Source organism: Pagrus major, chromosome 22 (genome assembly GCF_040436345.1).
Source record: "Pagrus major chromosome 22, Pma_NU_1.0".
Taxonomy (NCBI): Eukaryota; Metazoa; Chordata; class Actinopteri; order Spariformes; family Sparidae; genus Pagrus; species Pagrus major.
Window position 1 is genome coordinate 24,661,322 of NC_133236.1, and position 72,089 is coordinate 24,733,410.

The window sequence follows — 72,089 nt, forward strand, 5'->3', positions numbered from 1 at the left end:
CCGCGCATTAACCCCGTGAAGGCTGTCCTGAACTTTAAATAATGACCTTCATTAACAGTCGGAACACGAACCGCACCTTTTAAATAGTTACAGCCTACATATGAGAATATATTTGTAATTTTACACACATATTAACATGTTAAGACATATATTTTCATCTACTTTAAATCATAACACTGCTTTATATAATCACATCACACTTGCAGCGAAATTGCACCAGTAAATAACGTCGTTCAGTCGGGAACACTTCAGTTTTCATTTCCACGCGGCGTTAATAGAATTCCCTATCAGTCTAAATCCTTTCGGAGATATCGGCGGGATTTTATTTTCTTCAGTCGCACTCTTCTGCAGTGCTGTCTCGCCTTATTTGAACTCCTGGAAAACCTGGTTAAAAACATCTCATGTGGACAAAACAAGCTAAATATGTGCACACAGAACTTGTCAGACCAAGAAACAGTTCTTCCGACTTCCGGGTTTATAGATCTTAATCACACAGCAGCCATTTCACACAGACATCACGCTCAGGGTGGCTTAGGGAGAATTAAATGTTGCACTGCTCAGTTCCACGTTGAGAGTCCTATAAACATCTGGAATCTGACAAATTGTCATCATTACAGCGCCTACTAATTGATCAGCAACTGATACGATGATGAAAAAGGAAACTTCCGAGGGATATCGGGCCGTATTTCAAGGTAAAAACAACATATTTGATAAACCGTTTCTTAAATAAATTAAAATACGACATTCGGAGTAACATATATTCAGAATTCAATCAAAACTCAGCTAATCTGCCTGATTGTGTTGGTGCATTTTGACCCGAGTTGGCCTGGCAACAACAAACAGCACAATATTCTGATTAAAATGCTGCTTAAATCTGATTGGTGCAGCGACGTATGTGACATCACCTTTATCCAACAGAGCCCCGCCCACTTCAAACCACTAAGAACAGCCAGTAGAAAAACAGAAAAACAAATCAGTTGTGTAAAAAACAAACAAAGCTGCTGAGACTCCTGCTGAATGTTTGGTGACCATCGCTCAGAGCGAGGAGCTGATGGAGAAACCAGCTTTTCGGGACCTTTAAAGTCCAAACATTCATTAGTTCGGACTCTCCGGGTCTATTTTAAAAACGGAGGAAAAGTTAAAGCGGCTAATTTGAGTGCCGCAAAAAAAATGTCAGCCGGTGCTTTCTCTGACATTATTGTCGTCCACTTGAACTAATCAAATTAGTGGGCTCACAACAGACATTCGAGGCCCTCTCACAGTAATTGTAGTGGCTGTTTAAGGAAAGCTACTTTTGTTGCTGCTGAAAGAAAAGAAAAAAAAAAAAACTCCTGAGAGATGACAGCCCGCCCCACCCCTTCTCATAATCAAAATCCTTTCTGACTATGAGCTATGCCTGTTACTCTTCTTATATAACATTGACAGCTTATACAGACTGTAAGATTTAAAAATCAAAATAAGGAGGTGTCTTATATTGTGTGGATGCTGCTGCCTGGTGGTGATTTGCATGGAAATAAAAAAAAAAACAACAGACAAACATCAGCTCTAAGAGAAGATTAACCTCGTTCACAAGTAGACAGTGGAAGTGGGCGCATGCAGGGAGGGTGGACGCTGTTTTTTCTGCCTTTTACGCGCAGCGCGAGGCGCATCGGACTGCTCCCCTCCTCTCTCCATCCGGGGCCGTCTGATCCTCACCTCTCTCTCTCCCTCTCTCCTCCTCTCGCTCTCTCTCTCTCTCCGTATTGAAGGTGTTTCAACTTTCCGAAGGCGACAACATTTCAGTCGACTCTCAAGGTAAACGCTTTGCTGGGTTGAGGGAGAGCTTCGCGTTCACAGAGGAGAGAGAGATTACAGGGGAGTGTGACGGCGGCGCGTTTCGCCGAGCAGGAGACCTGTTCGCCCGGAATGATTGGCTATTTCTTCAAATGAGAAAGTCTTGAGAAATGTCTCTTCTTTTTTTCTTCTTCTTCTTCTTCTTCCCCGGGCGACAGCTTCAAGCATAGCCAGCCATAATGTACAGGCGGAAACAAGCGAGTGTTCGCAGCTTCCAAACAATATTTTCTGGATTGTCAAGAACTCAGAGGTAAGAGATAATTCACCCATTGGAGCTCAAACAACTGTTTTCCTGATTGCTTTTTGTTTCTGTCCACGTTTTTGCTCCTGTTTTAAAACATGTGATCACAATCGTCTAACTGTCCTCACGCGGATATCTATTTTCACATTTACGCACGGTCATAGCTCAGTGTCGGCGGAGCGTCGCAGCGCATTGTGTCTGTTGTGACGGAGGATGTTGTTGATGAAGAACTCCGCACACAGTTTCCCACCTGCGACGGCTGGAGGAGCATAAATCCCAATCCACTTTGTCTTTGTGTGTGTTGTGACTGAGATACGCTTCAGGCGTGAAGTCATCAAGTCACTCACTGTGTGCTCTGATAGCGCTTTTTTTTTTTTTCTTCTCTGGGTACAGACTGGTCCAGAGCACTTGGCCAGAGAGTGCATTCAACAATATGTTTCACTCTGTAAACAAAGAAGCCAAGAAGAGAAATAAATAGGAGTGGTCTGTGGTTATTTCTGTGTAATTTTTCATCTGTATGCATGCAGTCTGTCATTGTTTGAGACAAACCAGGGAGATTGTTTCAGTCAAGGTTTAGCAGCTTAAAGAGGCATGCAGCAGGGAGCTTATGGCATCTCTCTCTAAAACACATATACACACACATATGCACACACACAAACACACACACACAGCTATCAATCCCCACCTTGCCTGCAACAATTGGGACGGCACAAGTGGTGTCAGGTCTGATCGCTGCCTGAACAGCAGTCTGATAGATTCTTAAACTGTCGCTAGAAAGCAGCTGGTGTCAGACTCACAGCCTCAGCAGCATTTTAGGAAAATCAGTTTTTTTCTCAGATTTATTTCAGACTTGATCCAGTCCACACTTCCCAATGTTAAAAATAAATGCACCAAAAGCCTTTGGATGCCCCTGTGGTAGATGAAACATGATAAGTGCCCTCCAGGGTGCCCTTTCTGCCTGTTGGTGCCCTACTGCATACAGCTGGTGACCCCATTTTTTACCACCCCTCTCCCTCAAACATCCTGAGTCTGCCATTGTATCTATGTATCTATCCACTGGTGGTCCTCGGGGTGGGCAGAGGGGCCATCGCCCAACCTGGTGCCCCAAAAATGCTGCGAAAGTGCCCTCTTGGATGCCCCTATGGGAGCTAAAACATGCCCTCTAGGATGCCCTGGTGCCCCAAAACAAAAAGCTGGTGCCCGTCATTTTTTTTTTCTTGCCCCTCTAGCCCTCTACCTATAGGGGGCAACCGACCCCCTGGTGCCCCCATGTTAGAAAATGCTGCGAAAGTGCCCTTTTGGATGCCCCTAATGTAGATAAAACATGGTAAAGTGCCCTCTTGGGTTGCCCTTCCAGTGCCCCACCTCATACGGCTGGGGCCCTTTGTATTCACCAGTCCACCACTGTATCTGTCTGCCTATCTACCTTGCGTACCTCACACTGACAACAAACCACTGTAGCAACAGCGTACCTGGCTGCTATTGACAGCAGTGTCCTCACTGACTTATTCCAACACGTGTGGCTGAGATTTTTAACAGAGGATTGAATCGAGGAACACTTAAGAATCATCTGACGAAGGTGTTTAAGGCGCTAAGCCATGTGATAAGAGTGCGACTGCGAGTCCTCTGCGGAAGGCTCCTCGCTGAGAGTCGAACGTTTTATCAGCTGCACAGATAGACGTGGAGACGACGGAGGGGACAGACTATCAGCAGCGGCTGCTGACACAGGAGTAGGATTCAGATTAATTTCAAGTGGATTATGACATTCTACACAGTCTCCTTTGATGATAATGGTTCATAAAGGGATCAGTCAACACAGTTTTAAGCCCATTACTCACTTCATCCTTTTTTCTGTGGCTTAATCTGTCCGTGGACTTTCATGTGCTGGGGCCAGGGGGGGTAAGGTCCACTGACAGAAGTAGTTTGGGGGCTGGTTGGCATTCTCTACAATGAGCTCTCATGCGTTATCCCGTCCCGCGATCATCAATAACTACCTGACGTTACCTTATTATGTATATTATACGCCAGCCTCTGCTTGGTAAATGAGATTACAGAGAGATGAAGTTGTTGTTGTCGAGCGCGGTGAGCAGATCCCCACATGTGGTATCCAGGAAAAGCTGCGAGAGAGACAGAGAGAGAGAGAGAGAGAGAGAGAGATGGATGAAATGGGTGGGTAAACATGGCCGACAGATAAGACACATTGGTATTCAGCTGCATCTCGCCACGCTGGCCTCCAGGCCTGGCTGATAATACCCGCTCTCGGCTTCAGGGTCAGAGGTCTGGGGTTGATTGGCACCGGGCTGACACAGGGAAATAGAGTGTGCTGACTGGAGTCTAATGGGGTTGAGGAGCACAGACGTATCAGCGTGGCTGGCATGTTAGCAATGCCACGCTCTCGCTCTTACCCAGCACGCACCTGGATGCCTACAGGTTGTTCACTAATCTATTAGCCCCTTGTCAGACACCTCTGGGCTCTCCTACACTGCAGCACGCCGCCGGGCCCTGCGCTCCAGCCGCCGCTGTCATGCTGAAATGTTTTCCTCGCAACGGCATTTTGCTCTGCCTCATTCGCTTTCAGCCGTACCTCCCAGCTCTTCATACCTCCCTGTCTAACATGCCCGAACGCACTCAACCAGAGAATCACGTATAAGTATGATCTCCCTCTCTCTTCTCTCTCTCTCTATCTCTTTGTTGCTCTCTCTTTGTCTCCCAAACACGTCCACCCACTTACCACACACGTATATTTACTCACAGCCGTTACATGCACCGAACACAAACGCCCACAAACACATGCGCACAGAGATAAACACACAGGGACGGTGGTTATTTCCACAACGTTCTTCCTCTCCGAGTCTGGAGGTGTCCTACATTGCTCAGCCTGCACCGAAAAGGGCTTATTCACACTTAAATTCCCATCAAGCAAAAGAAAATACAGCCCCCTCTCTCTGCGCCAACAACACAGCAGCAAAGTATTTGGAAGCATGACAACACCAAAAAGATTTCTCCGAGCATCCCTAAGTAATGACACGAAAAGTAATCCGCTGTCAGCTTGTAGCATTTGTGCAGAGTCGGGAGTGTTACAGCGGCAGAAACAGGGAAGTACTTAGAAGAATACTTATTATGGCTATATGCATGACAGCCCCTGTATCTGCAGCCTTCAACGGTTTCAGCCAGAGTGAGTTCATTGGCATTGATCTGTTTGGACAGGAGAGAAAAACAAAAATGGGCTTTTTTTTTGTTGGAGGCTCCACCATCTGCCGCCGTTAGAAACTCTCAAGTCTTTGTTTGGAAGAGCAACATGCTGTTAAGTGTTGCTGAAGCTAGACAGTGCACAATTATTCAGAAAACTATTATATTGCAGCGCGGCCGAGGGCAATATCGAAATCACAGAAGCTGCAATATTTAGATCAAAGGGGAATTCCTGTATTTTCATACCTGGGCCCTTAATTTCACATTTTGGTGTGTAAATGATTCATAGATAACACTTTATGATAAACGCTATTAAGAAATTGGTCAATTTATAGTTAATTTAACATTAGTTGATGGTTATTTCACTGTTAAACAATAAAATGCTTCATAAACCATGCATTAAGCATTTGTAAAGGTATGTAAACACCAGTTGATACTTTATTATGGCCAAATACTGTTTATAGATGAGCTAAACTGAATGTATTAATCATTTATAAAGTATTAAACATCAGTTGCAACTTTTCATAGACAGTCATTGTTTATTAACATTAACTAAAAGTATCAACAGAATTTTAATCGATGTATTGTATTGCAGTGATGTCTACTGAAGTTAGCATGCTAACCCAGCTATCCCTGGCCTGTCCAGTCCAGCTCCAAGTTCCCGTGGTACAGTGTTTACACCAACACTGCTAGATGCTCGGCTAACTGAGCTAACTAGCTAACAGTAGCTAAAGTTATTGGACAGCTGGCCAATTCTCACATATTGCACCTTTAACTATGAAGCATTTAATGATGGTTATTATAAATTGCCACTGATTCAAAATTATGAAATGTTTTGGGATCGGTCCAGTAGATCGCCTCGAAAGTTACGTCCACTAAAAGGTTTTTTTTTGTGTAACTGACAGGCTGAAGTTTGAAGAGTCTGACAATATGTCTTGCTCAAGAAGAAGTCTCACTGTGAAATCCTCAGAGTTGGAGAGGAGTTTGGAGTTTACCAAGGGAAACGGACAGCAAGTTTGTTTTTTTTTCCCCAAGGTCATGGCTGAACATTTACCTGACTTTGTCTAGATGAGGCAACAAGTGCAACAACTCACCTTGTGAAATTTCAGAGCATTGTGTTTCTGGTTACAAAAGGAAGTTACTCTTCAACAAAAGGAATGGTTTCTATAAAGTCAAACACGTAGATAACAACCTCAGTCTGTCAGCGGCAAAAACAACTTCTTTTAGCGGTTCTAACTTTGACGGTCGGAGTTGCCTTTAAGGATTACGTTGCGTGACACTGAGACGATCTACTGGACTGATTCCACAACTTCTGGCATTTAAACACAACAACATGTAAATATAGCGCCCGGGTTCAAAGGATCGGCAAACCTCTTGAACTCCAAACAAACAGGGGGCAGCATATCACCAGAGTAAATGCTAACTGCTGCTAATTCATGCTGTTGGCTTGCTAGCGGTCCAGATTAGTTAGCTGGGTTGGTGTTTTGAAAAAGGACGGGCTCGGGCTAGCTGGGGGAAGTACATTCTTCAATGTTTTAAACTTAAATTCTTACATATTGCAACATCAAAAAAAGCAGCCTCTGTGATTTTGATATTGCACAGCACAAAACAGGATGCTGCTCTTCCAAACAAAGCTAAAGACGTCCGTTTTTAACAGCGGCAGATGGTGGAGCCTCAGGCAAAAATGCCCATTTTGTTTTCTCTTCCGTCCAAACAGATCAATGCCAATGAACTCACTGGTTGACACAGATTAAGGAAGCAGATACAACGGCTGCCGACAATGTTTTTCCCCAGAAGTGAGTTTTTTCATTGAAAATGAAATGAATCATATTTCATCTCTCAGAGCTGCAGGATTTCCACCATCAAATCTACAACTGTAGTACAGAAACCAGCAGAAGTAGCTTGTCCTCTTGCAAACTGTCTCACGTGATTATGCTAATCACAGCGGCGCTTCACTATTAATGTAGGAGTGATTTATTGATGTTAAAATCCTATCTGGAGCCCCTTTAACTTCATCTGTCCTTTGATTTGAAAAAAATGCTTTCTGACATTTTAAAAACTCACAAGGGTGTGTTATGTAAAAGTTGTCTTTGACGCCCAGTTGGAGTCAATAAATAGATTCAGTTCATGTCCACAAAATCCCTTTTGATTATTTATCACCCTCCCACCCAGGAGGTCCCAACTAATTCTCATCAACAAATCATCACCTCTGGAGCTAGCAGGAGGAGGGTGGTATTTGCCGGAGACCATCCTGCCCCCAAAAAAAGCAGCAGTGTATGCAGCAACAGCATCCTCCGCAGACAGCAACCTCAGCACCTGCTCATCTTTAGTATTTCATGAGAATTTGTAAGCACTCACGGACTGAAGAGCTGCGTGAGTGCACGATCCCCCTCGAGCCAGTACTGCGACCCAAAGGGTGCACTGGCATGGAACAACAATGTCAGCGCATTGAGACGCAGGAGGTCCAACGGGGGGGGGAACCACAAAAAACTTTTGTTGGTTTGTCCGGTGCTTACTGAGCTCCAGGATGCCTGGGAGCGTCGGGGCTTGTATTTTATTCATGGGGCAGAAAACAAGAGAAGTATAGCAAACAAAAAAGACCCACGTTGGGGAGGAACTAGGAACAGAAAGAGAGATTTAGACAGAATGAAAGAACTGCAACATAAAAAGAGAGTAAGGGTGTATAAGATGCATGTGCCCTGAAAATGAAGGACCGGGGATGAAGAGTACAGTCCCATAACATCCAATAACTTAAGAAATTGTAATACGGGAAATAAGGAGGAGAGATATTGATTTTTTCATTACTTCCCCTGAACCTCTTGTGTATGGCCATGTACACTGGCTGTCTGTTCTTTTCATATCAATGTAAGGCACACAATCTAGAGCTATAGCAGAAATGAATCAGCGAAGGTTTACTGATCATGATTAACCAGAGGATCAAGAAAACACACAAATCATCCCCGAGTTATTAACCTGTGCACCAACAGACTATCATCCATATCCCATCATCACAATGATATTTTTACATTATGCGTAATCTTGTTGTCGTCAATTGGAAATACCTTTAAGCATTTGGAAATAGTGCAGTAAGCCAGCGATGCACGATTGGGTTCGGGACCCCGAGAAATAATCTGCTGTTGGCATTTCTATTTAAAACGCAGATTAATCAGACAAAGGTTACAGTGACAAATGAGGGGCAGAGAGGGCAGAGGGTTATTTCTTACAGCGTGCAAATAGCTGGGAGGGAAAAGTTTCATTTTGGTACTTTTGATCGTTAAATGTAAAGTAGATGCATCATTTTACAGCCGATTTCGGCCTTGCCACAGGCTGTTCTCCGTGTAAATAAATATTAGCCTCACTGTACGGTTGCCATCGGTATTTTAAAGTTAGATCGATGCTAGTTCTAAAGGCCGTAGCCGTCTATTTGTATGACTGTGCATCTCTGGTTTACATTAAAGGTGAGAGGTCAGAACAGTTTCAAGGCCCGAACCTCCGCAGCGTTTCTTTCAAACAGCCTCAGAAGTTTTGCGCTGATTTTATTTTGGAAGGGGGGAATGTATGGAAGCAAAAGGATGGCCACAAAGATCCACGTTATTTAAGCAAGCGAATACATAATCATTAAAATGGATCAGGACTCAATACTTCAGAATTTAAACACCACTGATTTTGTCGTACTTCCTTATTTTATTTTGAAAGCCATTTACCTGAACTCGTGGTCTGACTTTCGAATACAAGCAAGCAAGAGCAGGATCCAACTGAATAATCCCAGCCCGTCCCTTCAGAGCCACCTGACTACACCAACTGCCCTGCAGCTCTCGCTGCCTAGTAGATAGTTTGCTGCGTTCAGTGAGCTCACTTAGCTTTATTAATCAAATGAATACAGAAACAAACAACTCATATATCATATAAACACAAGAAAAATATCTGTTATGAAAGGTACCTCAGTCCGAATACATGTAGGCTACCGGGTGCGACAGTCCTCCTTGCTGCTGTACTGTAGGTGTATGTTTTGTGCTAACATTAGCCGCTAAAGGAGTGTGCAGCGGCGCCCGTGTTTATCAGGCTCGTTCACTGCCATTCTTGTGCCGCTAGCTCGCTGATAGCTTTAGGAATACATCTGCTCAGCCATTTGGAAGTTACCAGATAGTTTTCTCTTCTTTGACAGAGCATCTGATTCATCGATTGCTGTCGGGATGTTAAGAGATTTTCCACAAATATAACAGAAATGCTCTTACCCCAGCTTTAAATACAAGACACAAGACACATCTTAACATCTGGGATACAAGCAATCAAGACTGAATGAAACTGAGCCAGTTGTGATTAAATTTCAAAATTATGTATTAAGTTGTTTAGTAGATACAGATCTCTCTGGCCAGTGGCGATCCACAGAAAGGTGGCAGATGTGGCCATCTTAAATAACTCGTTATCATTAATGATGATAAACGAAGCCGACTGTGTCTTTGATGCTCATCTTCTACCTGTCTTCTAACTCGTATCATATATCCACATAGTAAAGACATTTAACTATGGAAGACTACAGCCCTCTCAGCTCGACTGGTGAACGAGGGCTCAACTAATCCATATCAGGAAGTGAGGCTGATGACACCTAATAAGACCCAAACAACAGAGCAGTAACAATGAAATTATATTATCCTAGATAGCAAAGCGTTGATATATTGCAGTGGTGTGTGCAGTGTGTGTGTGGTGTGTGTGTCTTTCACTTTATGTGCCAAGACTAAGGAAGCAAATGAAAGTTAATTGAATCGTCTGCGGGCTGCAGCTCCTGACAAGCTGGATGCTGTAAAAGTTGTTGCTGCTGAGCGAACGATGGCTAAACTTTGATCTGATGCGAGCAGCAAGCGTTTGGTAAACTGTTACCTGCCGCTTCACGTCGAATATGATTCTCCTTCCAGATTTTTACACTCAATCTAAAAACTCTCCATTTCTCTGTTCCTGTTTCTTTTTCCTCTTCAGATCTCAGAAGGCTGAACGCTGAGTGCCGTTAACACCTTCGCTGACAACGACGCGCGATATTGAGGAGCACGTCCTGTTTTTAATTTCACCCGTCACATTCCCGTCTCCTCGCACTGATAGACTCCGCCTGCTCACCTTGTGACCCCCTGTTGCTATGGAGAATCTCAGTGAGCTGCAGAACCCATTGTTGGACAAAAACAGTAAGCACATGGTCAACGGTTACGGGGGCGACTTCCCCAATAACCAGTACCAGGAAAACATCATTAACTACTTTGCTGGAGGTGGAGGTGGAGGTGGAGGTGAGGGCGGAGGAGTAGGAGGAGGAGGAGGAGGAGGAAAGGTGAACAACGGCAACGTAGTGAGCGGAGGTAGTTACAATACCAACGGGAAAGTGAAATCACAGCAGCTTCTGGACGCCACCTCGCTGCATCTGGCGGTGGAGGCCTTCTACAGACCCAACTTCATCCTGTACAAGGAGGACAGCGGCAGCATCAAGGCTAAGGAATACAAAAGCGAGTGCTGTGAGACCACCTTCACGGAGAAGAAGGCGAAGGAGGTGTCCAACACAGCAGGGGCGGACACGCCCGGCACAGAGGACCCCCAGGCGAAGCTGCTGGAAGAAGGCGAACACGTCAAGATCCAGACTGTGTCCTACGAGGTCGAGGAGGAGGAGTACGTGGAGTATGAGGTAAGAGAGAAAATACGAGAAACATCAAGCTTGACCAGAATGGATTTTTCTTCTTCTTCTTTTAGGATCAGCTGTGAATTACCAGTTTCTAGAAAGTACAGTGTGTAGCTCCGGACTTCTACCACTTTTTTTTACCAAAATTAGCATTAGTATATGCAGGTTTTTTACACACGGATGACCTTTTTACATTGCCAGGAGATGAGTTTGCCTTTCTGTTGTTTTAAAAATGCCTCCTTGCGGGTCACGTTCGTCATCATGAAAGAACTGGAAAGACGTTAAAGCATGTTTTAAAAAGTCTTAATCAATAAAGTTCTGAATTAGATGCATCATATTTCCCGGAGCTGAGGGCAGCTGAAAACCTATCAAGCTAAGAGGGTTGTATCAACAGTTATGCTTTTAATATATCTTACTTCAGTCTCTAGTTCAAACTCAGCGACAACTGAACAATGCTCAAGCACTGCTTGACAGAGGGATTCAAAGATATTAACAAGCCAACAGCCTTACCTTCAACACAAGTCACAGCATCGCACCGGACACAAGGCTGAAAGTAATGTGTCCGCTCGGGTGCCGATTGGAGCTGGAGCTGATCAATAGCCCAGCCATTGCAGAGCCAACTGATGTGGGCGTAAATGCTAATGACGCACATTAACATTGGAGACAAAAGTCTGATGTTAGCATGTCTAAGTGGATTTTTTATCCAGTGTGAGTCTTAATGGTCAGGCATACATAAATCTGATATATGACAAAATATGTATAATGATTATGCAGATAAGTCCCCGTATAATCATATCATATAGCTCATTTTAAAGCATCCAGAAGACGTTAAAACTTGTAGTCATCACATTCTGATGTGATGTGATCAAACACGTCGGTTTTCCGGAGCTGATGATGTAACAAGTGAGCCGTCTCGCTTCCTTCTCATCTCTGAGAGGTGCACACGTGCAGTACTTACCGAGCTGGATGTACAGATTGTGTATCCTTCACAAGTCAGGGTTTTCACGTGTGACAGAATAGAAATAGACAAGAGCTTTCTTGAAAATGTGTCTCTTAAGGATTAAATCGTTGGTTTAACCCTGACTGGACCGGCATCTCCAAACGGCAAAACCATTTTATACTATGATAATATTAATATTGAGAAACAATAAGCTTTCCAGACAAAAGTGCACAGTTTGATTTCATTTGTGTGTGTTTATAAATGTTCATTACCAACAGCTGAAAAAGAAAAAAAATGATTCAGGGCTGCAACAAACGATTATTTTGATTATCAATTAATTTGCCAATTATTTTCACAATGAATCAACGAATCGTTTAGTCTATAAAACGTCAAATAACTTTGAAAAATGCTCATCACAATCTTCCTGATTCTAAAGTGACGTCTTCAAAATGCTTCTTTTGTCCAAAAAAAATGGTCCAAAACTCAAAGACTGTTCATTCACAACCATAAATGACAAAGAAAAGCAGCAAATCCTCACATTTAAGACCCAGGAACCAGCACGTGTTTGACGTTTTTGCTTGAAAAATGACTAAACCAATAATCAAAACATCCGGCAATCTTTTTTTCTCAATTGACATATTGAATAACTGTTGCAGCTCCACAAAATGTTTAAAATATAACCCACTGAATACATCTGGTCCATTTACACTTCGCTTCATTTCTGGTTTTACAATTTGGTGATATTCGTAATTGAATGGCGCCGGTATAAAACATCAAGGACGCTCGACTCTGCAAAGAGACAGATACAGATGAGCGTTTTTTAGTTTATGAATAGATTTTAAGGCAGCCGAGGTACAGTTCTTCGGGGGGTCAGGGAGAAACATGCGCGATCTAAATGTTTCCAATAAGAGCCCGTATCAGGGTGATGAGCTCGGACACCTGTAGTGTGTTTGTGTTTATAAAGAGGGAGGGCGAGCTCGCCTGTATCCCCGGGGTGTTTGTACACTTGTATCATCACATGCTGGGCTCGACGCCTGGATCAGACTGACATTTTACTAACCGCAAATCCCATTTGATCCACTGACCTTGGCCTCAATTCCCGACTCTAAAATTCATCGTTAGATAATAATAAATCACCAGGGATATTAGGTGCTACAGCGCTACAGCATTAGCCACAGTGTTTTTCGCTCTCAACCGGCATGGCCAATAGCACAAGGTACTCCAGAGGATTTAGGGGGATTGGACAGGCGGAGTAGGGTGTTGAGTTCGACCAGTGTCCTGCAAGACCTAATGGACTGACAGCCACACGCCCCCGAGTCCACTAGAATTAACCTGGATTGCTGTGATAAACATGTAGCTGCCGAAATGCAACGTGACATGGGTACATATAGCTTAGGGGGGATCACTCTGCAGAGAAAAAGAGTGCAGTTCACGTCATGAATAAAGAAACAGGAAGAGAAAAAGCTCACGGTCGTTCGCTGACTTCAATCAGAGACAGAAATAAGAAAAACATTGATGTGCAGAAGTCAAAGAGCACATTGTCTTTCCCTTTGCTGCATTTTTCTCTCTTGTAAACTGCATGCTCACAAACAGAGAGCGGATGAGTTAGATACAATGTTATGCACCAACTGGAAGCTCCTCTTAACTGTACGAAGGTTAAGTGAACACATTACCATATTGTGTTTGTGTTTTTTCCTCACATTTCCTGAGCACATGAAAAAAAAAAGCATCCTCGAGCCCCACAGCCAGATGTACAGAGGAAAATACACAGTGGGACTTATTATGAAGCCTCCCAGCAGTAGACCATTGACACCACAAAGTGCAGGGTGTCTCCATTATCTGCCCTAGGTCTGACACGCTGCAAAGACCTCAGACAAGAAAGCTCCTCCTCTGATGAACTAGTTGGCGTTCCAACTGTTCGGCTTTTAACAAGGCGCCTGTGTGAACGCGATGCACTTATTATGTAACCGGAGTCTGAATTGCATGTTAGTGAACACAGGACGGTTCATCTCCCAACCGTTCTTATTAGTCATTATTTATTTACTCTTGCTTTTCTCAAGTTTCTCTCTCTTAGGTTGTACCTAACAAGTTGAGGGCAAAATACAGTTCTGTGGGTTTGTCTGGAAATAATGTTAATTAGCTTAAAGGTACCCTGTGGACTTTTCTTGCAAACAAGCAAAAATTATTCGAATTGTGTGTCCTTGAGCTCTAACAATCCCGTTGGATGCTTTTCCTTCCTAATTAGACAATTAGAAAGCTGATTTTCTGAATATTTGCATTCATGCAATATATAAAAGCAGGACACATTGTGCAAATTTTCAGATTCATAATTGTATTTTGGGTTACTGCTCGAAGAGATTTACAAGCTGTAATGCTTAAAAAAACACAGTTTTTCTCATTCTGTCCAGTGCAGGATGTCCTCTTTAAGAATACCCGGTCTGCTGTGATTGGTCAGCTCACACATGCCCGAGCCTGCACCGCTCACCTTGTCTCCAGCTGGCTCTGTCATGTTTTCAGCTTCCACTGAGCTTCACATCTGCCGTGCACGTAGGCATGAATTATGCAAATGTGTGACAAAGAAGATTGTGCTTTTCAGGCACTTCAGGAGCAGTGTTTTCTGTGGGAGAAAGGAGCTCCGGTTGGTGTGGACCTTTAACAAAACAAAACATATGGTCATATAGGTCTCCTTTAGGCTAATTTACTACCAAATATGTTCATCTCAAACAATGTACCCGCAACTGATGTGGAGCAAAACATTTACCAGAGAGTAGCTCGGAGTCAAGAGCTACTGACCACAACAAACATGGCGACGGTGGAGGAGTTTGTGAGAATGTTGAGAAAGAAGCAAAAGCAGAGGCAGCATGCCAAAATAGCAGACAGAAGATGAGTTCTAAGAAAGATTAAAACTGATGGTCGTAAATGATCGTCACATCATTCAGGATAGTCTCAAGTTTCTATGCTAGTAACTCTGAGGTTATCGTTTAAAGAAAAAAAAAAGGAAATGGGAATACAACATGGGAGCGACTGTAAAAGCTGTATGGAGTCCCGTATAAAGTTCAGTTAAAACTTCTTCCAAGTTCACGTGTACTTTCTCGGCACCTTATAAATACTTGTTGTTGCTCAAGTTTAGTCTAATTTAATTTAATTTAGTTTAATTTAATCTACATAAAGTGGTTCATATAAACGCCAAGTGCGACGTGGGAGTTAATTTGCGCGTGTGTGTTTATCTGTTTGTGTTTAATTATGCTGGTGTTGTTCCCGCTGTTAACACGTACCCTGCTGTCACCATATCAGTTCACGTGCAGTGTTTTAGGTTATTGAGTGCAGGATACTGCATTAAAAAAAACAAACCTTTACTTAAAAACTCGATTCAGTCCTGCTTCAATATCCTCCCTGCTTTATGAAGGAGGCACAAAGAAGAAGAAGAAGAAAGGTTTGGGTAGCAGAGGCTTCGTCTGAGGAGGTTGGGAGTGGAAGTGTGACAAAAAGGATGGAGCGTGATAGCTTTATATCCAGGCAATTTTCTGGTACAGCCTAAACTGTTCAGTTCTTCATGGCTACACAGCAGCTGTGTGTGTGTGTGTGTGTGTGTGTGTGTGTGTGTGTGTGTGTGTGTGTGTGTGTGTCTGTGTGTGTGTGTGTGTGTGTGTGTGTGTGTGTGCAGTTTGCAATTTTAGGAGGGTCTCTATTTGATGATTATTTAATGATGGTGATGTCGCGTGGTGTAACATTATAAGGAGCTGTCATCTCGACAGCACATGAGAGAGGCGACATTTGTAGGTGCGATGGTGATGCATCACATAATCAACAGCAATAGAACGTCTTTGATCATTTTGTCATTTGACAGTATGCATACTTGAAAGCCTCGCATGTGCTCTGCTTGAGTAAATATAAAAATGATTTCTGTCTGGTCACACCAACATTTATCAATCATCAGTCAGCAGATTCACTCGTGTGGGCAAAATAGATCTACGTGTTTTGCGTGACGTAAAATAAAGATAAAAACATACTACTATTCGTGGACTGAGTGTTTGGGTCCTCAAATCTGTCCAGAGTAAACCCACTTCCCAAACAAATCAATAAAGGATCTCTGAAAAAGGAAACCCTACATCTCTGAAGCTGTTGGTTTTCTTTAGTCTGTGGCCCAACAGCTGAACAAGGTCTCAAACTTCACAATTGTATTGTTAATTGATTAAAACATCAAACAAAGATAAATATAACATTGTGGTTGGTTCTGTAGTGAGTCGTCTTGAAGGTGCTGAGCTTTTGAGGACACAGAAGGGTCCAAAGTGGAGGAAGCTAGCGTAGCTTGTTAGCTGCGATACTCCTCAGCTGACGTTAAAACCGCTCCACCAAAATGAGAAGGTTCACAGACAGTAATGAGACTGGATTCAATGTGCACCACCTCCTAAATACACCGTGTGAACTTGTTGGCCCAGTAGCGGCCTAGCTAACTGCTAGCCGATTGTCTCTCCACATTTTGATGTGACCAGGCCCATAGGGACGTCTTTCAGGGATTGATCTGCGGCTGCTTTTCACACTCCACATCTCAACTGTGAGTTTACATTTTTGAAATCCCTCTCTGTCTCGTCTGTTTCTCTTTATATGCAGCTCCTTCTTCGTGAGCTGTATTGATTTAATAAAGGGATCAGTTAGGTGTAATGGCTTTTGCCTGATTCAGCACGGAAAAGTCTTCAGCAAGAAAAGAGTCTGTGTCGCTAAAAATTATGTTTTTCACCGATCATGTGGCTTAACGGAATCTTGTACAACGTCTAATCCATAATGATCATAATCCTGAGATGTGGAATGACACCGCCATTACAAATGCATAATATTACATACGCTATCTGAAAAGTTTTCATCAGCACTTTTTTAACTTGACGAGACAAAAATAGTGACAACGGCAGAACTGCAGCTTTCTATGAGATCGGCAAACTTTTTGCTATTACGAGCCACGACACGTCCCTCGGAGGTCGATACAGCAGCAAATAGTTTGTCAATATGTAATCAAGAACGGTTACGGTGATCAGAGTTATTGCTATCAACTTCACGAGGACTCAGAGGACGAAGAGACAGAAGGACTTTTAGAGGTGTACTCCTGGAAACGCTGTACAATAATAAGCCTTAAATCTTCACCGATTCATTAAAAGGCATTAACTGCAGGCGGTACTGGATGTGCTTGTTTTGCTTTCACTTTAACTAGCAGATATTAAAACCCTGTTGTTTTGAGAATTCATTGCAAAAACATTAAAAAGTGGGAAACTACTGCAGTGGATTAAAGAGTTCTGAGTTTTATTTGTAAAAGGATTTATTAAGTACTGAACTAATTCTCCAATTATCAAAGTGCTTAAGATGGCCTTTGAGGAGGATCAGTAAAGTAGGAGAGGCATTACTTCAAGGAACTTTAAATTACATTTCTTTTACTTTTGTTGTCGTCCCCACCTGTCAAACTTGAAATGGCGCATAAAAAAACAAGTCGCTTTTACTTGAGAAATGTGCGATTCTCACACAGTTTGACCCTCTCATTCTCACTTCAGAGTTCAATAATAGCTGCAGACGACAAATCTTTTATTCAAGCATCAAAAACATCCAATTATCAACTCTGAAAGCGTTTCTTCAAAATGTATTCTCTTTGTCTAGAGCCTTTTCATGCCTTACATCTCCACATAGCAACTCTCTCTATTATTTGTTCGCTGTATTACTCTTAAATTATACAACATTCATCTGTTTGTATATCAAGTAACACCAATTTCAGTCTTTGTCTTCCCCCTTTGTTTAACTTTTCTATTCTTTTTTGAGAAGTTATTGAAGAACAAAAGTGCAATTTGTAGGCAGAACTTCATTGTGGTAAACCGTAGCCCTGCTGAAGTGCCCTTAAGCACGGCGCTGAATCCCTCTCAGCTACAAGGTGGGAATTGTGCACTCTGCCCCTGAAGCGGCGGATTAAAGCAAATAGAATTTTCACTTCAGAGGCCGACAAGCCAACACGGAGCTAAAGTCCTGCCACGTTCAAGGCCTCTGTGCCGGACAACCAAGAAAATCTTATCTGTCTCACCTGATCAGCCTTAACAAGTATACAGTGAGAACTGGAGGTCTGCCAAGTGGACCCCCACTGTCTCTGCCTCCCTCCTCGTCTGACTGCTCCCTGGGAGGTGAGAACATGTCCACACAAGCAAGAAAACATTTGAAAAAGTCTCCCTCTACCCCAAAAACTATGGGCCATGGATCCCATAGAGGCATACAGCTCACATCCCTGCTGTAATCACAGGAGGGGTTTGCAGCAGGGATGCTGGATTTTGAGATTTTCAGATCACACAAGAGCAGCAAACCTGTGTTTATATTTATGCTATCTGAAGATTGTCTCATGCATGAATCAGTGATTTGATCGATGTCGTCAATGCTACAGTGCCCAAATTACTGATGGTTAACAGGTAGCATTTATGAGCCATGGGAAAATTACTGCTTCGCTTTACACGCATTGAGCTGTCTGACAACAAAATCAGAAAAAATATCAATGACGGCAACTAAAGTGTGTGCCGAACAATGAAAGTGATCATGGAGAGTAGGAGGTGATACAACTGAGGATTTGTTTGTCATTTGCCATTTGTTCTGTTTAGTTGATTTTAGTAAATGATCCGAAGATGCTGTTGTGACAGAGTTTTTAGATTTATCTGCCGTAGATGGTGTTCGTCACGGTAGAGACATGGGTCTGTGACTGGAGCTCTTCTCTATTCTATATTTGGACACACCTCTCAATGTTAGTCTAATAACAGATTTCTAGGATGTATAAGGTGGGTGAACGAGACAGGCCGAGGTCTAGGCTTCCCTTTAAACCAGTCATCCCTGTGAATAGTGGTAGCAGCCTCAGATTGAGTGGTTACATGAAGTTAATGAACAAGCAGGAATTGATTTATCTTGATTTTCACCAGATCCCGTTGCTGCACATCTTCCTCACTAATGCCTGGGTTTGAAGACCAATAACAAGCACATAAATAGTACAAGTCCCATTCCTTTAGTTCAATTAGAGAAGACATGTGTATCGATCACTTGGAAACAGTATGCGATGCCAGGTGTGAGGATGCCCAGCTCCTCACCTCAGCCTGCCACCCGGCACAAATTGCACCCAGTCCCGTTGCCCTTCGCCCACAGAGTCGTTACTCCATGTTGTTTTGCCAGGCTGTGTGCAGCCAAGTCCCATGGAACAAGGCCCGGCCACCAGATCTTTGCTTGTGACCTCTCCACCCAAGTCTGGTTCCAGAGGTGGGGCCCAGTTTCACTAAGGTGCTCCATCCCTTTTTCAGCCGATCGGATGATCCCGAAATGGGTGAGGAACATCCAGACGGAGCTCGGAATAGAGCTGCTGCTCCTTCATGTGGGATGGAGCCAAATTAGGGGGTTCGGGCATCCGATAGGATGCCTCCTGGGTGCCATCCAGGCACAACCAACTGGCAGGAGACCCCAGGGCAGACCCAGAACTGGCTGGAGGGATTACATATCTCATCTGGCCTAGGAACGCCTCGGGATCCCCCGGGAAGAGCTGGAAAATGTGCTCGAGAGAGGGGCTTCTAAATTACCCTGCCTGGCCTGTGCCACTGTGACCGGACCCTGATTAGCAGAGAAAGAATGGATGGACGAATGGCTTCCTCTGAGTTGGGAATGAGTTGCTTGATTGGAGGAGCTCAAGTGTCTGATGGCCTTGCTCATGAATGAGGATAAAAATGGAGCTTGAGATGGACAGGTCATTTGGGGCAGCCTCAGGAGTAATGCTGGCATTCTACCAGACCTTTGTGATGAAGAGGGAGCTCAGCTGGCAGGCAAAGCTTTGGATTTACCAGTCGATCGTTCCAACCCTCACCTGTGGCTGCACGCTTTGGGTAGTGATTGAAAGAATGAGATTGCAGAAAGCAGCTGAAATGAGTTTTCCTTTAGTCTCAGCCAAAAGGTAGCTTGAAGTAAAACCGTTGTTTCTTTGCATCGAAAGGAGCCAGTTTAGGTGGTTCATGCATATGAAACTGGTAGGAGACCCTTGGGTAGACCCAGAACACGCTGAAGAGAGATTATAGTATCTTATCCTGCTTGGGAAGGCCTCCGGATCCCCCAGGGGGAGTTGGAAAAAGTTGCTGGGGACAAGGGCGTCAGGACTACCTTGCTTAGCCTGCTGCCACCTTGAGCTGGTCCCAGATAAGTGGCATCATATGGATGGATGGATCGACATGTTGCTATACTTGTACCAACCTAAATATGCTTTCTCTTCAAAATGACGTGATGCTGTTTGGATTGCTTGCTACTATGAAGAGAAGTAACTGATGAAAAACATTGAATAGCTACGGCAGAATCACAAATTGGATCAAAAAATAGCTTTGATGAAATGAAATTGTAAGATTATAACTTAAAGGACATGCCCCCCAGCTGACATGACCCTGGATATCTTTGATCTTGCAGTCAGTGCATTCAGTCCATTAAAATTTTCATGTATTTTAACCTGCATAAAAAAATAGCACTTGAACTCGGGATAAGAGCCACCATTTCTATTTGTCTGCCATCTGTTACACCATCTCCACTGCATGCAATTTGCATTTATTAGTACATTTCATATTCACAGAATAATATGAGCATGTGGTAGTCTTGCCAGTGTGCAGCATTTCAATAAAAATGGCCTCTTCTCAGCATTTCTGATTGAACCTTTTTTTTTCTCTTTTCTAGCACAGGTATTGCAGTGCTAAAATCATGGCTGTGGGTGTGAAATCAATCGAGAGCTAAGTTTTAAAACCAGTATATTTCTAACTGTCCTCTGCAGCATTTTATATCAGACCAGGTTTGATAGGAGGGGTTATCTATTCTCAGTAAATCTGGAGGGACATGAGCGCTCATGTCTTCATTAAATCTGAAATGTAGTCATGCTGCAGTCCAGTGCACACATATAGTTCCTTTCCTGAAGGGTTCAGCACCCGATCTGAGCCTGTGTCATATATTCTAGTGAAATCTTTCAGAGATATCCCATTTCTCATTTAGCAGTAAATGACAAACCGATCTCTTGGATCATTTCAATTCAGCAGTAAGCGGGTATGTCCAATGGATTTTAAAGCTTGCTCCTCCCTACTAACTGGGGATATTTATTCCATGGTTTGGTGCATCTTTCTGAGCTTCAGAATTCTTAAGCTTTACACTGTGGCTCAGGAAAAGTATTGGAAATGGTGTCGAAGAAGAGAAAATGTCAGAGAATATAACTTTATTCCTGAAGAACTGTACCAAGAAAAAATAAGTCCCTTATCCTCGTTCCCATGAGTCACAGGCTGCACATTAAACTCAAACATTTCATTAAAAAGTACAAGAATGTACCCTTCATTAAAAAAAACTTAAAAACTAAAAAATTATAATTAGTCGAATCCCAGTGTTTAATTTTTGGGTGTTTTGTCCCGTTCTGTATTGCATATACTGGTTGCAATGTAGTTGAAGCAGGTCTTTCTCTTTTCCCTTGCAGATGTAGGTTAGCTATTGTAGATAGTACAGTAATGTTGTACAAATGTGACATTAACATTAATACGTGCTTGACAAAGTATGTACAAAATGAGATAATCAGTCATGCCAGATGACATCCTAGAGATAATAACAAAAGAACACAAAAACCAGAGTGGTACAACATGGACACACCGCAGCAGTCGTTGATCTACTGTCACCGTATCTGTGTTTGCATAAACACAACTCAACCTTAACTTTACGCAAATTAGTAGGCCCAGCCCAATGCACCAGGCTCACAAAAATGAAACTGTTTTTGTCACTGCATTGCCTATTTCAAACCTCAGATGTTTTCAGAAACATATTTTTGTGTACTGTGTAGCTGTTACATGAGAATGCTTTTAACTGGGGATTTATAAGACAGGGTAAGGGGGCCATCACGCTGAGTGTGTTGTCCAAAGTGGTGGTAGTCCCTGTCTACCACACTTTTAGCACTTCCATGCTTATGCTCTGTGGCCTGACAACTGTGGAGCTGGGAGGGGCAGTCTTCCTGGGCTTGTTGCTCAGAGTCTGAGCGTTCAGTTACTGTTGAGTGGCAGCCTCAGCCGTCAACAGAGTGGCCCCAGGCACACCTCATCTGTATGTCCGGCACAGACTATAGCAGCCAGGTATCAGGCTGAACACCGCACAACAGTCCTGACACGGGAGCAGGTTTTTATGCCAGTGTTTACATGTACATGACATAGTGGTTTCCATTGTGTGACTGTTGACTTTGAAGCTGGCCTCCTCTGTAGATGTTACTTGGCTCTCTGTGAATATCAGTGACACCTGGTGGCTTGTCACCATGTGCTCTGCCAAAACTATCAGTTTGTCTCGGTGGAACGGTGGCAGAATTTTGGCTGTACACCCGGCAGCCACTTGAACATTTGCTGTTTAATTCAATGTATCTCTGTCCACAAAAAAAGACTGAATTACTTCCTACCACATTATACAGATGGGTGGGGACAATTGAAATGAAAAAAACATCACAAACCTCCCGGTCTCTGGACCCCGCTCCATTCTCGCATAGGTGTTCAATTAATTCACATCATTTACATTCTCATTATCATCTGTGTTTCTCTACGTTTTCATTTAGGTCTTTCCATTAAGGTGTCACCAGTCTGTATATGGTTAGGTCCAAATGTATTTGGAAAATGATTGATGATGGTTAGTTAGTTTGTGTCTGTCCTCCAGTAAATTAGATTTGAAATTAAATGAGTGAGCTTGAAGTAGCAGCAGTCCCACTATCTTTTTTTTTTGGACTGTATTTCAAAATCCCTCTGGATTGATTGCAGTGGATTCAGATCACCTGTGCGCAGGGTGGGGAGACTGACTCCTAATTAATGAGTGGAAGCAGCTTGGGGCATTCCCCTCCCAGTCAATCAGGGTGTGACAAAGCCCTTTTGCAAAGGCTTAGGAGAGGTGGGGAATGGCACTCAGGTTGGACTCACTCTAATTCTGAATCTGTCCCAGACACACTGCAGACCTCGTCCTGATAGATTGCCAGCCAGAAACTTTAGTCCGTTTAGGCCCCTATTGAGATTTATCTGCTAAGTTGAGTGACCACAAAAGTCACCAGTCAGCTGCATCAGGGTCGTCCTTATTTGTGCAAGTGTATTTGGCTTTCCCTGTAGCTATACATATTTTTTGTTCATATTTTTATGTAGGTTGGGCATGGTTTGTAAGCATTTTACTGCCAGCACCGCCACAGTATGATTGTATTTATATGCATGAGTACCACAGAAATAAACAGTGTGTCAGAGTCCAAATATGTATATGTAGCAACATGACAGTGTAATCATTACATCAGTACATTTATTTAATTGGACAACAAGGGGATCAGGGAGATGCAAGCAACATGCGCATGATGTAAGATGCAGTAACAGAAGCCAACACTACATTTATGTTTTACATTTATTTTGGTTAGTTGATGCTGTTTGTGGTTGTACCTTTTTGATAAGATTGTGGCAGGAAATCCTGCAAAACAGTGATGGTGTCACTGACACTGCTCTTCTTTCAGCCCGTCAGATATGAGTGTTTGATGTTTCATTTTGTCTCAGCTGCGTTGTTTGTGAGGATCGGCACCCTCCGTCATCCTTCTTGAATGCATTAACCCAGCTCTAGTTCAGGACACAGGTCACAAAATCGTTTCACAGTCAAATGCATAAGGAATTCAAGATGTTAAGTTTTGCACAACGGGACCCAAATGCAAGACAAAACGAGGCAGGGAGGTAAGAGGCAAAGCAAGCTTTAATGGTCAGGTGATGTTGCAAGTCTAAAATCCCCAAATCAGAGATGTACAAGCCAAATGTGAGCAGGAAAAGTGTTAAGTAAAATATGACAATTGAGGTTACGATCGACAAAATCAAATGCAAACACAGACCGCCTTGTCAAACAGGTTAAAAAAACGACTTATGCATGATCTCCATATTACTACCTGTTGTATGTCTGGAAGAACAGCAGCACACAGCACCATAATTGCCTATAAATTCAGCTGGTCTTGACTTTTCTGTCTTTTTCTCGCATGTTGTGGATGTCCTTATCTAGAGGGTAGAACCGTCTCTGAGTAGAGGAATAGAGCAATATCTTCAACTAAACAACAGGTAGTTGTAATCGGCAGTGCCAAACAACTACATACTGCATTTTACACAAAAAAAACTCCTATGGGAGCTGAAACCAGAACTTGGAAGGTCAAACCCTGCATAAGGCACAGACCTTGCCAACAATGGGGTGGTGTTATGCTCAGATGTGGAAAATACGCAGTGAACATCTGCTCTGTTCCCACATGTGACGAGTCAACGCTTAGCACTTTTTTCTCACAGCTGCTGCTTTTTGTCGCCTCTGATATGAGGTGTCCTTGTTCATCTGGAAACAAAACTCACAACTAGGACTCAATTCTATTCAACTGTTTTGTCATTGTTCAGTATGAAGGAACACAGAAAGTGTGGTCTACTCAGATAGGAAGGGGAAAAACAACAGTGATGCAGTGAACCAAATAAAAACATGGAAAACCAAAGCCGGATGCACAGAATGCACAGGAATACTGCAAACACTGTCTTTCCCGTGACAAAATGTCAGTCTGCATTTAGATCATATCTCACCTTTTAAACAGGAAGTCCACCACCAAGACCATAACCTCCCTGTTGTTCTGAATGTTACACTGCACCATCAGTGTTTAGGATACAGCCAGTGCATCAGGAAGATGCAGAAAACCGTAGTTTTCCGTAGTATTCTGCAAGACCTGTAAACAAACTTAATGTATTAAACTGGTGGAGTTACCCTGTAAGACTTCACTGGAATCATGGTTTATTTGCAGAATTAGGTGAATTATCATCCAGCAGATGGTAGCTCAGTCTGTGCACTTAAAAGTTGCCTAATAAAATATTAAAAACTTAAAAGTACATTCTGAATACACAAACTCTCTCTCAAAGTGATTAACTGCAGTACATGGAGTAATATTCAACAATGACTCAGTCTTAAGTTATTAAACTGCTCTGATGCTGCCTGAAAATGTTTTGATATTGTTCAAGAGGCTCTTGTATAGTTTTATATACGAGATATTCGTAATACAGTGTCGTGAAATCCACCTGCAAAATAAATGTTCTTGATTTTTGGATTGCTGTATTAACTCTGTATTTTGAGAAATGTATCATCTCCAGGTTTTTTCTGGTTAGAGAGGAAAATACTTTTATGTTCAAAGTATTATATATTTGATCCGCCTGTGAACATTTGAAGGTGAAATGCAAAATTGAATGCCGCAAGAACCTCGATGAAATATTAGACGTGCTTCTATCAGTCAATTTAGAAAATAAGATACATCGTCTTCATTCTTGGTTTTTAATGAAGTTCCTGGAAAAAGAAATGAAGTAGCACAGTATTGTTACTCTGCCAAACTTCTGTTTTTTTCTTTAATCCTCTCCTGAATGGCAGCCCGGAGTATTAAAACTTGAATAATGAGAACGATGCTTCTGTAATGCAATGAGTTTTTAGTAATATCAGCCCTTTGGGGATGATTACACATTTTTTGGGGGCGGGGGTGTGGAGGACAGACGTGTAATGATTGTCCAGCAGTCTGTTGGATTTAGATGGATTAAGATTTCTTATTCAAAAACAAACCAAAGGGAGATGAGGCTCTTTTTTTTGCGATGTATGTATAATCTGTGGGCCTGTCAGCTTCACATCCACTCCGCCGCTCTCCATTAGTCAGGTCACCTTCTCATCGAGTGTGAATATGTAATACAGCCTTGTCATATCGCATGTTAAATGTCTATAGGCACAAGCTAATCAATGACCTGATAAATTATAGCTGCTGGCTGCTTGACTCGCTGCTGTCTCAGTCAGAGTGGCACTTAAAACATGTAGCAAGGTGTTGGTTTTGGTTCTACTGAAGCTGAAATCACAGTTTACGGTCCTGAAGATGATATTTACATCCACTTCCATCTGCAGCTTTGGGAGCAAGTGTTGTGTTTCTTTGTGTATACTATATTTTGTGCATTTATTTGATTTTGTACTAAGTATATTATACACTTGTTTGCTACTTGGCGCCTGAGTTTATAAGGGATACACAGTAAAGATGTGATCGGAAATGAGGGGAGAAAGAGGAAGCGAGTTACATGCAAAAAATGTCACCGGCCTGACTCAAACCAGGCACGTTGCAGCATATTAAAACCCTCGAGGCAAGAAGGGCCCCCGAACACCTGTTTTTCTAAGAACATCAAATATCAGCCCCGTCGCCAGGATAAAATGTTGGCAGTTAACGTTTGACCACTGACACGTTCACATTTATTTGTCATACATACTAGAGCCGACCGATACTGGATTTTTGGTGCGGATTCTGAAAAAATTCCCATATCGATATATCGGCCGATATACACACTTTTTTTCCCATCGCTTGTGACAAAGATATGTTTGTGTAAAATGCCATCAGTGCACTGAAACACTAAACTTTTTTTCGAAACCTAACCAAGTGGTTTGTGTGCCTAAAACCTAACCAGGCCACAATCAAAGCGCTGTCACAATAGTTGCAACATCAAGAAATGAAATGTTCCAACAAGTCCATGGTTTGCAGAAACGGAAATATAAACGGTTATATCACACAAGAATCTGTTGTCACCTTGTCTCATTAATCAGTGATTTCTTTACTGCACAACACGGTTTAGCTCGTGCGTTCCAACCTGTTTACAGAGCGTGACGTGAATACTGAGCGTGATGTGTCGCGTTGTAGCCTCATTACACCAGCCTAAATTGCACACCTGTCAACAACAGGCCACTGGGGCAATGCAAAGAAAAACAACAAACATATCGTTCATTAATTCCCCACAGGTATCACCCCCCCCAAGCAACTGTTATACATGTTTGAGAGGACTGCATCGTGACGAGGCTTTTTATCATTGCGATCACATGCTCGGTGACTGAGTGTCCCTCCGAGGTTCCTTCTGAGTGCTCGACCTCGTAGTGCTGCTGACCCCCGGGCACTTTGTAAATCACGAGGTCTTATTAACTCCGCTGTAAGGCTTGTATTTCTTTCCTTTGGTAGCACTCTATCACACTGCCTGACAAATTAAAAACCCTTAAGACAACACCCTCGTCACATCTCCGGGGCGGGGGCTCCTTACACGGAATAACTTAACACAACCATCTGGATACGGCGTGGATGCAGACCGAGCGGATGCTGTGACAAGAAGCGGAGGGCGCGACTGAAACTTGCCACGGCTCGAACCGCCTCATCAGTCCAGATGACCCGCAGATGACTCTTATGCAAAGAGAACATTCACCATCATTTGTAGAAATGTAGTGTAATGAGAGGAGACTATTCAGAGGGCACAGATCCTAATGACTTGTGTCTGCTCGCTTTTCAAATATCATGTCCTCTTATACACACAGAATTGCTCGAACACTCACAAGATAATATCGTACATAGTTTGTGTTATTTCCCGGGAACACTTATTCTATACCTGCTGTCTGTATCAGCATTTAAATGTGCTGAAAATGTAATTATGTGTCATATTGCATATTTAATGGCATTTGCTCATTAACTTTACTTATGCATTCAGCCACGTAATTGAATTCCCTTTGGTTGTGAACAAGTTCCTTTCTGCATCCCGACCTCTTGTCTATACTTTTACATTTTTTGCGTAGCCGCACAGCAAGGCTATTAATTCATGTAATCACAACCGCTGGCTTTTGCTTTATAAAATGGTTGGAAAGACAACATTAATTTCTGTGGGTGCTTTAATGTGATTCAGTGTGGTCACTGGCTTTTTAATTAGTGATGAGTTTGTGGTGCGCAGTTTCCTTTCGCCTCTCTCAGACGTTCATGCAGGCAGCTGCAGTGCTCAGATCCAGAAATCCTGTCTTTTTTTTTCCAGCAAACAACTTTTTGATTGTGCGGTTGTTATGGACCCACACTGACTGTGTTGGATGTATTGTACAGCATGGCGACGGGAAATACTGGTAATATATTCACTTTTTTCCCTATTGAGGCTTGTGACATCCAAATGAAGAAGTCAGCTCTCATAACACGACTCTACCTTCATAAGCATATCAAAGACATATATATAAAGAGAACTGCAACTGATTTAGACGTGTCCTCAAGGACGATGAGCTTCAGATACATTTTTTTTATTGTTTTATTTCAGGAACAGAAACATAATGGTGACAGGAGCCAAGAATAGTGAGGACTCTTCTGCTAAAATATCCAAAATAAGCAATGAAGTAGGAGTAGATTGAAAAAAAAATCGATTTGCATAAGAATCACATCTTATCTCCTACGATTCAATTCACAAATGTCAAAAATAGATTTTCTAAATGTTAATTAACAGAGTGATGTTGATGGGATGAAAACGGCTGGACTGAACTGAAATGTGAGGGTATTGCAGCACCTAGGCAATATACAGCAGAGTTACCATGAAGATCATCTTCAAAAAAGGCAGTGGTTGCAAGTATGTTTTTTTAATTGAATGACTGAATGACTGACCAACACAAACCGCAGCATTAAACAACATTTATAACGTCAGCGTTTAAAGGCTGCAGATCATTTATCTAAAAAATGTCCAGTCGTCTTTCGTATCGTCTTTCAGCAGATTAAGGACACCAGTGAATGGTTTGGCACACAGTATACTGGAAAGAGTGACTAAAAATAGTGCCCTCTTTTCTATTTATACAATTTAAAACTGAGAATCAATAGGGACACCAACCAAACAGAATCGAACAATGACAGTGTATAAAATGCAAACATAACAGTGCACCAGCCGGATTCACAGTGGCTCTTTGCAGTGTGGGTTCTGAGCCAATATGTACTTATGTATTCCTCTAGTCATGAGCGAATCATGAACCGGTATAATCTCCTCGTGCACAGTTTGATATCAGACATGTGAGCACATCACAAATAACAAGAACATCAGATGAATCTGACATCCGGTGAGACGCTTTGTGCTCAGGAGAGTCATCCAACTCAGAGATGCATTAAAATTCATGTTCACCCCTCACACCATCTTCATATGATTACCTGCCTTCTGAGTTCACGCAGGAGTTATGGTATGAGATATTCACTTGACAAAAATAAACAACTGAGGTACAAAGACAAATCTCCAAGGCCAGTGGAGAGCAAGGGGTAAACTAAGTGGACGGAGCAGCGTTTCCTTTATGTTGTGGAGGCAATTTGGCTTCAAATAAATTACTCGAGCCCTCCTCTTGGTTATTCTGTCGTGGCGGAGTGGCGAAACCATCCATTAGCTCTTCATTACCTGTCAGCCTGTTGCCTCATGTTGACAGGATTTACGCCCTGCGAGACATATCTGAGCGCAGCTAGCAGATCCAGCACCGGCATGCATAGTCATTAGGACTTTCTAGTGTAGGAGAAAGTGGTGAGCGAATGACAACGCACGCACACACACGCTCATTAAAAGTCAGGTGGAAAATCGGTAAACAAAATTCTGTTTACTTTAAATCAAATACAGATTGTCAGTAAACCCGAAGCCGGTTCTTGAGAGTGTGATATGAATTCCTGGATGACATGACGAAAGGGAAAAAGATGATGTTGTGATCCCACTCTAATAATTTCTCCGTGGGACAGCTTTGCAAAGGGATTAGTGACCTGTTTTTCATCTGCTTTGGATGGAAAGGTTTATGATTTACCTGTTACCATTCCTGGAAATGTAAGTCTAGCCCAAGGTAAATTCAAAGCTGCTGTTGAACCATTTTGGAGTATAGCCATGGGTTTAGGCTCTTTTTGAAAAGTTATAAGCTGATTTTTTCCAGCCCCAAGCTGTCAGAAGCTCTGTGAGTGCTTATTTTTCGTATTAACACTAACTTTGTGAATATTAAATGGTCAAAAACAAGTGCAGTTGTTGGCTGTTGTACAGTAGGCTCTATGGCGGGCATAGAAGCTCCTATCTGCTCAAATGAGCTGTCAATCAAATGGCTGCCATCTCAGGATCTCACGTGTAGAGAGATGATGGCGACTGCTGTGAAATGAGGAGTCTTCTTACAGAAAAACATGAAAAAGCATCCGCGATTGCAGTTTTTTTTTCACCATTTTGTCATCACTTAATCATGGATTACTGTGTTTTGGACTGATTTGTTCCTAAAATGGATCTAGTGGACATTTGGCAAAAAGGGAAAACAGTGGGTGGGCTGACCGCGGAGCTTAACAGGTTTTTAATGACCTTCTTGGATATCCAGACCGGTCTGCACGTAGCTTCCAGTACAGTCTGTACCGACTCCAACCAATCTCACTGTTGCCGTGCTTCTTGACTGACTTCCTCGGCTCCTTTTCCTTTTTCCCTTCGTCCTCCCCGGTAACCTAAGCCGACCAAACAGCCAGGATCCCTGAATGATGTGTGTTTTCATTCTCCAAACAGCCAGGAGGCTGTGCAGATATTGTCAGTGAGCTCTGAGGCACGGAGCAGAGCGGGGCTGGCTCTGCAGAGATTGCACCATAGCGCTTCGCTTAAGGCCATGAAGGCAGAATGACATTATGCAGAATGTAGGCTGCGTTACGCTCATGTGTTATGACCTTTTCTCCCTTCAGCACTGCTTTATGAAAACAATGAAAATGTATTGATCATCTGTGCTCTCAGCTTTTATACATATTCATAAGCGGAGCTCGACAACACGGTGGCGGTACACTGAGTTTATTACACTTGTTTTGTCTTCCAGAGGTCTATTTTTGGATTAAATTAATCCGGTGTTGCCCCCACCATTAGTGGGCAGGGCCCCCCACACATCTCAACCACCCACCCACTAATCCCCACCATCAGTCAGGCAACACGACTGTAAGGGCTGCATGTTATTAAAACTAATTGAAAACTGTTTCACCCCTCAAAGCAAATGTATTCCCAACACTCTCGCCCATTTACAGTAATTTAACTTTTAATACAAAACAAACACTACTGCGCTGCCCTCGTGCTTATTGAAATAAAATGCTCAGACTGTACAGGAATAAAATTACGATTTTAAAAAGAACTATGTACTGCGCTTATTCATACTAATTATTCATCCACAAAAACACACCTTTTGTATTAAGCTGACCATAATGCAATTTCTTTAAGTATTTTTTCAGAAATACATTTTCAGATTTAACAAGATAATCTGAATGCAGTGGTGGCCCTATCCTATTTTCAATTTTTTCCCCCTACCCCTTGTTTTCAAGTGCCCCCCTGCCCCTCAGGACAGAGTTATAAGGAGTAGCGGTTGAAATCTCGCCCTTTGAAATGGGACACAACCCTTCAAGACCTTCATACATCATCGGTAGTTGTCAATGGTGTTTACATAAATGGACGCAACCAGACATTTCCAATATGACGTCTTCAGCCGTGGTGATTTATCTTGCTTTAATGTGGCAGCCCTGGTATTATCACAGTGCCATTTACTATGTATCTGATGTAGATGGAAAAGTATGGATACTACAAATCATTCACAACTTCACGCTATCACGCAAGTCATCAAATAAAAAAGAGTCTGGCCACTTTTAACATAAGTCCTGCAGGGTTGGGGTTAACCCTCGGTTAATACAAAACCAACAGGACTTATGTTAAATTTCAGGCATTATTATTAGTAGTAGTAGCCACATGTGTGGTAATAGCTAGCTTTTTTTATTTAATAGCTGGTGGCAATCAGCATCAACATATGTATTAACTGAGAATTGAACAAAATGCAAATGACTTAAAAGGTGCTGGATTATTTACACAAGATTAATTTATTTTTAAATATCACGATTATTGTCTCTGTATATCGTGACACCCCTAAATGAAATACGTCAAAATGTTGGACCCCCAGACACAAATCAGCTACAACAAAGTAATGTTAGCTAGCTGGCTAGTTCATGCTTAGGTCTCTTCCCTTTCACCTCTTTACTGTAGGCTCTGTCATGACTGAATAAAATGCCCAAAAAGTACCAATTCAAACAGTAAAAACATTTCTTATGTCATATGCTGTTTATTCAGGAGTCAAGGGATTCATCAGCAAGATGAAAGTCGGGCAAAAATATTTTTTCAGAGCAACAGCAGCAGTTTAAAAGAACAACTCTATCTTACATTGACACTGGCAATCCAAGTCCAGGCCTGCGGCCAAACCCAAAATGATTTAGGGCAGGCTCCAGCTCAACATACTCTAAGGAGTATGATATCAATCTCTGGTGAAGGATAAAACACTGTAATCTTAGCATTTTGAAATAAAAGTCCAAACTCATCAGGAGCACCACAACAGAAAGATAAACGCAGGGATTAACCCACTGAAAACACAAACAGAAATAAAGATTACGTGGTGACAAAATTGCTCAATAAAAACTGAAGATGATTATCTTAAATGTGGTGATTTGACTCCAGAGAACGGCTCACGACGCCTCGTGTTTTGCCCGGTCTCTCTCATCTCTAATCGAAATATTCAGCTCGATATATTAAACAAAATTTCTTTGACGCAGCAATATATTGTTAGCCTTGATTTCTCTCATTTATTTTTCATGTTCCACCCTCATGCTGGATCATCCTTCAAACAGGATGATGTGTGAAGGATGCAGCTTAATGGCTCATATAGAAACCGTGGCCTCAATCTGCGATTTCTTTTCATTACAGGCACCATGGAAAATAAATCTCTGTTCTTAGTCCTGCCTTTGTTGTGGGGGAGGACACACTGTGTGTTGCATGTGTGTTTTTTAAAGGTTGTTTGGCCAAATGTGGTCATGACAAAACTTTAAAATTAGAACAAGTGCTGACGTTTTGTGCCGTGGATCAGGACTGAGAATCTGTTATTTCCTCAACAGTATGCAGATGTACGGACGTCTTTTTGCTGAAAGTCATCTCAGTTCCATGTGAGGAATGTTGCACGGAGCGTGAAATGGTTTCATAAAGCTTGAGGGAAGAGGTGTGTTTGATTCATAACTATTCCACATCTGATATGAAGTGCACTTTCAACCGTAGCGTTTCTTTATGCCATCTGCTGTTTAGACGCCGAAACGTAGGAATCTGCATAGCTCCAAACTAATGAGAAACTAATGGGCCAACACAAAAAGTCCATGAATGCGAGCTGTGACATTACGTGGAAGCAAATGATCCTGCATGCGGTGACTCGTCTGTTTTGTTTCCCGGTAAACAAATGCATTTTTTTTCACTGGCTGCAGATTATTTCTCCCTCCCAGCTGACACATAAATCTCCTCCACCTGTACAGAGATTGTTGTCCTCTGCGAAATCAAACTTTTTCATCTTTTACGGTGAAATGTTCCTCAATCCATCCGTCTGTCTCTGCAAATACTTCACCAGTGTCTAATGCTGGAATCCACTGCAAGTCAGAAGCTGATATTTTCCGATCTAAGTGTGTCCCAGCGCATCTGATCGGGAAACCGTGGACACTAGCAGCAGCAGGCTGATGTTTGTATAGCAAATCTCTGAGCGACAGCAGCTGATTTAACAGATTAGTTCCCATAGAAGGAGACAAAAAGTCTTGTACCACATGATCGCAAAAAAAACTAAAAGCAAATACAAAAATCAGGCAAAGGAAAGTCAAAGGCAAAAACTAAAGAGAAATACAAAATGGAAGACAAACCAGAGAACAAAGCGAGATCACAGAAGACACATGAGCCTGTCGAGTGCTGGGGTTATTTTTGTGACAATAATTTGAACGCAACACAAAGGCTATTTGTTACTTTCTACACGTTACAGTTTCTGGCGTTAAAAAAACCTGTCGTGTGAAGAGAAGTACCGGCGCTTATTTCTCCCCCGCTTCATGTCACTGCACATCACCACACATGAACTGCAACGATTGTCCGTGTACAGGGCACACGAAATGTGTTTGTGTTCTGACTCGACTTCCTGTTGTGTCTGTGCAGACGGACTGCTCCAGCGACAGCGAGAGCGAGGACAACTTCATCGTCGTCCCTCCGCGAGACCACCTGGGCCTGGCCATCTTCTCCATGCTCTGCTGCTTCTGGCCTCTGGGAATCGCAGCATTTTACTTCTCACAGGGGGTGAGGACACACACACACACACACACACACACACAGTAACACATGAAATGCACACACCTGTATGATGCAGCCTCCGTTTTGTCGAGATCTAACATAAAACAGGTGCGCCTGTCAAAAAACATATTTTCCTGAATTCCCCGACATACGAGCACCAAAAAAAATACATGCACATCCCCAGCTCCAGTGACTCATCGCCAAAATGTTAAGAAGGGCTAGCACAAATAAAAATAAAAAAAAGGACTGACAGATGACTCTCTCACTGCCAACGCAAGGCCACTTCCTACAGAGCTAGCCATCAATAACTCAAGGCCAATTTGTAATGGCTGCTTGATGCTCTGTAAACAGGTTGAAAGCCTCCTTTAGGGAGAGCACATAAATCACTTTCAAGGCACTATCTGTAAACGCCAAGAAAGGAGGTGTTCAAAATACTTTGGATGAGAGACGGCCTTTGAACTAGTGCCGGTGTCAAGAGGATTGAAGATGAACCCAATTACAGGTGTGCCAACATATTAAAGGTTGCTGAGCTCTCAGACACATTCGAGAGCCTTGTTTGAGCTGCGCTTTGGAAAGCAGAAATCGTGGGAAGAAATGGAAGAAGACTCACAAAAAACACTGTTAAGACCTTCAGAAGATGTCTATTTTGATTTTCTTTGGGAAAGTTTTGCTAAAACTAGCTCTGGATTTATTTATCTGTCTTGCTTCGTGAACAAATGAACTGTTTTTGAATGTTGGAGCAACCCGTCTATCCAGAGCTTGGGTGTTAAAAATAGCTTAATGGGAAACAGATTGGCATTCAACATTATACATTTTACAAAGACAATGCCCTTGAATATAATATCGCCTTGCCAAACGCATTTACTTTGATGTAAAGATGAAGCCACTATTATTAACTAGAGACAGAAGAAAGAGACAGACAGCAGTTACATCCAAAGACCATGTGATTTTAGGACGAGGTACAGTAAGACGGTTTTATTTTGAAGCTTTTGCCAATATCTCCACATCGGAAAACTGCACATAATGGCTGTCTAATTGATTTCTTCACTTCCTCTTTTCGATTCTGTGGGAAACAACTCCGGTGACGATGTGTCAGTCAAACAAAGAGCAAAGGGATCGCTACTCGTCCTGCTGCTAATCAATTCTGTCGCTCTCGCCTGCGTCATCGACGAGAAAAAAGGCCATCAGTAGCAACCTATGTTTAAAAGCACATGTAAACAAACACATGCTAAGGATGGACAAATTGTTCTGCCTTCGACTATAAACTCTTATCAAAAGCTCGAGCATTTAGCTGCCTTATCTGCGGGCGCGCGTAGGTCCAAGGCAGATTAAGGCAGTCAGTGAATTATCTTGTCAGAGGCTAATTTGATTCTTCCTGGGTAATTATGGGGAAGTGATGGCTGTGTTTAGGGATGGGTGGCTTTTCTGCCAATCTCCCTCCTTCAGAAGGTGCCGTCCAGAAAGAGCTGTCAGGAAAAGATACGGTGGGAGTCTGGGATCGCTTCATTTTATAGCTCAATAACCCACTTCACTGGTCTTCATTTTATTCAGTCGTTCAGGGAACCACCTCACTAAATGAATTAATTCTGCAGGAGTTAGCATTAGGATATTGTAAGTTTTTAGGAGAACACAGTGGAATTTGATTATGTGTGTGCCCGTCCGTGCCTCTGTAGAGAAGACTTTAGGGATATGCACTGATCAAAATACAGAAGCCCACCTATTTGGTGTTACCCAGAGGGGAACCAAACACAAGCAAGCAAGTTACTTGAACGAGCTTTAATCACTAAAGTTGAACATCATGATCCAAAATCCAAAATATAGCAACTAAAGGTAGATAAGAAAACAGGAGAATACCAATAAACAAAAGTAGGAAACACACAATGGGAAGATGGGACAGGCACAAGACAAAGAGAGAGCAGCAGGCAAGGACTTAAATACACGGGGTGATAACTAATAGGACACTAGGTGAGGAGCCAAAAGGGCAGGAAAACATACAAAGGGAGGAAATGAAAAACAAAACATGACACATGAGGACAGAACTTCAAAATAAAACAGGAAATAACAAAACGTTGCTCCTCCCTGTGCTCCATCAGTACACAATACACATAAATGTGACATGTTAGTAATTTAGTTAGTTGTGTGTTACCCCACAAAACTAAGGCTGTAGCTAAATCCCTTCATGATGGAGGAAAGAAGCAACAGCAGTTAAACTTGTCCTGCTACAGGTAAGCTAACTAGACTAGCTTAGTTACTGTCACAGCCTCTCGCTGCAATCATGCAATGTTGGTAGAACAGGACGATCAGGTGGTCATTAGTCTGATTTGGGAGCGTATAATTGAATTTAACTTATTCAAAATGCTGCCTTTATAGCCACACCAAATAAAGTTGGATACTTTTCTTGTGATCTTTATTCATAGCAGCTTGCTAACAAATGAAAGCAGATACAAACAAAGTGGATAATGTTAGCACATAACTGCATAATAGATGAGTGTCTAGTGGAGTGTCTAGATTTGTTTGAGGTCTGGGACAGGGACGTGGGAAGGGGTCAGTCTATATGATGATGTAATAGTAAATAGTGTGTGACATTCATGGTTTTTGTATTAATTCAAATGGCCAGAATGACTTACACTACTTGAAAGTCATACTGTTTGAAAATGTTCTGCACTGCAGTAGACAGCCACATCAACTGCAGTCAACAACAGCAAGGAGATGAGGAGGGAGATAAATTCGCCAGGCTCCCTTATAAAATCGCTCAATTTTGTGAGTTGTTGAGTCAGGAGAAGCTTGATAAACTTTGTGAAGGTCTGTCAATAACAAATTCTTAATTATTCAGGCCTTCTTGTAAATTCGGCATATGCTATACATAAGTTCCTCTTTTCTTTGTGTTAAAAACATCGTGTCCGTTTGTCCCAGTGATGTACCTGTTTATCTGTCACGAGATGCCTGTCGAGAAGCATTTTAATGCCAGGTGCGAACTGACAAGTTGTCTCTTTGTGATCAGATCACCGCCGACGCAGGGATAAAGAGCCTCATAGTTTATAATAATGCAATGCAGTGAGGATACAGACGTTTCACAGAGGAGACAAGGCTATATAACACGGATCAGTCTGTTTACAGAGACTCTGGTCTGCAGTGTAGTTCATACAGTTGATTGATAAACCACAGAACTGTAGAGCTTTAGCCTTCGTGATCAGAGAAAGTTTTCATATCTCTTCTTCTCATACTCTCAGTCTCTCTCTTGCTTGTTGGCATGCTGCTGCACAGTTAATGCTTTTTACAACGCCTTGTTTGAGGGGGTTTGCTGCAGCCGCCTCAGTTCCTGCGTACATCTTGATTAGATGTCAAAACTTCCTGCCATTTTTTTCCTCAACTTCACAGTTTTTATCGTCTCTGCTCCCTGCCTTTGTACGGCAGCGTGAGCAGATGCATTTCACGATTACTCAAGGGCAGCAGAATGAGCCGGGGAGAAGAGTTTAGAAAATGATAGCGCATCAGCTTTGTCACTTACTCCGAGGACATTTACAAACAAACAGGTTAGCGACTGTAATAGAGTCTGTGGACGGCAGATCAATAGTGTTTTTGTCCCACTGGAAGGTCAGGCCTCGTCGAACAGAGAGAGCTGCAGCAAGGACACACAAGCATACAGGAACAGACATGCATTCATCCGCTGCTCTTAAATTGCGTATATCCAATTTGCCAAAGACTTCCTTGTTAATTCTGTGTAACGTCTTTATGGTAAATAGCGCTTTACAGTTTCAGGATTCAGCGTTAACCGCCCACACGCGGACCTGATAATGACTAAAATGCTATGAATATCTGGGGAGAATTAGCTCGGAGCATTTGATTGGGAAGCGGAATTGAGTTTCAATTATTGCCACTAATGGGGTGAGTGTTTTGTTTGGAGATGCTGATAAATGTTTCTCTCATGCTCGGAGACATCTGCACTAGGAGAGTGCAGAGTTGAGGCGCCGCGGCAATTCCTTTCACGATTATGCAAATACGACTCCCCTGAAGTTATCTTACAGCATACAATTCATCATAATGGGTGAAAATGAATGATCTAATTATTGTGGAACAGTTTATGCATTTGCATACGTGTTTGCGCGGGGGAGGTCGAGAGGCAGACACAGACAGACGGAGGGAGGGAGACAGGGGAGACAGTTCGGGGCCTTATGTTTTGTTTATTCTGAAGACAAACCTGTAAAGGGCGCCGAATTGACTTCCGAGAGCTCCTCGCGATACAAGTCTCCATGCGGCGGCGTCTGAGATGTTATCTTTTTTTCTATGACACCACATTTCAATCATTTTGTCAAGGTTGTGGAGATAAAGCCTTAATGCTTCTAACCACTTTCCTCTCAAGGGGATTCAAGGTAAAATCCTCACATTACCATATGATACGTTAAACACAGAGAAGAGAGCGCATACACACACACTTTAACCTTTTTTACTGTTCTCGTCTCTTTTGTCCACGTTACGGCGTTTTTTTTATGTTTAGTCCTTCAGAGTCATGGTCCGCAGGGAGATGCTATGATGCAATTATTTGTCGTGAAGTGGAGGAAAAGACTGATAAATCAATTACAGGGTTTACACGAATGCTTTCACCGGAGAAATGCAATAACAGGCCCGTGCCCTTCAACCGCGTTTCCTGTCGGCGTCGAGAGAATCTAGCCGTCCACCTTCACGTTGTGACGCTCTTCAGGATTTCTCTCTTTCTGAAAGACCTTGCTGGGAGGTGTAATACATCCTCAGTAGGAGAAGAATGTGCTCTGTCTAACTGAAAGCAAACTCAAATCTAATTTCCCATAAGGCCTCCATAACAGTGCTTTTGTTTTCAATAATTACAGTATTGACATGGAAGCGGCCTTGGATACACGTCCTTTTGTCTGGATGTGCTTCCTGACCTTTCGAGGCGTTTGTTAAAAGAGTCTTTCTCTGCAGCTCTCGTCTGGCTGTCTTTGTCGTGGACTATTAGGCATTGTCTTCCAAAACCTCCTTAGCGCTAATGAAACACAGCGGGGAAAGACTCCATGTGCAGTTTTTTTTTCAGTCCTAACAACCATCACTGATAGATGGTAAATTGAGTCTTTTTGTCCATTTTTTTTATTTATTATTGTGCAGGTGAAGGTGGCTGCTTCACGAGGAGAAACAATTCAACCACAAAAGTAATTGACAGTGCACAATACAGTTGCAGCGAGTCTGTGGCAGTCAGTTTCTCACTTTTCTCTCAGACCAATCCCAATACACCCCTTCCCCCGACCGCTTAACCCTACGATGCCCCTTTTCTTTATAACAAGCATAAAACAATCACTCCTAGTTTGCTGATGTCTGGCTAATTAGCTAGCTAACATTACATTGTCATCACTGCCCGAAATGTGACTAAAGTCCAGCAGTACTTCTACTTTTTACTGCTAATGTTACTAAAGATCACTTAAAGGTGCAATATGTGAGACTTTAAGTTGAACACATAGAAAATGTAACTAAAAATATCAACAGATTGTGAAGAAGTAATGTTATGATGTCTATGTATTGTGCTGCTGAAGTTAGCATGCTAACCAGCTAGCCTCAGCCCCTACCGGTGCAAACCCCCCTGTACTAGTGGTGTAAACAACACTCCCTGCTGCGCCAAGCTCCTATTTTAGACCGCTAGATGCATAGCTAACCAAGCTAACTAGCTCTTAGCAGCAGTTAGCGGTATATGTTTTGTGTATGAATTTGACAGGTGGCCAATTCTTACATATTGCACCTTTTTTAATTGATAGCGTGAAGTTGTGAACAAATAGTGACTGTGGTAAATGGCATTGTGATAATACCAGGATTGCCATGGTCACCGCAGCTGATCGGCATGTTGGAAACGTCAACATCAATGACATTTGAGGGTCCTGAAGGGTCTCCTGAGTTCCTGTTATGTTGCTTGGTGCCTCAAACAACATGCTGCTGCACCAGCGGGGCAGGAGAAATACTCTGCAGACCTGTTGGAGATGGAGAAGGGCTGGGAACCTGGAAACTGGAAACCAGGAGCTGTCCAGGCTCTCCCACAAGCTGCAGAACCCTGCGCTTATCGCCCCAGTGACCCGATTTGGTCTGAATACAGCCTAACACAGCGCACTTTGTGTCAGATCTAATTTGCATCTTTCTCGCTGAATTAACTTGCTGAGAAAATGCAGACAGAAAGATCCAGAATGTCGTGCCAAGCGGGGAGTAGATAGGAGTACGTGGTCTTCGGCAGCTGCTCCTGGTCTGTTTGCCTGACTGTAGAGCAAATGGGAAGAGGGTAATGAATAATACAGTAGTTCTCAGAATTTAAGGTGCAATGTGTTGATGAGAAGGCAACAGTTCACGATAAATATTCATTAGGAAACATACAGTATGTATAGATAACAAAACGCTGCGGCATAAATTAAAGAAAAGGTTGAAACTTATGCTGCGTGTGAGGGGGTTATGTTTTCACCTGTGTCTGTTTGTTGGTTTGTCAGCAGGATTACATGAAAACTACTGAATGCATTTCCACAAAACTTGGATGGAGGTTGGGTCTCAGCCCAGAATAGACCCCTTTGACTTTTGGTGCAGATCTGGATAAAGGGACAGGGTTTTTTTTAACATTGCAAGACAGGGTGTTGTTCGACATTTTCGTACATTTCCCAGGGAATAATGCGTGGATCTTGATGAAAACAATTAGACATTTTAAGGTGGATGGTGAGTACAAATGGGGACTGTCGGGACTGGGATAAATGTGGGAGTTTAAGACTCTCCAGCGCTTTTTACATTAAGCTCTCCCTGCAGTACACTACGCAGAGCACAGCTAGGAGCCACAGAGCCAGGTACAGGAACCAGCTGGCTCCTCTCAGTGAGAAAAGCAGTGGCTCACTTCCAATTTCCTCCCAGATTTTTTTTTTTTTGAGCCTCTCATTCTGCTGGGATGAGGAAGGTTAGGCATCTTGAAAAGAAAATCTCATTTTGGCCGCTTTTATCCACAGTCTGAGAGCTTTTTGAGCAAAGTCGAAGGTTAAAAACAAGGATTTATGAAGAGCCTTGCCTCAGTGTTTTAGTTTTCTATACACTGCCACTGCCAGATATGAAATCCACATCACTGCAGGAGCTGCATCCAACAGGCAGTCACAATCCCTCTCAACCTGCGTCAGGAATATGAAACCTAACCTCGCCTGCATGGAGCTCACTTCCTCTCTGAATTGGATTTTTTGTAAGAGACGATCGTGACCTCCGAGCTCAAGGGAGCGACCCCGATACCAGCTTCATCACACATCAGCTCCATTATCACCAGACTGAATCCAACAGACTAACAAAGGTCATTTCACACACTCACAAGCTAAGTGTGTAGTTCGACACATTTAATGTGTGTATTTGGTTTTAGGTACACTGAGTCATGATTGTGATTCAGCAGCACGCTAAACTGTTTACATCCATTAACTAGAAAACAAATTAATGGAATAATATGTGGCGGCATTTGGAATAAAATAGAACAGAAATTAGCTCGGGGGAGGACAATGGAGATGGAAAATGGAAAAAGTCCAAACAAATTCACTGTAATGCTTTTCTACTGTTTGTCCGCCTGGTTGTGTGTGTTTTCTGCTTCAGCGCTGACCTCCATTCAGCTCCATAAATGAAAACAAGAAATCAAAATCGGCGTCTCTCTTCGCCTCGATTCCCTCACGGAAAGCGAGTTCATTCAGATAGCTAGAGGACAAGCCAGCACTGTACCAACAATGGGCAGGAACCATCATTCAGCTACTTTTCTCTGTTGTGTTTTAAAGAGAAGTGTTCATATCCGTCATTCAGATAGTATCAAATTATACAAGAAGCGGGAACATCTTTCAGCAGCAGTTACACAGCTGATGATGCCTATCAGGCTGCGTTGACTCAGCAGGAGAGAGTTTTCTTTATGACTCCCACTGATGGGTTTGAAAAGTAGTATTAAACACTTATTACTTTTGAATATGGACAAAGCATTGTCATGTTTTTTGATGCAATATAAACTCCAGGTCCAACTTAACAACTTGTATTACAAAAACTTATATTCATGAATATTTAAACAGTTGTATTGTGATTAATGCTGAATGAAAGAAAGAAGGAAAGACTTCAGAGGATGACAGATTGTTACAGACCTGGGATTTTTATTTATGACCGTGGTGTTGCACTCAGAAACTGTGGGGGGCGCCGGATCGCACAAAATGCCAATTTCTACGTAGTGTTGCTTTAAGTAGAAAATTATTTAAAGCTGCTGTTATATATATTTTTGCTTATATGCCATGAAATGCACCTAAAATATTAAAAATACAGTTAGGCATGAATTATATTTTTAAAATGTGGCTTAATTTAATATTTCTGTTTTAATTTGCTTCTGTATTTATTTCACTTGTGCTGTAACCCTTTTTAATTTAATTTCCCATTTCATTTTCTTAATTTATGCATGTTTAAATCTATTTATGGATGTATTTATTTCTGTATTTTCTCATTTCTGTTTTATTATGCAAAAGAGGGGTCTGTTATTCAAAGTGTGTCATGGGGTCAACTTTTCACCCACTGTTGGATCGACATCAGAGTGCACAGATTGACTGACTGCACTACACTGACAGTTTCAGTCCTCCACCCCTCAGCTCTACAGTTTCGAAAGGTTTTCAGTTAACTGTTTTTGTTTTCCCTCTGCTCTCGGTGTCAAAAAACATTTTTTGCTGTATGGTTAGTAAAAGGGCGGTTTGCAAAACTAGTTTAATTCTTATCATAGCACTATTAAAAATGCATTTATTAATTGAAAATTACCTATGACGTGATTTAATATGGTATTAAATGCTCTTAACAGCCAAGTCCTCATTAAGTAGTGATTGTTATTCAGCGTAGTGGTTGAGTCATATGTTGGGAGCGTGTGCAGATGTGTCTCTGCGCCTGTTTGAAGCCCGGAGAGAAGCTCATCAGAGGAGGGAGACGGCAGGGCAAAGGGCCAGTTACATAATGAGCCCAGACAGAAAACATAGTTCCACCGGTGCCCTCGACACAAGCCTGTTTCTGCTGCTGTTCTGATGTGTTTTTTTAGGCTCAAATGATTTAAAAACAACAGCAACTTTTGGGATTTGACATGATTGCAGACGAAGCCTTCGACCGGCTCGCACTACTTCAAAAGCAACTGTTATTTAAGCAGGCTGCTTAACACAACACCACCCAGCGGATCTATATGTGCCTATAGTTGGCTGTAAAAATGCACTATTACCTTTATATATACGCTAACTGGGTCATACAGATGGGGGTTGTTTACTGGAAAACATAAGTAGGCAACGCTCATGCAACGATGCCGAAGCAATGTGGACACACAAGGAAGCAGCTTTTTAATTACCCGATATAGGCATTCAGTGTTTTCGCCTTCATGTCCATACATTGTGAGTACTGTCAAAATGTACTTATATGTACATATTTTTGTCACAATTACATAAAAAGGACCCAAATGCAAGACAGACAGGCAGACAGGTAGTAAAACAATTAACGAGCTGATGTCCAAAGTAGGAAATCCAATGTCCAAAATCTGATAAAGTGTGAACAATAAAAAGGCAGCTAAAGGAAAATACGGGATTAATATGAAAATTGAGGACAAACCAGGAAACCACAGGGAACAAATCAGGAGCACAGGGACCACACAAGTGCTGGGGAACAGGCACAGGAGCACAGGAGACACCGTACTGATGCGAGGACGAGAACAGATAAATCAACGAGTGAGGGGAAAACACAGGATTAAATACAAACTAAACTAACGAGGGGACGAGGCGCAGGTGGAGACTAACGAGGCGGATGTGAAACAGGTGTGTGTGTGGGGGGGAAACAGAAAACTGGGAACACAGGTGAGCACGATGCAGGAAGTGACAACTACAAAATAAAACAGGAAATGAATAACCAAAAAACCAAAATCATGGCAGCTCTATGGCTTGACCTCTTACAGCTTTAATCTTGTTTTTTTATTTTATTTCAATGAGAAATTCTGATTAAACCTGCTTTTCTTAACTTTTATCAGTCAGTACCAGCAGCTGACATGACCATAACCTCCCGTCCTTGACATTTTCGCACTAATTGCCATTTTTTTTTAGTCCCGCCATGCATGACTAGCTCTCCCGGGTCACGGCGAGTCGTTCCACCAATGGGCCCATCATTCAAATTTTCTCACAGCACCGCAGAAACACTGGACAGCTTCTGTAATTACGCCTCTTTTGAAAAATGGGTCAGTCTCTCTCACGAGGTCCCTTCAAAACTGTATCTGACTTTCTTCTTCCCCTTTGCATTTCCTCTCTTCCAGACCACCAAGGCCGTGAACAAAGGTGACTTCCCGCTGGCCAACATCGCGTCCCGACGGGCTTTGTTCCTCGCCGCCCTCTCCATCACTATAGGCACCGGCGTGTACGTCGGGGTAGTGGTAGCTCTCATCGCCTACCTTTCTAAACCAGGACACATATAGCAGCCGCACCCTCCCTCCACACCACACCCCCCGGGGAGCCCAGGTGGAGAACGACCCCCTTCCCCACACCCTTGGGAACGGCAGTGCTCCTGAAAACTTCAAGGAAAGTTTTTGTTCTGGGGGATGTACAGTTTTTTTTTTTTTCTTCCCCCTCCACCTTCCTCTCTTTCCAGCTTTCTCTCCCTACAGGCCCTCTGTCAGCCCAGATTATCCACAGTGACTGGAGAGAGGTCAAGCTGGAGGGTGAGAAGAGAGGGAATTCGGGATAGACAAAGGTTTTTTTGTTGAGACAGAGCAGAGTTTGAGTAATGGAAATATTCCATGTTGGAGTTCATCCCATTGACTTAAACCCCTGTTGGCATCATCCTCTTTTTTCTAACTGCCAAGACCCCGTCAGAAACACTGAGGAGGACGGACTGAGACTGCTTGAACTTGAGCAATTAGAGGTTGAAGAAGGTTAGAAGTCAACACAAAAACCACTCTTAAGCCAACTCTGTGTTGTTGTTATTTGAGCTGCAGTTAAAAGTGTAGCCTCTCTGGAGTCCCGTCTCCTCCTGTCATCGCAGTTCGCCACCCAGGACTGAGCTTCCCTCATCGACTCGAAACACCGAGACCGCATTCGTCTCCGGATGACCACGATCTCAGATTCTTATATCGTGAAACTTAAGAGAGAAAAAAAACAAAAAACAGCACCACTGATTGAAGAATAAAGCTCAGAGTGGAAAAAAAACATGATCAAATACAATCAGAGGCCATTTCTTTTTTCATTGAACATTATGCACTGGCATGAATCGAATGTGAACGGAGCCTCGGGCTTGTGTTTTTACCTCGGAGAAGGTGTCCATCTATCAAAGACGTGCCCTGAAATCTACCAAAATCTGTTCACGCCAGATATGGTTTGCCTCCATACATGCAAATGTGCTTGGTTTTAATGTTTTTTCTTTGTGTTCCCTGCTGTCTCAAGGCACCTTGATTAATCTCACCTTAAGGAATGTTTATTTATAGCCTTCGAAAAGTAAAGCACAGAAAGTGAGGCGGCCAGATGGTCAGGAATTCAGGGGGAAAGCGGTGCACAGTGTCTCCCGCTGAATCGGGTAACACAACGTGAAGTGAAACATCAGCCCCTCACAATGGGCGAGGAAGTTTATAAATCAGGTAGGATAATGTCATTAAAAGGCAGGCCTTACTTATCCTCCAGGGCTGCTGCACATATACAAACACAGTGCAGCGGTCTGACAGCTTTGAATATAGCTGTGATCAATTATTCTTTGCATGACTCTAGCTATGCCAGCAGTACGCTGCTACGCATGATTGATCGGATTTAGTGCTTGTTTTTGTCAGATCATAAAAAAAGCTTAAATTGAAATTGATCAGGCTGTGACGGGGCTCATATTTTCTGCAATACTTTAACCGACAGACTCCCCATTCAGCTCAGAGGGCATTTTAAAGGTGCAGTATGTGAGAGTTGCCCACCTGTTAAAGTCAAATTCATATTCAAAACAAACAGGGGGCAGCATATCACCGGTAACATCGAACTGCTGCTAACTAGAGCTTCCATTAGCTAGTTAGCACAATTAGCTGTGCAGCTAGCGGTTTGGACTGGGGGCTCGGGGACAAGGGAAGTGTTATTGGAGCTTTGGATCGGAAAGGGCAGAGGAAAGCTGGTTAGCATGCTAACTTCAGTAGCTATCTCAGCGAAACAGTACATAGACGTCAAAATCGCAAATTTTTTCACAATCAGTTGGTAATTTTAGTTGATTTTTTTCAGCTGGAACAGGAAAAAAAGCATCCGCACACTCACTCTGTGCCAAAATCTGTTTAATGTGCACAAGCTTTCGGTCAGGACTACAACTCCCTTGATGTTTTAACCAGTGTGTTCTGCATGCAAGCTAATCAAGTGATGCACTTTTAACCTTGGATGCTCAATCTGATGTTTTATAGCTCCAGCACCTCAGTTAATTCGAACGTTTTCAGCCAAAATTCTTCCATATTGCCCCTTTAAAGTCGTAAAGCATTGGGATATTTCAATTTGTTCATTCACAACTTAAGAATTCTCCCTCAAGTTAAAAAAAAAACAGACAAAATTACTGATCCTCTCTGTATGAAGGGCTTATTAATCAAAGATGTTTTAGTTTGCGTTTTTTGTTATGCAGACAGGTAGATGCTAGTTCAAGCAGTGAAGCCTCAAGAGGTGACATAATACACTTAGTTTCTCTGCACAGGTCCCGCATTAGTCATACCTGACATTTATGGTGCACAATTAGCTCACCGTAATGGCTTTTTCTGAAGGAATGTGTACTCTCTGGAGCATAGTCCTAAAATAGCACAAGCACATTAATTTCACTAATAAGCCACTTTTGCCGTCGTCGCCGGTCCGCTGTCAAAGCGTGCAAGTAAACAATCCATTTACACGTCCTCGGCTCCGTGAACGCTTTTAAAATGAACATGCAAGTCAGTTCTGTTGTGCAAATGAAAAGTGAATGTCGCCCCGTACTCTCCTGTGTGCTCTGCATAAATAGAAACTGCAGCGAAGGCTCCGGAGCTGTTTTTTTTCCTTTGAGTTTTATTTTTGGCCACCTTGATTCAGGAGAGCTGAACGCTGATTGATTCGTTTGCAAGCCCCTGAGGGTTCACCTGGTTGAGTAATAGCTGGTCATTACACTGCAGATGTTTGGCCTTATAACCTCTGACCCCCCACCCTTCTTAACACATGCTCCAGTGGTGACTAATGAGCCACTGATCCCACATCAGCGTACGCACACGTCACGACCATCACTGTAACTATACTGAAAGACTCTGTACGTTTTCTGCTCACATCTCTCGGAGAAAGTCTCAAATTGCTGGTAATGATGAACATGCTTTGTGTTATGTAGCGTGTCACTCAAATGATGTGTTTTTATCTGGCTTCTTTCGGCAACCTGGTAATTGTGCAGTGTGTTTTAAAACAGTTATTTTCTTCTCATTGTGACGAGCTGATGTACACACGTTTTGCTGAATGCGTTTCCTCGATGCCCGGGTGATGGTGTTTCTCTTTTGTGTCGTGCTCTTAAGCCGAAATTCAAGAAGATGACATTTTTTTTATTCGATTTCTGTTTGGGGATTTTTTTTTTTGTTTTTGTTTTTCCTATCTTGTGTGAAGGCAACATGTACATAGTGCAAATAAAGAAATGTTCAAATGTAATGACAAATAAATCAGAAAGGAAGGATGGCCTTTCTCAAAAGCAAAAAAAAAAAGGTGTTTTTCTCTCTGTGGTTTATATAACGTGAAGCTCTGTGGCCGGATTCATATCCGAAAAAACCCTCCACAACCTGAGAGAACTGGCTGAGTAATTGAGATGCTTGAGTTGTCCTTAAAGCAAAGGCAAACACAGATTGAGTCATGGAGTGTAGGTGGGTTTTGCCAGAGACGGAAAGGCAGCTCTGAAATGTGTAGCTGCAGCGTTCTCATAGCTGCTGTGGAGGAAGAGAACAGCTTTCTTTGAGCTGTCACCATCACGGTTATTGAACATAAATGCAGAACTGCACTTCACAGGCTGAACAATACAGGATGCAGGACGAACCGGCATTATACAGTGCGCCTTTGTGTCATTGTGATAGTTACATTACTGCAGCCTTACGTCCCCATACTGACAATCCCTATCCACTAAAATGTGTTCATTACCTTTAGCTCTGTATTTCAAAGGTTAGCCTCCTTTTAGCTAAATATTTTTATCCATCGCTTTCATTATTAAAAACATTTATCCCTAACTTAACAATAGCCTGTAGTGCTTCAGCTATTAATACATTACTTTTAGGTCTCTATTTCAACCACTAGCTAGGCTAGTACATTAGGCTACTTCTAGCTATATTAACTGTTTATGTATTACTTTTGTATATCTATTTCAATTGTCTATCGTTCACTTTAAATATTTCAACCATTTATTCATTTGAGCCGTTTCCCGATTACTTTTAGCTTACTATTTCCCAACTGTTTGTTTATATATATGTATATATATATATATATATATAGAGAGAGAGAGAGAGAGAGAGAGATATGTTTCAACTGTTTATCCATCATTTCTTCTAACAGTATTTGACCGATGCTGATCCAACTGTGATATAACAAAATCATCCCATGTAGGTACTAAACCCTACACGCAGCAAATCCTTCTGTGTGAGAGCTGATTTGGAGGTTTGAGAGGTTTAACGTGGCCGTGCTGTGCCAGTGTTCATGCAACAACAGTGGGTGTGACTGCAGCACCAGCTGGGGAAGAGCTCTCATTACAGGAGTGAGTAAGGAGTGAGTCACAGGCTGATGTCTTTGTCAGTGAACACGCTGCGACACCACAGACAATGCCGAGATGCTTGGCTAGTCATCAGGGGTGAGAAATGCTCAAATAAAACCAAACAAAGAGCACGCTCCACTTTTTTTATTGCAGCAGTATACGATAAACAGGTTATGCTCAACGGCAGACTCACAGGAAGATTGAATTAATAAGCACTATAGATCAAAGGAGGATGTTGTGTTTCCCAGCGTTCAGTGAGTTTGCCTGAACAAACAAGAAAAATATTTTGCTCGTCCTCTGGCGTTCTGTCTGATTTGTGAAAGAGAGATTTCATTTGCTCCTTTTGAAAATAATTTGTGAAGTTCTGGGTTCTTCAGGAAACGGGCCTGTTATTATATTAACTTACAGATATAATCATCACAAGCTGTCAGCTGTTTTTAGGTTTGACTTAAAAAAAAAAAAAGCTGCGCTGAGCATCTGACTCCTCCAGCTCCTGATCAACCGTGGATGAGTCAGTTTTCATTATTTCAGCAGCCGTTTCTCGCCTGCCTTTAGTGGATCATGCCAAAGATTAACGTGGGAGAAGCCACGAGGCCTGGTTGCGTTCGCTCTCCCCCGGAAGCTACGGCACTTAACCACAGTCTCGTCCTGCAAGCGCGCTTCTTGAGATTGGGTTATTGTATTTCACTCAGGGGATGGTGCAATACCCTGGAAACCTCCACCTTGGTGAGCTCTCACACTTTGCCCACACATGACAGGAACTGCAAGTCAGAGGAGTTTTTACAGCGTCAGTCAAATTGTTCACAGGTGGACCAGGCAAAAAAAAAAAAGAGCAGCGAGACAGCTTCAGCACGGTGGTACCGTTTGTGTTTTTTAATTAAAGCTTGCGTGGCGCATGTCTCTCACTGATTGTTTGACTGAGCGATTCTTTTCTTAGAGCTGCAGTAAGCAGTCACGGCAGCCTTTTTGCTTATTGTTTTCCTTACCTGCCAGAAGATAGAAAGATTTAAGAGGAGTTGGGAACCAGGTGCTGTAACCTGAGGTTTGTCTGGAGAGATAAAGAGCCTTCAAGGCGCCCCTATATGAGGATTTCATACGAGCGAGGGAGCTGAGGGAAATGGATTATGAAAAACAGAAAGAGTATAGCCTCCTCCCACTGAGGTCAGTCCCTACAGCTGCAGAATAATAAAACAAAATCCCTTTTTCAAACATCCATACGTAGTTCGTCTATTAGATTGGCGTGGTTAATGATGCTGCCTCAGTGTGTCATCGATCTGGATACAAAAAAAAATAGAAAAGATATGCTAATTTTAGGTTTAATGGAATTGCTCGTGGCATTAAAGCTTTTTTTTTTTTTTTGGACAGATTGCAACCTCGGATAAAGAGGCTCATTTAGCTTATGTGACTCAGGCACTTTATAAAAATAGCTCCATGAACAGGTGCTGCTTTTCAACCTTACCTTGTGGATTTGTAATGCAAAGAGGAATTCAGAGGAGGTGGCTCTGCCTTTTTCCCACTGAGAGGACGTCTCAAAAGCTGCAAACAAAAAACAAAAAGGCACGCGCAGATGTTTTTCTAAATGTTCTCATCTCGGGGATGGCGGCGCTAGCCGGGCCTCGGGCTGTTTCGGCTCCATTTTCCACAGCAAATCCCTGCGGCTGCGCTATAGATCACAAAAGTATTCTGGTCATGAAGAAAAAGCCTTTGGTAGAAAACTGAACACTGCTGTAAAGGTTTACCTATCCCCATATCCGGTCTCTATATTTAAGTTATCTGTTTGAGCGAGAAATCCTCAGTGGACAAAAGACAAATTGTTTCCCTGCTGAATAACACTGATTAGTAGGCTGTGCTGCATTTGTCAGTTATTCATGATTTTGTCAGCTATTCATGAGGAATAGTTAGAAACACCCACACCAGACTGAGAGATGTGCACCAAAACCCCCCCTACTTTATTTGGCAGTCATGCAAATGTGGGAATTGTGATGATTATTTTGTTTGTATTTCATATGTGCACACACAAAGAGGAATCTAATCATCATTAGAGTAAAAAAAAAAAATGACACCTTTACGTTTGATGTCCTGCATGATAATTAACGCGTAGCTTATTGCGAGACTGGAACTTTTCTCTGCCTGCACAGTAATGTGCAAAGAGCCTTTTGAATTAAATCGAGCGATTATTTGCACTGTGTTTTTCTCGGTGCGGCATCGGGATCGTTGTTTACCTTGCAGCGGCAGCACTTACTTTCTAACATGCGGATACCCAGACTGTTGAAAAAGCCGGTGAATAATGCAGGTCTGACTGAGAACCTCTCACGCAGAGAAAAAAACTCTCTCATCCATGACTCTGCACACCCTCTCAAAGAGTATAGGCGGTGCGTTTCCAGGAAAGCCCTTTCAAATGCTATGAAAGTGTTTTCACATAATAATGTTTTCACATAACTCCGGGTTTTTATCTTGCTTCTGCACTTGTCGGTTTGTCTGTAAGCAAAAGGGGGAAAAGGCGAGGGCGGGGGCTCGAGATGGAACTAATTTTATGGATTTTTGAAGCCCTCCGGAGAGCGAGAGCCAGATACCTCCTGTAAAGATTTATTTATCAACTCAAAAGCCAGCAAGGGGAGTCAGAGAGGAGGGGAACATGAGATTGTACAGAGGAATCTATGTACGTACAAGCTTTTCAAAGTTGGTCAGAGGCAGCAGCTGAGCGGCTGAGGGGAACACGCTGTATCTTTTTTATTCTGGAAGATAAGATAAAGTAAAAAGGCGACAAAGCAGTTCTCACTGTGGATAACAGATTCATGCTACGACTTATGTTATTCAGCGTTACGGGCCTGCAAACTGATAAAACTGAATGTAAGTGAAGCTTCACTTATGAACAGTTCAACATTTGGGTAACATGTTTATTCTTAATGAAGCTACAGCTGATCTTATTCGCTTTATTGCTGACAGTTTGATGACAGTAGCCACTCTTGTGCTCATGTGCTAAGTGTGACGCTACAGCCAGCAGCCTGTTAGCTTAGCTTAGGAACAAAATCCATGTAAAACTCAAACTACAACTTATTGTTTTTACACTTTGGTTTTGTAATAACCATTATCTGCTGCTTCCTGTAGCACCCATTAGCTAGGGAGTGTCGATGTTTACACTGCTAGCATAGGGGATTTGGACCGAGATAGGCCAGGGCTAGCTTGTTAGCATGCTAACTTCAGTAGATAACTTTACGTTTATGTACTGTCATGTTGACTGTAGCTGGAGGAGAAATGTACTTCATGAACATAAAGTTACAGAGAGGAGAGGGGAAGAGAAGAAGAGAGAGAACTGGAGTGTCTGGTGAGTGCTGAGTTCAGTGAGAGCTAATGGCTAATGTACAGTAAAGAAAACTGACTAACTCATCAAAAACAAATTATTTCACAAAATGTTTCGGTGTTGTGGCTTTGACAGCAAACCTAATGTTGAGCCTCTGCATGACAAACCTTAATAAGTTACTTAAAGGTGCAATATGTAAGCATTTTAGTTGAAAACAATACAAAACTTAGTAGAAGAAACATTACGGCTGTTATGTCAAAGATATATCTGTATTGTGTTGCAGAGATTTCTGCTGAAGTCAGCATGCTAACCAGCTAGCCTCAGCCCGTCCTGTCTCATGGTGCCACTTTGTACCTCGATCTCCGAACAGGACTGCTAGCTTCACGGCTAACTGAGCAAACTAGCTAACGGCAGCTAAAGTCAGCAGCACTCAGCAGTTACACTGGTGATACACTGCCCCCTATTTTTTAAAGTATAAATAGCATAAGTATAAATTCGACAGGTGGCCAATTCTTACATATCGCACCTTTTTAAATAAGAGGTGGTATCCACAGACAAAGCTTTTCGTATTATAACGCTTAACCTAATACCTGGCGTGCCAAATTTTGTGCGACATTTTAAGGAATCATGTTTATTCCCTTTCGTTGTCTGTTAACTGTGAATCTTTACAGCCACCCACTGGTTATCTTAACTCAGAATAAAGAGTGGAAGGAGGGAGCAGCGTGTTTGAAGCTCACTAATTAACACGTTATGTCTTGTTTGTTTCACAAGTCTCAGCTGCGGGTTTTGTATCATTAAAAAAACAAAATGAGGAATGACTTGTTAATGAGCGACCTTTTTGTGGCACTGGTAGGCGGATGGACAGAGCCAGGCTAGTGGTTTCCCCCGTTTCCAGTCTTTGTACTAAGCTCGACTAACAAGCTGCTGGCTGTAGCTTCACATCCACTGTACCACACATGAGAGTGGTATTGATCTTCTGTTTTTCATTCATTCAGTCAGTAACTAAATAAAGTCTGCAGTCATCAAAATATACAGTTTTTAGTGAGTCTGCACCACAGCTCAGACATCACCTTCCTTTACAACATGAAAAATACAAAACGAAGGCCAAAGATGCCAGAGCACATGAGCACAGACTTAAGATCATTAGAAAATTCATGTCCCAAATACAACTGATTAACATTCTGACCCCAAGAAAAAACACACACAGCCATTAAAATCTGTTGCCTGTGGCAAAATCACATCAGTCCATATTTTAGCAGTAGAGAAAACTCATTTTGTTTTCCCTCAGTATTGGCTTTTGTGTGTGTTCAGGGTCGTCTGGCTAAAAACATTTCCAAGCAGTCACGACTGACTATGAAATTCAAAAGCTATCTACCTCAGGACAAAAGAGGAGCAGGATGCGGATGAAACGTAATAAACCGAGCAAGTCAAAGCAACCTGCTGCGGGTAGTCTGGTGACAGATGCCGGTCCTGAGCAACAGCCTTCAAAAGCACGCGCTTTTTCTTCCTTATTGGCGATAAAAAAGGACGTAACTCGGTCCTTCTGTCCACCACACGAACGCCTTTAATGCCGGCGTGGGCGTCAGACGCACCTGTCGCGACGTGTCGCAGGTTGAATTGAAATGTTATTTCATTAACCGAAACATTAAAAAGGAATCAGCGCGGCAGTTAAAGGGGCTCAGACCTTTCACACCGGCAGAGGTGTGACAGAGCTGCTGCTAACCAAACCAGCAGTTTGCCTCAAGCGGTGATACACTGCAGGGGTAATACGGCCATCCATTGCGTTTATGACTGTGTAGTGCCGATTCTGCACATGTTAATTGAGAGCAATTGGATGTCTACGAGGCAAAACTGACTTTCGAATGTCAAGGTTGCAAGAATACGACTCCCAGCTGAGTGAGGATGAGTCAATTACTTTGTTCCTTTCTCACATGACTTTTCTAAGATCTGCACATGCATGTGGTCGTTAAATGTCCACCGTGGCGTGTGTGAGCCAATTAGATCATGATCATGCTAGATAGCCTCGTCTCTATAATAAAGTCAGACACTAAATGGTTAGGACGAAGACATGCAAAGCTCTCAAGTAATAAATCTGCCCACTACCTGTCACATTAATGATTCTTAAAAGATTACAGCATCTCAGACGGATGACATCTGGACCTCCTCGTCTTCATCGCGCTCACGCTTGATTGAGTTAACGGCATCTCGGCGGGAGCTTCTCTCCTCGGAGTAGATGAGGCCTACGGTGGCGTGCAGCTATAGGCAACATGAAATGGAAATAACCCCGCACACACTCGTTCCTGTCATTATCTTTAACAATAAGCCCCGTAGCCGCCACTCGCTTCTTCTCCTGCTCCTCACTGCTTCTTCTTTCGAACACCAGCCTCCCCGCAGTGTCGGGAAGGTTCAGATGGCGAGCTGGTGCGAGGAGTTCCTCCCTTTTTATTAATATGGACTCGTCGTCGTTCTTGGAGCTTATAGCTCAAGAAACATGGGGGGTTTTCGTTGCAGGAGGCTGCACTTAACACTCTGAATTTTTCCAGCTGGCACCAACAGTATGATTATGAGCCTGGCTAATTGCTACAGCGGTAAAGCCTCTTTGATGAGCAGCGGCGCTCCGTTCTAAACAAATGAGGACTCCGACGACACACAAAAATTGAAGAATTTGCTGCCATGTGCACAAGAAGAGAACTCAATTTCTTGTCAAACTTTGTGAGACGTGTACTGTACGCCGGGCTTGTCACAGCTGAAGAGGAGATAAGAGGGCTTGGATGGCTCTTTTGTCTCCTCCTGAAGATGTTGATTCATCTGCAGATGCTTGAAATAAACTTACACGAAAGACAAGCTTTATTGAACAGAAAATGCCGCCACAAACTTTCCTGGAAGTCGGCGCTGAAGGTAAAGACGGTGCACAGCTAGAGTCTGGAGCTCTAACCTCAACCTCCCCGTCAAAGGAGGGTAGAGTACCGGGGGCCTGAGGACCGGGGGGCTCACTCGCCGCTGTGATCCAGTGAACCAGGTGGTAAACTTGTCTATTTGAATAGCTCTTGAATGTATTGACTGCCTCACAGCATTGTGTTTGTGCTTGTAAGCGCAGACAAAAACCCAGCGACTCAATAGAGCTTACCAGGATAAATGCCGCTTCAGTGCCACAAGGTTGCTAGGATCCCGCAATGACGAGATAAAAGGGGGTTAGCCGTGTACACGAGTCAATGCGTCTAACCTGGGGAATGTTGCTGAGACTGTTTGGCCTTTAAGCAAAGCAAGACATGAGTGGCAACAATCACCTGTTGGCGGTGGGAGACCTTTAAAACGGGGGACCGCTCACTCAGCTGTCTTGACGCGGTGAATGGGGCGATCACTCCTCGGAAAAGGTCGCGAGGAGAAACAAAACGGAGCTGCACATACTGTAAATACCATCAGGGGGAGCAGCAGGAGGAAGTGCTGGGGGAACGTGAAAGAGCAGGATGGTGGTAGAGGAGAGAAATAGAGATGGAGAGCAGAGAGTGCAGCCAAGGCCGTCTGACAGACAGGTAGTGATTTACTGACTTCCTGCTGACTCTCACGTTGTTGTCTCTGTCCCTAATTGACAGTCAATTATCTCCCGATGACAGTCCCGTCCAATGGCGAGCCAGTCTGCGTGAAGGCTTTGTTGACATCCCCCGGGCGCGACCGCATTTACGAGGCTCGACTCAGGCGACAAATCAATCCTGCTTGTCGTTGTCTCCCGTCCGCCATGAGAATGAGGAAAAAGGCCCATTGTGGACGTGTACAGGGAGGACATCCGCAACCTACGCTGCAGGAAGAGGGTAGAAAGGTGCTTTTAAACTGAGTGAAAGAGGCTGATTGCAGGCTGGGTGATTGCACTTGATTAATATGTTTTACGAGATTGGATAATGATCACGGCGAGGACGAGAATCGATGTGCTCTTTAAGGACCATCCAGCTGCGTTGAGTTGGACTTTACATTTGCGTCATCTCTAAATAAAAAGGTAGACGCTCTTAGAGACTGAAGGCTCTGAGAGACACAGATGGAGATGTGCTGAAAGCTTTGGTTTCGAGTGTGATGCATTAGCAGACCAGTGGGCTGCTGATCAATTCTTAATTATGCTGTGGGCAGAGGGATCCAGCTGTTCGGTTTATTGTAGAAAAACTCTTATCCCGGGTCAAAGGGTGCTTGTGAGGCACGGTGGCGGCGGGATCAATGTATTGATGATGTTGCAGCAGCAGGATCACAGCAACGTAAAGCACGCTAGATATTAGTGAGGCTCGGCTCTGTGAGTGTGATTTTATGTGCGTCGTCTTGTGGTCCTTGAGACTCAGCTCCAGTCCCAAGGTTTCCTTCATTCACAGCTGTTGTCGTCAATGGCTTTTTTTTAATGTGAGGTCTCATCTCCCATCATCGATGAAACGGCTTGATAAGGCTTGTGTACTTGGTCGGGAAATGAAAGGATGTGCTGCCAGGCAAAGAGAGCGGACGCCAGCACCCCCCCAACACCTGTCCAATCAGCCCACGAGCCTTAAATGTTTTCCATCAGTGCTGCTGGTGTTCAGGAGCTCTGAGCTCACAGGGAAACGCGAGTAATTGGCTTCTGTTTGTTCCTGGCCTTATCAGTGTATTACTTTCATGGATAACTTGGAACTAATTAATCAGGGGTATGAAGGGAGGGATGGGATTTGCCTTTCTTTCTTTCTCGCTCTCTTTCAGTTGCTTTTCATTTTCTTTCAAACACCAACTCTTCTCGCGGTGCTCTGCGAGCCTTTTCTGGAACAGAGAGACATGAACCCGGAGAGGTGGCGGAGAAACACTTTGAGTATTTCCCGAGTTAAGAGGCTTTGTTTCTACACGCCTAATCCTATGTCTTCTCCTCACAGCGCCGCCGCTGTTCTGTTTTTATGCTTACAGTACGTGTCTGCCGGCTGCCCCGCAGCACCTCACACTCGCTTGAATGCAAAATGACTCAATTTATTTGTTTGAAGAACATCACACTGTGTTCAAATAATTGCTTTGATACAATCAAGGAATTTCATCTATTAATGCCCCGGGAAGTTGTTTAATGGAAAGCGACTGAACGTTGTTGAGCAGTGATGCTGGAGCTGGCTCAGTATCATATTGGTACACAGATCGAATAAAGAGCAACATTATGACGGAAATATATACACAGCACATCCTTGAAACAGCGGAGATATAATCAACCTTGGCACTTTTATTATAATATCAACAAGCAGATGTGATGAGATGATTAATTAAATCGAGGGCATGCTCCTTTTTATGGCAAAATGTGATACGTTTGATGGTTTTATGTTACGCTGACCGTCAGAGGTTATATTTTCCAACCTCTGAAATTATGTGTAGCATATGGTGTACACTGTGAGACACGATAGAGAGATTGCTTTGAGCCACGAGCTATGTGCCTAAAAGTCCCAGAATGTAGAAAGTGAGAGTTGTTGTTTTTTTTTTATATGAAGCAGGTCTAGCTGCTATATTAATACTGTGGATGTATCAAAACACTAAATCCACAGGGTAAGTCACACAGCCTGTATTCCAACATGTTCTCACTTCCAACTTGTCAGATTTAGCAGCTCGGTCAGTGGCCTCAGGCTTCAAACTGTATCAGCTCCTCTGGCATCCGTATTGCACGCAAAGGGCTCGAGTTAGCAATAACACATAACATGTAACGTCTGGTTAGACTTTCAAAATGAAGCCTGCTGAGTCGACAGGTGACATATTATGACTGTAGGAATGTTATTAACGTTGTCAAACAGTCACGGTTTGGTCAGGTTTAGGCACAAAAACTGCTTTGTTAGGTTTAGGAGAAGATCATTACTTAATTAACATAGAGTATCTTACATCACTTATGTTACATGTAATTTATGCATGTTAACATACAAGAAGTGATGCTAGAGGTATACCTACAGTGTCAAACTCGGGAGTGAGAGCAGCCTGCAAATTCAGAAACTGTGCCATTAAACGAGCTGTCAGGAATACTGTAAGGGTGTGATGTCACAACTATACAGTCACCACCCCCAGCTCAGCCAAGGTTGTGAAAACACCCGCAGAGATGAGGCAGAGACACGGTGGGCGGTGCCTGCTCAGGTATGTGAGAGCTGACCAATCAGAGCTGACTGGGGAGCCTTAAAGAGACAGGCACTATAATAGCGAGCTCAGAAAGAGAGTAAGTAGTGATGCTGCAGCAATGGACAATGGACAGTCCTGTGATCATCAGCTCTGTTGGCTTTCCCACTGCAGGGACATGCACAAGTCTTTTCCCAAAGAGCTCATGACCACCACTCTCTATACACACAGCGCCTGTCATTATACAACTAGAGGCATTATGGGTAAAGCTTGATCCTTCATTACACAGGCTCTCTAAATATGACAACTCTTGAAATCCATACGGACTGAAAGCGACCTCATTTCCAATCACAGATTAACCACCACACCTGATATTCCACCCCCAGCTAATTGGAGCAAAGCAGGGGCAATCGAGCAGCTGAGAAATATCCTCTTATCTGTAATGCCCGCAGTGTCGCAATGTATAATGGACCTTGGAAAGACTCATTAAATTTCAACAGATTGTAAGAGATTACAGAGGAAGACAAAGACCAAGATCTGGCCACACAGATGTCTACTGTCTAATGTTGCTGCATTGAACAGAGCCCCTAAAGTTGCAGTACTCTTGGCACAAAGCCCTCCCTCCTGGCTGCGAAGCCTCCACATAGCCAAAGTACGAGCTGTTGTTTGTATAGGTGAACAGCTGCTGTGAGCGTCCCAGGGATGCCGTATATTCTACATAACACGCCAAAGTACACACAAGACAAAAGTGATGCATTGCTTCCAGCACGAGTGGGTGGGGAAAAAGGCACAGAGGTGCATAATCCCATTGTCAGACAAGAACATTGATATTGGACAATTCTGCACCACCCTGATTATTATTCGTCTTCAAGGTTGTTTGCATCCAATGTTTTCTCCAGATCTCACTTTCAGTATATATCAGAGCGTGGCCACTAAGGTAATGGTGAAGGTTAGAAAGCCTTGTAAAAAAAAAAAAAAGAACACCAAAAACTATGTGAAGGTTATGAAAAGAAGTGCAGCTACAGTTTATAAAAAAGGTTAATTTCAAGCAGAAGTCCACCCAAAAATGAAAAACTGAAGTAGGTGGAGAGCTGTTTTTAATCGTTAGAGAGCAACAGAAAATTGAGAAAAAAAAATGGCTCCACACAGCTCATCCAGCACAATCCAAAATTATTTGAAAAGACAATATTTACACGTTTGACTCGCAGTTGAGTTTGTGCAACCACTTCAAAAACATTTAGCTTAGCAGCTACAGTGAAGATTTCATCTTTCAAAAATGCTGTAAATAACGTCTTCTCAATTCAGTTTGGCATCCTGGTGTTTTCAGAGACTTTGTGATGGATGAGCTGTATAAAAAAAAAAATAAGTCCCCATCTACTTCACTTGTTCAGGAGAACGCTGCAACACTGTGTTTCTGTGAAGCTCCAGAAAAATATTTGTGGACTACAAAACTTTACGTGACTTTCCATCGGCATGGAGGTGAGTAGATAATGACTGAATTTTCATTTTTGGGTGAACTTATCCTTTAAGACCTGCACAAAGCCAGACTTCCCGTGAACTACCATCCATCCATAGAGGACGCATTACTTCCTGCAGTGGCAATTATCAACACGACTCAATAAAATTATAACCTGATGCTCCTTGGCTCGAATGATGGGTTTGTTTGTTTATTCAGCCTGGATTAATTAACAAGGAACTTGGCTAAAGCAATGCTGCTCTTACAGTATGATTGTTTCCTTTAGGCCAGAATGAACTTGGCCTGTGAGAATAGCACTAGAAAATGGTGCCCAACTAAGCCAGTGTTTATTGTTGAGTGGGAGACATACCTCACACTGATAAGGTTTCTGGTTCTGACAAAAAGGGCTATTCCAGCCTGCCTCTTACTGCAGCTGATGGCAGCAGAGACGGCAGAAAAGGATAAAGGACATACCACGTTCATCGCTTGAGTGGCGAACCTGCTACTGCCCGGCAGGGAAGCTTGCAGACAATCCATTAATTGGAAGGAAAAGAGGGATCGTGCACCGTTAAGCGTGAAAAACATGTGAGCGGACTTTCGCTATTTCAGCATATGTGAATTCAGCTAATAGGCACATGATTTGCATTTGGCTACATCCTACCATTGTGCTGCATGATGTGCCATGACATTTTGAATTCCAAGGACCAAAAGGACCAAAGTAATTTGCCAATTTCTCCATTTGGCAAGTCTCCATACTTGACTTAACCAAATCTTTGTAGAAAAGGTTTAGAGAATTCGATTCAGTACCCGCCAGGTTTGCAGGCAGTGTAAGAAGACATATTCAAGTGTACATGGCATTTTGGCAAAAGGTCATTGAAAGCCATACAGTCTACTCCGCCTCCAGAGGACCAGCCACTGTCAGTAACCACAGACGATGTGAGAAATATCCTGCTGAGAGTGAAAATATGTGGCATCGACTGACTGATGATGATGAACATCTCGCTCTCACAGGAGACTTTCCCCGTCCCTATACCTAAAAAGTCTGCTGTGTCTGGTCCAACAACATCATCCCTGCTAACATCCCTGCCAGCCTGGACCCTCACCAGTATGCTTTCAGAACCAACAGATCCACAGAGGTTGTCATATCCACTGCCCTCCTCTCAGTCTTCATACTTCATACAGAAGTATCTGTTGCCGCACCACCAGACTACGGAGCAGCTTCTTCCCTCAGGATATGAGGGGTCATCCTCTGCACTCCGCTGTTATGTAGCATAAAGGGACTAAACTCCAGGGTTGCATTGTAAATAAATGAACTTTTCCCATGCTATTTGCAGTACATAAAAACATACTTCTTCCGTAGGGCCGTACATGTCAAATAGTGAAAAGGCGCAGTGTTGCTGGATACCATTGACCACATTTTTTTTTAATGTTTCCAGTCACTGTGAAGCCAATGCCATGTCCAAATAATTGCAGTTGAGCATTCTGCCATGCTTCATTATAAAGGGGGAATTCAAGCCTCGCGGAGATCTTGTATTATTTAAGAAACAGCAGGGTTCATTTTTTGGGTATAAAGCATTTTGACACATTTCTTTGGTGATGAAATGTATCCTTATGCGTCCGCCTAGCATGAAGCGCTTTCGCTACAAATCTATCGTTTGAGTAGCAGCCCATGGGTGTTCCGCCTTGTCATTTCTCCCCCCCTCCCCCCTCGTTCTCTCTCCTCAGCTTTACAGTGTGGGAGGAGTGCAGCGGGGCCTCGCATTAATGCCTCGCGCTTTCAAATGGAAGCCCATCGACTGGGGAACGTGTGTTCATTTCATTTGCTTGCTATCTAACTCGGAATAAGGGATGAGAAGTGCGAGGATTAGCCAGACAGACGCACAGCATGGAGGTCTGTCTGGTTCTGTTGACTCTGTGGGATCCCAACAGACTCTGTGCACATATATAAGGAGGCCAAAGGGTGGCAGGGAGGCGGCTGTCGAAGTGTGAAAACATACACTTGCCGATATGTCGACAGATCGGGCCTACACACACTCGCGCGCAGACAAATGTTAATACCTACTTGTATTTATTAGCGCCTGTGCGAGCGCACGCACTGCATTTCATTTGGATGTACTGCCGTTATAATAGGCTCCCTTAATTTTAGAAGTAGCACAGTGTCACATTTCTCATGCCCTCCCTGAAAAGCAGATTGACTCCCACCTACATGAAGCGCAGTAAAAACTCTCAACACGCAGTGTGTGTTGGAATTAAACACACATTATCACAGCATTTGTGTGACAAAGAGGAAAATATGTATTAAGCGTATGCCTCTACTGCCTTTACATGATAGCAGCAGTTAGAGCTGAAAGTTTATTGATTATTTTCAAGCAAAAAATTACAATGACTTCTCTGGGTTTTAGACTGTTGCTTGAACAAACGAAGTCATTTGAAGATGCCATCTTGTACTTTAGGAACATTTTATTGTGAATTATTTACATTTTTTTCCCTATTTTCTGACATTTTATTCAGCAAATTGATTTTATTTAGTTTAAGCCCTATTTTTTCAATGCAGATTTCCTGAGTGATGTATTACAACTACTTAAACATTTAAACTTGAAAGGATAATTTCTACAATGGATCAAATGTCTAATGCAATATTAAAGGCGTTGCTCATGGAGCAGACCCACAGTGAATGAACACCTGAGTGCTTCTCAGCTCACAGAGCAGCTTCCAGCTCATTGTTTTGATTTTCCCATCTGCAGCGTTATTGTTTTGGGTCACACTCACTGCTCTCATTGCCTCGTTGTTTTGGCAGTGGTTCCCAGCAAAATAGCTCTAAAAACTCTCTGTTCGCTCTCTGCTCTGAACCAAATGGTGGGCAGACACAATTGGCGACAAGCTGGTGAACACGGAGGTGCATTTAAAAGCTAAATTACCACATTTCCCTCAGGAGTCGGTAGAGACCAAAGCGGAGCTAAAAGAGAGAAAACACGTTTGCAAGGTGGCCAGAAGCATGGTGCCATGTGTCTGCTGAAAGTGTAAAAAGGCATCTGTTTGCTAACATGTTAGCCACATTAACTTAACAGGTGATAACTCTGTGTTTACAGTTTGTTTCTGCTGCCCCAAGTAGCCATTAAAGGAGACATATCACCCTCCTCCCGGATACCCAGTCTGCTCTGATTGGTCAGTTCACACACGCCTGAGCCAGCACCGCTCACTGTGTCCTCTTCCAACTTCCAGTTAGCTTCACTTCTAACGTGAATATGAGCATAAACTATGCAAATGTGTGACACGGTGATGTCGTGTGATGTCAAAAAGTCATTACATGCAGGACAACTGACGAGGCGTGTCAGGCTCTTCAGGAGAGAGGAGCTCCCGTTAGCGCCGACCCCAGATTTTTAACCTTCAAGATCTTTTACGTGCACAAGAACAAATGTAACACTGAAAACTGAACATTTTTTTATAGTTCTCCTTTAAATCAGTTAATGCAGGTTTAACATTTGGTCAAATACATTCAGTCCAATTTGGCTATTCCAAGAATATTAATTACGTATTAATTTGTATGTTTACATGTTACCACTGAGAAAGACATGTATATATTTGTGTGGGTAGATTTTTAATGTCAAGTGGAAGCTGCTGATGCTGGTTTGTCAATGCAAGTGCGTTACATTTAACTACATTACTCTCAGCAATAAATGCAGAAAATGTCAACTTACACTTTTTCAGCTTAAGCATCAACAAACACCATGTTTTTAAGCTTCTGAGCGCCTCATTTGGCCGCCATGCTGTGATCAAGTGCAGAGAAAGAAAAAGGTGTAATTCAATATTCATTCATCTGGTTGCCATATCCCAGATTTACATAAATGTGTGTGTTTGTATTTAAGTGCAGCCATGTGTGAACGCTGCACATGTGTGCTTGTGTGCATGTGTTATGGGTGCAGCTGTGATGTTGTGTTTGTCCATGTGGGTGCAGGTGGCACATATTGGCCAGCTTTTTGCGTGTGTGTGTGTATATGTGTGTGTGTGAGCCTGTGATCCTGAGCGCAGCTGTGATATGGCTCTATACTCAGCAGCAAGTTCAGCCCAGGCTATTCATACATCATCCCCACAGTTGGAAGATCCTACAGTCATTTGTGAGGATGCGCCTTGGTAACCAGCTCATCTTCAGAGCCACTTGTCATCTGTGCACTCAACAGCACTGAAATGACGCCTCGAGGGCCCTTTAGGATTAAAAATGTTACAATTTTCTGCAACACCTAAAGAAAAAATCATAGGTTTTTCATCTCTGCATAGATGTGTGGTTAGGCTTTACTTGTCCACTCACATTCAGTATTCTTCAATTTATTAAATGTGCGATCGATAGCTTCCTCTTGAGCAGTGTGTATATGTGGCCGTAGGTGTGTCTGGATACATATGGTGCTCGAGTCTGTCCACGTAAATATGTGTGCGTGCCAGTGCAGCTGTGTGATTGTGTGGGTGTTTTTCAGGGCTAAGATGAAAAGCTTTGAGATGAGAGGAACAAGCCCTTTATTATTTTCTCACAGAGATTTATGTGCAATCTTCCACTGTGGCTCAGCGGGGGCTGATATCGGAAGGCAGTAATCTCAGCCATGGATTTGGTGCGCGAGTCGAAAGGTCAACAACCACTCCATCCACACACAACTCTCAACATGTGATGGATGACCTGGACCTCAGCGGGACACCAGCCGCGCTGTTTTTAGTCTGTCAGTGGTGACTATATTGGGTACCGTTCACGATTGAAACGAAACAAGTGCCTGGAAATCGGTGCTGAAACCCAACTGTACCTTTTTTTCGCTACTTTACTCTCTTTAATAACAAAAATGTCATTTCAGCTGTAAAAGATAAGTCATCAAATTTGACCGCCATTGCTTCAAAGTAGGGAGCTGTTCATAGACCAGAGGGCAGCTGGAGAAACAGTTACTCAACCTGGATAACTGGACTTCAATGCAGAAAGTCATATCGGCACAGTATGGGGCTTTATAAAACAATATAACTGTCAAAAGAAACATTAATAACAAGCAGTGAAGGGCAGCGATGCACCACTGACCCTATTCACACGACGGCCATTATCCTCTGACATCAGGGTGGGAAGCTTGAATACTGGGATAATGTTATGCTGCTGTGTTGCAGGTAGTAGTTAAAAATGCGGTTTTTGGGAGGATTTGTTAGGGTATTTAACTGCTTTTAATCAACCAGCATTGATACAAAGAGTGGTGGCAAAGGTTATTTCAGAATAGTAGCGCATGTCAAGTAATTAGCTGACTCAGTTTTTGGTGAATGAACACTAATTCAAGATGCAGATTTCCCCCGATAACCCCCAAACAAACACTTGATTGCTCATAGAGGCAAATTATTAGTTTTCTACCTGTTTAAACTTTGTGAGTGCTCTTCATAAACTGATGACAGCAATAGGATTAATTCTATTTATGATAATACGAAAGACGACTACCTGCAGTAAATAACCTTCTGTATTCAATTTCTCCTCTCACACATTATAATTCGGATTAGTCAGCATGGCTCCCCCTTCTCTCTGAGCGCTCATTGAAGCCCATATACTTTGAAAGCCACTGGGACAATTGCTGAGACACATTGACACGAAAATGTAATTATAATGTCATTAAACCATAATCAAAAAATGCAGGCATCATAATCCCAGCGGGGCTGCTACCTCCACATGTGGTGTAAAGGGCCTGTCAGGCACATGGAGAGATTAAGTTGGTAGCACTGGCGTCATTACTAAGTAAATTTCTTCATAAGATAAACCAACACCTTTAACATGCTATTTAACCGTTCGTGCCAGACTGCCGTCACAGATTTTCACACACACAGCCGTACTCAAAGACAGTATTATATGTTATTTGTTAAAAGACGTCACCATATATCGTACAAATACCTCAATTATTGGATCGACTGCCTTGAAACCTGGTACAGAGAATCAATTTGGCGATCCTCCGACCTTTCCACTAGCCCCACCACGAGGTACGCTGTTGTGGCGTTGAGGGAAATGTCTCAGTAACTAGAGGACGGTTTGCCATGCAACTTGGTGCACACGTTCATGACCGCCCTCAGGGTGAATTAGCTTTTGTGATCCCTTTTTATTTACCGGCATCATGAGACCCTTTTAGGTTTGGTTTATGACTAAACAACAACCAAGTTTCCGGAACAGGTCCACCACGGGCTCGGAGCAGCTCAAGTCAGCGCAGTAAAACTGGTGAAGCTGGAAAAGCACATCGGCGCAGCTCAGTTTGACTCGGCGTGAACAAAAATGGTGGTGGAAAAACGGCATTGGCCTTTCTACTGCACCACTGGGTGTAGAGGTCCTCCTCCAGCTTTGTCCTGGTGATGTGATATGTATATTCTGCAGCTGGGTTCAGAACCTCCAATATACCAGCCAACAGAAATATAACAGACTCTCCAAACACTGCAGCAGACAATGATCCTGCCCTTAAGACCAAGCCCTTTCTCCAAACACTGCTGTGCCCTGTGCTAGCAGGCCTTTTTTTATATAAAAGCAACGTGTCCTTTGGATTGCTGTAAAAAATCCAACTTTAGATGTGCTGATCCTTTGATGAAGATGAGAGAAAACTATTTCAGCTGGGGAGAAGGCTATTCTGTCTCAATGCTTCTCTCACACTGAGTCTCCAGCAGCAGTTTGAGGGTCGGTGGAGGTGTGGAAGCAGAGAACAACGGAGATGGAGTGAAAGTATATGAAAACCCAAACTAAAAAGGATCAAGTTGTGGCTCCTACCTCAGATATATCAACACAGACACTGGCAGATAGCACAGCCACAGCTTTCAATCATTAAAATACTTGCTTGCTGGTCTACTTACCAGACGAGTTAGCCAAACTCCACCAGCTCCGTGTCTCATTACTGCATTAAGTTTTACAGTTTCCTCTCCTTGGCTCAATTGCAGACTTTTCCTGGACTCTGCAGGTCGATGTGTCGACAGCCAAGTCTTGAGTTATTGTAGAGAGAAATTCTTTCAGCTCACTTGTGAGCGCATCCTTGTCTGGGTTATTGCCATAAGAGTGTGCCACACATATGGGCACAGGCTCAGCCAGGAGAGGAGTGTGTGGAGGATATTGGCCGTTGTGTAGCTCATCTGGGAGCTGAACGTAGCTTGTGCCACAACATCAAGTCACTGCCACTTACCTGCTCTATTGACTGTTAAACAACAGAGCACAATAACAGTGGACCTTGGAGTGGGGAGCTGCTCCTGGACTGCCCATTCGGTAATAAACAGTATCTGGCTCATTTCACACTCTTCAGATCGTTCTCCTGGCACCTACAGCCGCCATAGACAGGAGACAACATTTAGGCACAAAAACTACATTTTTCTTTATGAATGAATCAGTTGATTGTTGGTGAAAAATGCTCATGATCAATTCTCAAAGCCAGCCCAATGAAACGTCTTTAAAGGAGCTACAGTATATGTAGGAATTTTAGTTTAAAGGATGCAAAAATGAACATTATCAACAGAATGTGGAGAAATAATTGTTTTGACATTGGATTTAAGATGTGTGTTGTGGAGATAGCATGCTAACCAGCTAGCCTCGGCCTGTCCCGCAATACCACCTTGTTTTTCAAGAGGTGCTAAAGAGTCACTGCAGCGTTCAGTCTGCTCTCAGTCCAACATGACAGGATGAGGCAGTGTGGCCTCGAGGGTGTATTTTAATACCTGCTACAGCCAAGATACCACATTCAGCAGCACAGAAGACAGAAACGGAAGCAAAACAAGAGTTAGCATTGGCGTTGGCTTTCCAATGCTGGAGAGGGATGGCATTGGATGAACAACTCAACACGTTTCTTCTGGACTGGTAAGTAAACAGCTGTTGATGCTAACGTTGGCTATGTAGCGGTAGCTTGTAAGGTAGCAGTATAACATTACTGTTAGCATAAATATTGCTAAGTTTGTTGTTTGATGAAAGAAAAAAGACCTATAGGAGACCTTTTGATTTGACTGTTGATTTGCTGCCCCCTATTTGTTTTGAGTAGTAACACAACAGGTGGTCAATTCTTACACATAGCACCTTTAAATTGCTTGTTTTATATGACCAATTTACCGGTTTCACATCAATTTGCTCAGTAGGTTGCTGCCTCACAAGAGAAGTTAATATAGTTTATTTTAAGCTGCTTGCACAGTTGGCCTACAGTGTCATTTTTCCGATGAGGACAGGTTTCAATATAACATGCCAGGACTGCACTTTGTGAGTCAAATCAAAAGAAAACGGCACAGATTGTAACATGCTGTGGCAAATGCTCGTGTTACATTTGGTATTCATCTGATGCCGCAGTGTTATACAAGAAATCAAGCATGGGGTTCCAGGAGAGGCTGATGAAAATTGGTGAAAACACCAAATTTCATCCACATACTCGACAGCGAATGTGCATTTCCCTTGAGGACACCTGATGAAATGAGAGATAAACACTCACCTCTGAATTTACGATGGGGGTGGCACACACACACTCATAATCCCCCACTGCCAGCATTAAAAGTGGGATGCTATGCCTCTATCCCCTCTCACTGGATGTAGAGGAGCTTAGCAGAGCCAAACACCTGGAGTTGAGTGAGGGGCCCTAGAAGCAGGGCTTAGCAGCGGCATGTCGCCTCTGCCTCTAAAGCCAAGACGGTATTGATGCTAATGGGGCAGCCCCGCAGCCCACCACCTGTATAATCTCCTCTAATACTCTCACCACCCGCGGCTGTTTACTTTCCCATTCGCTTGAGTTCATGCACATCCATCGTGTTCGTGAGATGATGCTCTCTGCCGCCCCTTGAAAAAGTTGAGAAATTCCAGCTACTGACACTGTAGAAGAAGTTATTGTGTTTTACGAGAGAGGAAGAGACAGGGAAGTCATCCCCTCATGATAATGCATTTCTATGATGACAAAGAACGAGAATAGGGAGAGTGATAGAAACCGAGGTTAAACAAGAGTGAACGAACGGGCATTCACTCAATGGAGAGCGTCAGTGTTGTGTCAAAGTCTGTTCCCCTGCTGATATGTTTCTCCCGACCACCAGGAACTAGATCAACAAAATCTGCTGACTTATTAATACAACTGGGTACTTTTACTCTGCCTAAGGTTGTTTTTTGCCTTGGACAGTAGCCAGTCTAGTGGTAGGCAGACTGGCTAGCGGTAGCCATGCTGCTAACACTGTCTTGCCAACAGTAACACCACAGGGGAACGCTAGGAGGGGGGAAAGTTGAAAAGCTGCGTTAAGATACATAAATTGCATATTTATTTTAACCCAAACCACAATGTTTTCCTAAACTTAACCAAGTTTTGTTGCCTGAAACTAACCAAACCTGGCGAAGGCCGTCATTATGTTTTGGGCACGGTGTTGGGCGTCACTTGCAATTGACTTATCCTGTTGTTTTGGTACAAGGATGTGTTGTTGATTGACTAGTTTAGGTTACAAATTTAAGACGCTAACGATCGTCCGTTTTGATAATGCCCTCAAAGCTCATGCAGTGCCTGTATTTACCTCTGCCATCCAAATACAATCACATGTAGGAGTGAGAAGGAGAGGAAGGCCTTCGATTTTCAAGATTTCTCAGCGTGTAGATTGATTGCCAATTAGATAGGCAGGCAGAACTCTCTTGGTTCAGGTTTTGGGACAGGTATTGACGCCCCAGGCACTCTCGCTGTGCCTTTGTCTGGTATTTTTGATAGGGTGCATTTGTGTTACCATGGGGGCATAGAAATGAAGCATTCTCTTATTTGCACTCCTCTGTTCTCTCGGAGGGAGCCGCTTTTTGAATGCTAAACAGTGTTGCTATATCTTCAAAAGGCGACATTGGATTGATCCCCTTGAGCAACAAAGGACTTTTCCATCAAATCTGGGATCAATTTACCTCCGTGCCCCGCCCAGGTTCCACCACCTGAAAGTGAAAGAGCAGACCTAATTTCAGTTCAGAATCCAGGTTATTGTCCAGTTTTCTTTTAGCAGCCAGAGATGGTCTATTCAGAGCATACGAAGACGTGCATTAAACCATCATTAAAGCAGACGGTCACAAAAGAAAACACACATGTCCTTGGTTACTGTACATTCAGAGATACCTTCAGGTTCATGAAGATATAAATACCTCTTTGGAAGAAGCTGTATGAAGCTTGCAGTGTGTTCACAGGCAACATTTAAATACCAACTGCAGACACAGTGTACAGACTATAGACATAACTTAGGTCTAACTATGCTATCTTGTATTTTGAAAAAGTTATCAAGCATATAATTGAAAGATGACAATTCCTTTCTGAATGTTATGTGAGCGGTTAATTAAAAACCTGAAGCATTTATATTTTTCAAGTATTTTTTATATTCAGAACTCTGCAGTGAAAGGTTGGGCTGACATTTTTTGCTATTTCCTCCACTAAAACTCTTTCTAGCTGTCGCCATTCTGCATTATACAACCGGCTTCATCATATCCTTCAGTGCTCCACAGCTGGAGTTCAAACAATTTAGGTAAAACATGCTGTGGTTACCTAATGTCAGTCAATTTCTACTGACTTGACCAATTGAGGGGGGGGTGAAATATTCAAGTGTCTCTTGAATTTGGAGCCTACCTCTTCTCTAAGAGGTTGATGAACTATGTTTTCTAAATCTCCATCAGAGGCGTTTGAGGGGTTTTCAGGTGCAATTGTGTCAAATAGTTTCCATGCAGCACACCAAACTTTTGGCTTACTTGTTAAACTAATATTTTTGGTGACGTTGCCTGCAATTTATATGTGAGGTTTGGCTGAATATGTACCTATTGTTCACTGCGTGTTTCCTCAATGGCTACATGCAACGACTGATGAATCAATTGTAGCCAATTTGGAAAGAAATATGTCCTTGAATCATCTCCCTTAACACTCAAGGATTTACAAGGATGTCGTAGTGATTGAACGTATTGTACGGCCTCTGTTGCGTTCACAATGCACATTAACATTGGGCATAATGGTAATGATTTAGTGATTGATGTTTGTCTTCGTACGTACCTGTACTTACTTAAGGTAATTGGAAAAGGGTGATTATCATATATGCTTATGTAACACAGCAGAAACCTGCAATTATTATTAACATGTTTGGCTTGAGTCACGGCCCAAACGCACCAAAAATCTATCGTTTGAAAGACATTTTTCCTAGAATGACATAAATGAGACAAAAATGAAATTGATAAAATGAAGTTTTTGAATGTAATGGCTGGGAATATGTAATGGCAAATATAATATGCATGGACTCATGGTGTATTGTATCATGCAGTATCATAATTTATTGAACTGTATCATGATATATCATTTCAAATTATTTCACAATGTATCATAAGATATTGTATAATAGTGTATTGAAATGTATCGTAATATATAATAATGTAACGCATCGTACTGTCATATATCAAACAATTGTTTTGTATCATAATATATCATATTAAAGCGTAATATATTGCATATTAATGGACAGTTATATGTATATGATGTTATCATGTATTGAATTGTATCATAATATATTGTAGCATAATGTATCGTATTATAATGTAATGTAATATATCACATTGTATCGTAATACATTAGATTGTAACGTGTGATATCACATTCGGTTATCTTTAAAAATCAGAATATATTATAACGTGCCATTTATCATTTATCGTATCGTATTGTATTGTTCCACAATGTATCGTGACATATTGTATCATTATGTACTGAAATGCATCGTATTGTATTGCATTTGTAATATATCATAATGTAACACATTGTGTCGTAATACATGTATTGTATTGTATAATAATACCGTATGTTATATCATAGTGTATTGTTTTCTTACCAATTTGTAAGACTGTCCAATGGGATGACGGTCAACCTGACCTTCACTCCCAAAGCGTCAGTATTTGACGAGCTGAGAATGAGACTCAAAAATCATCTTTCTTACAAATTGGACCTTTTAAGTCAAAATCCTGACTTGAATAGCAGAGAGCGTCACTTTAAGTGGAGGAGGAAGGGAACAATTTCAAACTCTTTCTCTTCCAAACTCTTACGAAAGCGAAGGCTTTGTGTGATGGATGAGGAAAGGGATTCTCCTGCTTATCATTCACACATTCTTCTTTTTCCTTCTGGTTGTTTGGTTTACTCATCAGGAGGCATTGTGACGGCCTGAATTGTAGCTCAGATTGTAACAATAGACTCCTTTACCATTCAAGTGCCTCGCTTCTCTTTTGATGCTCTCTGCAGCTTCGTACGTATGTGCACCCTCCTCTGTGACATTTGGAGGATGCTATTCATGGCGACTTTGCATCTAGTACAGAGACACCGGAATCTGATCATTCTTTGAAGTTTAGGCTTTGACAAAAAAAATATATTTTAAGACTCATTTGACAGCCAAGGTAATTACTGCTTTCCCCCTTTTTTTATTTGTGTATCGCAAGCCTTTTCTTTGTTCTTCCTCGCTGTTGTTTAGAAGGCAATGATACCTTGGTGGATAGGCAGCACAAATAAATCAAACTTTGTCAGTGTAAACAAAGACGTCAGATAGGCATAGTCATGAGACAGAAAACAAACAGGATGAAAGAAAATGTTACCCTGCTTTTGTTTTCATGAAGTTCCTGCGAGCGCTTCGTGGCACACTTCCCAGACGTTGCCTGCTTATTTAGTTTAAAAAGGTAAAAGATGAGACAAGACAAGATAAATGTTCAATCATTTCTGTGGGGAAATCAGGTTATAAATACAGACAGCAGATGTATTACATCCCATTAAGC

At 42.7% G+C, this 72,089-nt stretch overlaps 1 protein-coding gene across 1 annotated transcript; it reads left to right on the forward strand.

Moving 5' to 3' along the window:
* The first annotated feature begins 10,391 nt into the window (after positions 1-10,391).
* Positions 10,392-44,259, forward strand: syndig1l (synapse differentiation inducing 1-like). The gene is made up of 3 exons (XM_073493406.1): positions 10,392-10,925; positions 33,678-33,815; positions 44,101-44,259. The coding sequence occupies exons 1-3, from the start codon at positions 10,392-10,394 to the stop codon at positions 44,257-44,259; spliced, it is 831 nt and encodes a 276-aa protein (XP_073349507.1).
* The last annotated feature ends 27,830 nt before the right edge of the window (positions 44,260-72,089 follow it).

Bases quoted from the DNA above. Each gene is read 5' to 3' on its own strand.
- syndig1l (XM_073493406.1), top strand. From the start codon at position 10,392: ATGGAGAATCTCAGTGAGCTGCAGAACCCATTGTTGGACAAAAACAGT. The intron at 10,926-33,677 runs GTAAGAGAGAAA...GTGTCTGTGCAG, and splicing joins AGGAGTACGTGGAGTATGAG to ACGGACTGCTCCAGCGACAG. The intron at 33,816-44,100 runs GTGAGGACACAC...CCTCTCTTCCAG, and splicing joins CATTTTACTTCTCACAGGGG to ACCACCAAGGCCGTGAACAA.